Source organism: Schistosoma haematobium, chromosome ZW (assembly GCF_000699445.3).
Source record: "Schistosoma haematobium chromosome ZW, whole genome shotgun sequence".
NCBI classification, from domain to species: Eukaryota; Metazoa; Platyhelminthes; class Trematoda; order Strigeidida; family Schistosomatidae; genus Schistosoma; species Schistosoma haematobium.
The window spans coordinates 42214678-42284982 of NC_067195.1; the positions used below are offsets into that span (position 1 = coordinate 42214678).

The 70305-nt window shown below is 39.5% G+C and overlaps 2 protein-coding genes across 2 annotated transcripts in view; one reads left to right on the top strand and one right to left on the bottom strand.

Moving 5' to 3' along the window:
- Nucleotides 1-2800, top strand: part of EIF3F (Eukaryotic translation initiation factor 3 subunit F) — a 9296-nt gene extending 6496 nt beyond the window's left edge. The window contains exon 4 of the mRNA XM_051211434.1: nucleotides 2351-2800. Within this exon, the coding sequence (XP_051071497.1) occupies nucleotides 2351-2626 (276 nt within the window). The 3' untranslated portion in view covers nucleotides 2627-2800. The remainder of the gene's footprint in view (nucleotides 1-2350) is intronic.
- A 6388-nt stretch (nucleotides 2801-9188) lies between these two features.
- On the bottom strand, nucleotides 9189-47295 carry TNPO3 (Transportin-3). Its single transcript, XM_051211435.1, has 16 exons — nucleotides 47068-47295; nucleotides 46948-47037; nucleotides 46872-46913; nucleotides 46692-46837; nucleotides 46593-46656; nucleotides 46468-46560; nucleotides 44698-44916; nucleotides 43418-43783; nucleotides 42442-42708; nucleotides 40610-40957; nucleotides 38462-38836; nucleotides 32278-32655; nucleotides 22248-22367; nucleotides 16192-16809; nucleotides 15434-15546; nucleotides 9189-9638 (listed from the first exon to the last, which is right to left on the bottom strand). The coding sequence occupies exons 1-16, from the start codon at nucleotides 47188-47190 to the stop codon at nucleotides 9578-9580; spliced, it is 3423 nt and encodes a 1140-aa protein (XP_051071498.1). The 5' UTR covers nucleotides 47191-47295; the 3' UTR covers nucleotides 9189-9577.
- Between the last annotated feature and the right edge of the window lie 23010 nt (nucleotides 47296-70305).

Below are 70305 nucleotides of genomic sequence, written 5' to 3' on the forward strand. Positions count from 1 at the left end.
CTCCACTGAACCCACCCAATATCGAAGCAGCACCCACGGACCTCCCAATCAATGTTGACCCACCAACAATTGAAGAAATCAGCATGGCCATCAGGCAAAACAAGAGTAGAAAAGCAGCAGGACTAGACAACATTCCAGCAGAGGCACTGAAAGCAGACGTAGCAGTAACTGCAAGGATACTCCACATTCTCTTCGATAAGATTTGGGATGAGGAACAAGTACCAACAGACTGGAAAGAAGGACTTCTGATCAAAATACCGGAGAAAGGCGATCTCAGCAACTGTGATAACTACAGGGGCATCACTCTTCTCTCAATACCGGGAAAAGACTTCAACAGGGTATTGTTAAACAGAATGAAGGACTGCGTAGACGCCCAACTTCGTGACCAACAGGCAGGATTCCGTGAGGATCGATCGTGTACAGACCAAATCGCAACTCTACGGATCATTGTGGAACAATCAATTGAATGGAATTCATCGCTCTACATCAACTTCATTGACTACGAAAAGGCATTTGATAGCGTGGACAGGACAACACTATGGAAGCTTCTTCGACACTACGGCGTGCCTCAGAAGATAGTCAATACCATACAGAATTCATATGATGGATTAAACTGCAAAATCGTGCATGGAGGACAGTTGACAAAGTCCTTCGAAATAAAGACCGGTGTCAGGCAAGGTTGCTTACTCTCACCCTTTCTCTTTCTCCTGGTGATCGACTGGATCATGAAGACGTCAACATCTGAAGGGAAACACCGAATACGGTGGACATCTAGGATGCAACTAGACGATGCAGACCTCGCAGATGATCTGGCCCTTCTATCCCAAACGCAACAACAAATGCCGGAGAAGACGAACAGTGTAGCAGCAGCCTCAGCAGTAGTAGGTCTCAACATACACAAAGGGAAGAGCAAGGTTCTCCGATACAACACAGCATGCACCAATCAGATCACAATTGACGGAGAAGGTTTGGAAGATGTAAAAACCTTTACATATCTGGGCGGCATCATTGATGAACATGGTAGATCTAATGCAGATGTGAAGGCGCGGATCGGCAAAGCAAGAGCAGCATATTTACAACTGAGGAACATCTGGAATTCAAAGCAACTGTCAACCAACACCAAGGTCAGGATTTTCAATACAAATGTCAAGACCGTTCAAGTGTATGGGGCGGAAACCTGGAGAACTACGAAAGCAATCATCCAGAAAATACAGGTGTTTATTAACAGTTGTCTACGCAAAATACTTCAGATCCGTTGGAGGGACACTATTAGCAACAACGTACTGTGGGAGAGAACAAACCAGATCCCAGCGGAGGAAAAAATCAGGAAGAAGCACTGGAAGTGGGTAGGACACACATTGAGGAAATCACCCAACTGCGTCGCAAGACAAGCCCTCACATGGAATCCTGAAGGCCAAAAGAGGAGTGGAAGACCAAAGAACACATTACGCAGGGAAATGGTAATAGACATGAGAAAAATGAACAAGAATTGGATAGAACTAGAAAAGAAGGCCCAGGACAGAGTGGGTTGAAGAATGCTGGTCGGCGGCCTATGCTCCATTAGGAGTAACAGGCGTAAGTAAGTCCTGTAAATCTTTGGGGATAGTAGTTTAGTCTTAGCAACTGGATTGACTGGGGACTGAACATAAGCCCTTCTGGTGGATGTTAATCGCTGCTCGTCCCAGTTTGTAAGATATGGAAAAAGCTCTTGTGATAACCACCGAGGAGTCGGTTTGACTAACACAGTATCTAAAATATATTGAAAGTGTCAAGTGACCAATGGGGAGGTTAGACGCTGTGTTTGGTAAAGGGAAATTGGTCGATAAGGTAGTGAATCTTCACCGACTGAGGTGGTATGAATATGTGTTGTCTGTCAGGCAACTGAACGCTCCTACCTGAGCCGTCCAATTACTGCTGATACTGTTATTAATCATGCTCTCTGGGATTTATCTTGATAATGTCATCTCGCTTCGCTGTGGTATGGCAGTGTGAATCAATGCACATAAAGGTCCTATATTGTGTATGATTGACTGATTGCCTACTGATTAATATCGATTCTAGTCAATAAAAATATGAAAAGTATCTATAGTTTGTTTGATGATATATGCCTCTGGAGTTGTGTTTCTGTATAACTCGTAGATATATGAGTGTTTTTACATTCGACGTGATAAGAGTTAAAACGCTTCGACTGTGTTTGATTCACTTTTCTCTCTCATGAAACGAGTAAAAGGTTAGTTTAATTACATTTGCTTGTTCACGTCGGTTTTTTTAAAGCCTATTCATATTATCCATAAACAGTTATAGATGACATTTCGGGATTACAATTTTGTGATCTATTCGAAACTTTTAGCTTGGAGATGACATGGTCTATCTGTATCAACTTTCACAACATCTGCTCACTATGTTGGATCAGGTCATTCGTTACGTTGAAAATGTTATCGACAACAAATGTCCAGCCGACCCCAAAATCGGAAGGTCTATAGCACAGTTAATTTTCTCAATCCCCAAATTAGACCCTGATCATTTGGAGCAATTGATCAATTCAAGCTATAAAGATTTGCTGATGATCACTTATCTCACTAATCTTATACGGACGCATCTAAAGATTTTAAATTTGGCCCAGTGAACATTCGCATCTCAAGTACATTTTCTCAATGTTGAGCAAATTATCCAGGTGTAAATGCTTACAACTAGTAGACAAGTATAAATTGTTGCCCTGATTTGTAGGTGATACATATATTCAATTTCCTGGAAATGCAGTATTTTAATGAAGTGTGACGTGTATTATAAATGTTTGTTTCAAATGCTTATATTCCAACCTATTGATGTAGGTTTAATAGCATCGTTTCACTGGTTGCTTGCAAACTTTGCAGGTTAAGAGCTTCATTACGTCTAATTTTTCTGTCGCGATTGCATTAGTGCGAGTTATTCGAATCTATGTTCATTTAAGTAGTATTATTTCTCTATTTGTGTTCTTCACAGTTAGCAATATATGCGTCCGAAGATTTTAAAAGAAGTGATTTAGATTGGCTATTCAACTGATGTGATCTGGTAATTCGTCTGAAGTGTAAACTTACTTTTTACATCTATCTAAAGATATTTTATCTGAATATCGAAAACGCGTCTCATACAACAGGTTTGGTTAGGTGGTTAAAAAAAACTCCTGAGCGCTGCACTAACGTTCTTATGTTCCATTTGTCACGCATCAAATCAAAGTAACTAACATTACCTGTCGATATTTTATTACAAAGACCAAAATTTTAAAAGTAAAGTACAAAAACGAATAAAATTAAGAAGCCTAGAAACTAAAAGTAGATTAAGAAAAGATTTAGAAGAAACTAAACAATAAACACATCCACACTACGGCAAACAATTACGAAGCATCTAAGTTCTCTAGCTATCATCATGAGTAGTAATAAGTGTGTTGCCGTAACATGGGAATATCAACATTCTGGAAGAATTATTACGCAACAAAAAGCTCTCGACGTAGTCGAAAATTCTTATGAGGGAATATAATGTACTGTAATAATTGAGAAATTAGTCAGAATTTCTTCGTAGTTGGTAAATATTCGAACGTTTAGATTGCTCAAAGTTTGAAGTTGATCTAGTTCATTTGAATGACCAGTGTGTTTATATCCAATGTTTGGTTATGAACATTTCCAGATTCTTTAAAATGTCGATAAAATGTTCCAAGATAATGCTCTTACAAATTAATTTCTGATCTAGTTAAACGAACTGTAGCAAAAAAGGATGCCTCTTACAATATATAATAACCTAACAAAATCCTGTTACTGTTACTAGTTCCAATGTTATGACTGCGAAACGAACTGCTATATAGTACTTGTACAACAGGAAAAGACCGATGAGGTTAGACGCAGTGAGAAATACAAGACTGTGAATAATGTATCTCTGTATCATACTGCTTTGCCACGAGTAATCAAAAAATACCTGCTTCGACTTAGGCACCCGAACAGTATCACAGCCCACACACAAATTAAGGGACTTATGGCACATATATATTCGCTACCTTTTTGTACCAATATTTGTGTTCAAATAAATAATCCCGTAACATGCTTCAATGATCTGGCGGCATGATTTTGCAACCATCATTTAACCTACTCGAATGCTCCCTTGTTTTGAAGACGCAACTGGCGAATATTCGATTTCGTACGCTTTCTTAGACGAATCCCATTTTTTATTTCACTCAGCAGCTCATCTCTAACAATTTCTCAAACCTTTCTTGTTCCGGGATTTATATTACCTGGATGGTGAACCTTAGAAATACACTCTAGTAATATTTGTAGTGAGACAAATTGCTTCTAAACCGGAACCATGTCATATAACCCACCCTGAAGACTATTTCGTAAAATATCCTACGGATGTTTATTATCACGACTCGTGAATGTGATTCAACTACTTGACTTGATTCAAGTATATAGCGTATTTGTAGAATTGGCTCGACCATTCTTCCCGTTCAAGCCAAATGAATTGAATCCATTTGGATGGCATAAAAACTGAAATGAAGAAAACATCTAACTGATCCAAACAAATTGAGCATTAGGCAGAAAGCTAATAATAAATATACTTTTTGTTCGCTAAAAAATTCCCATTATATTAAAACACAATTGTATGAACGAAGAATATTCTTTTCAATAATTTCTCATCAGGTTCTACAATTATAAATTCAAATTAATAATCCATAAAATTGGCCAGATTTAAGACAGAGTACATCATTTGGAAGTTGTAATATGTGAATTAAGAATTGTTGTTTGTTATAAAATCATATCGTCAATGTTGGGGCTGTTTAATATAAAGTGTTAACTTGAATCAGTTTATAAGCGAAATGAAATTGTGCGATAAATGATGTACTCTGTCTTAAATCTGGCCAATTTTATGGATTATTAATTTGAATTTATAATTGTAGAGCCTGATGAGGAATTATTGAAAAGAATATTCTTCGTTCATACAATTGTGTTTTAATATAATTAGAATTTTTCAGCGATTAAAATCTTGTGATCAACCCATTGCGTTGAGGGCACTCAATAAGTTCCTGAAGTATAACGCAAAGTTCACAGAAACGGAAACATTATTGGTATTTATAAAAAACTGTATCGAATCATGTCATTATTCGAAACTGTTCTATAAGTCATTACGCCGTAATCACGTTCATCCAAATAGAAAAACATTAAAACGCTATGCACTTAATAAAATTGACACATTGAATAATGACTTGACAGATATAGAAGTTAGTATCGCTCGCAGACGATTTGTAGTTGATGAATTAACAGAAGACCTTAAGTCCCAGTTTATGGAGTACGTCACAAAAATAAAAAAGAAAGGTTCAAACAAGAAACATATCCAACTTCTCAAAAGCCTAGAAAATCAACCAGTTGAAAATAAATTTCCGATTAAATAAAAAAAGTATGTGCATAATATTTCCGGTACTGAATTAAATAAAGAAAAACTTGAAGTATTAACACTTGGTCTAAAATTCTGTGATACACGAAACCGTGTAAATCAAATCGATACGGACATCCAGTTTGAAAACCTAAATCGTCAGACAGATCTAGTTCCGACCTATGATCAGGAACTTGAACGTTTCAAATCAAACCTAGTTGACTGCTGCTATCAGTTTAAGAATAGTAGATATAACTACTGAAGTATTCTAAGAAACAGGGAGACCGTAAATGAACTTATCGGTGACGAGAATCTGATTATCACAAAACCCGGTAAATGAACAGGAACTGTCTTAACAAAAAAGATGAATAGCGTCCTGTATGATCCTCAAAAACTTCAGAAACTGAATAGCCAAAAAGATGTCAATAATAAGATAGAGAATGAACTGACCAGATCTTTAAAAAAGCTGAGAGATCAACAGATGATTCCAACAGACGTACGAAATAATTAAGCCGATAGGTACGCATTTACCTAGGTTATACGGGCTGCCAAAATACATAAACCGAATATCCCATTAAGGTCAATTTTGGACAAGTACGATTATCCATATCATATTGTAGCAAAGTGGTTAGTAACCGTTTTGAAACCAATCCATAAACGCCTGATGAAACATAGTATTAAGGATGTATTACAATTCGTTGACAAGATTAAAAACATAAACACGAAAGACCAAACGATGATGTCCTTTGACGTAGCATCGTTGTTCACAAATGTCCCACTCAGAGGAACTGTAGAATATATTTGTGAACAACTTAGAGAACAGGAACTGGAAACAACAATCCCTGTGGAGATCATCAAAGAATTATTACTAAAATGTACTATGAATGTACATTTCAAATTCAATGGTGAGACCTACAGACAAATATATGGTGTCGCGATGGGTTCACCCTTGGGTCCTGCGTATTGGCAGACATTCTCCTCTCTAAATTGGAAAACGACCCACTAACACAAGAGGTCAATAAGTTTTCATCCTACTGCCGATATATGGATGATACATTTATCCTTTGCAATAACCGGACGAACATCCTAGAAACACTCGAGCGTTTCAATACAGTTCACTCGTCCATAAAATTCACATAGGAGAAAGGAAATGGGGGTAGAATGGCCTTTCTAGATGCTCTACATACAGGGAGGGGTCGCTAAAAAGAAACATAAACAGGAAAATCACCTGGACGGGTCAATGTACGGACTCTTAGTTTTGTCCCTCTACAACACAAAAGGAGCCCTATTAAGACACTACATCATAGAATCAAGACTATATACTCTGTGGATACGATTGAATATGAAACAAAGTCATTATACATAATCTGAAGGAAAATGGATATCCCGAGAAATTTATAAATAAAAACAGCCAGTAAAAGACAGCATAGAGAATGCCCAACTGTAAATAAAAAGCCTCTGTATATACGCTTACAATTCAGAGGCGATGCACCAAGTGAAATGCTAAGAATTAAGTTAAGCAGATCAATTCAAAGGACTTTTAATGCGGGTAAACTACAACTAGTATTCTCCACACGACCAATAATCACTCCGAGGTTGAAAGATAATTTACCTAGACTAACCACCTCCTGTATCTATCAATTCAAATGCTCCTGTGGAGCAAGTTATATTGGCAGATGTTCTGGGAATTTGTACATCCGGGCTCGTGAGCACCTCTCCGTGTGGTTAAGCAGAGGTAGTCAGAACTGTTAACCGCTACATCTTAGACCATCTAGTTCAAGCAGAACATACAGCCAACATGGAGCAATCTTTAGCAATAATCGGTCGTGTTAACAGCAGTCTACCTGATTCCGTCAGACCGCGGATCCTACAGACGGCTGAATCAATTGCTATTCGGATAAAGAACCAGAGCTTTTCATCCAAAAGATGTTCAGCCACTCCTTTTACCCTGGCCAACTAGTTAATTATTAATTTTATAATATGGTGACGTAATCTGATTCATGTTCATTTTATGTCCTGAACTTATTATTGCTATTGTTATTATTATTATCATTATCTTTACATTTGATAACCTTTTGAAGAATTTATTCAATATCCACCCCTAAATCCACTATCTGACCTCATTCATATTATTCTACATATTACGTAATCTCCCATTTTTATTCCATTATTTTCTCTCTCATCCCATGTTGACCATATTTATTCTGATCATTTATCGCACAATTTCATTTCGCTTATAAACTGATTCAAGTTAACACTTTATATTAAACAGCCCCAACATTGACGATATGATTTTATAACAAACAACAATTCTTAATTCACATATTACAACTTCCAAATGATGTACTCTGTCTTAAATCTGGCCAATTTTATGGATTATTAATTTGAATTTATAATTGTAGAACCTGATGAGAAATTATTGAAAATAATATTCTTCGTTCATACAATTATGTTTTAATACTTTTTGTCGCATCCCGAGTATTCACTTTGAAGGAGCGGCTTACATTAAGTCACAAAACGTCAGGAATACAGTTTTTTACTCATTAGGATATAACGAAAGATATGTTTATTAAAGACAATTAACTGTTCGCAAATGTGCAGTAAGCTAATTATAATATGTGAAGTAGTTCTCATTCATTCTTCCTTAATGAGTGTTCAAAACTAACGATCGACAATAATGCATATAACCACGAGCAGAGTATTAGTAAAATGACTTTCAAATATCCAACGTACTCTAGTTAGATTAAAAAAACCTGATCATTATCATCACAATATCTTGAAACACTTCACAAATTGTAAAATTATTGGTAAAGTCGTGATGTAGCGTTATGCATGTTGAAATATCAGTCACCCAAGTTAATTTTTCGGTAAACAAAGATGTAAGAAATTATTGAAATGTACTTATCGTTAAAGATAACGCTATGCTTACTGGTTGATGTTGTTCTCAAAGATACTGAATTATACTCGTTTTTCCTGCTTTTCGTATTAAGTAGATTATGCTGTACTAGGTCGTGTTGATGATGGCTGAATATGTGAAAGGGGGATTAAATGTCAGAATAAAATTAACGCGCTGTTTCATGCAGATAATGTAACAGTCGTCGATCCAACCACAATAGTCAAAATGGATTTTTAAGCCGCTGCTTTAAATTTTTTAAACCATGTGTAATGTTAGACTTGGCGTCTTAATACCCTTGAAGTTCCTACCACATTTAATGACATGTCATTTATTGTTCCGAGTGTTTTGTTTTCTCAGTTGTTAACAGATTGTTGGAGAACACAAATATACTGTAGTGGATACTGTTATTGTGTCGTTTACATACTGAGTAACAGAAGTTTATCCAGAACTACTAGGTTTTTTTATAGCACCACATAATATTTTGTTGGGTAACCTTAACCTAAGGGAAACATTTCGAATAAATATGTTGATAGCATTGATTGTAGTATGTACTCCAAAAAGAATCCAGTACTTCTTGTCAAGGAAGAGTCAATGACGATTAAAGAGCGGCTCGAACAAGATTCTATTCGTAATAGTAAAAACTGAATAGAACACAGATATAAGACATCGATTAATTGCAATATGTTACCCCAATGAAACATTCACATTCCTAAGGAAAAACTGTTTTGAGTTAAAAGCTTGGCAGTGGTACACTTACGTCCACAAAAATAAAGCTTCAATATTATGAGTAGGACATGATGTGCTTCTAAACATGTATATCAATTGACCAGATATCGTTAAGATTTCTCCTTCACTATATTTTAGTTTCAAAGATCGATCTGTAAAGCCTGGTGAAACAAACATTATTATTTACTCCCAATATCGCCATGCTATGGAAAATTATTAAGCCGTTCATAAGGTTTGATAATCTGTGAAATCTAAGTCAGTAATAATGGTAATAAAGCTGAATACCCGGATTAAAATGTTCTCTTTGATTTTAAATAGCTCATTTACTATAACCAAATTGACTGGATTCTGCATATAGTTAAGGATAAAAAGAGTAGGTTCAAGGAGATTGGAAAAATTCTCGAAATGTGGCTATATATAAGGTTTTAAAATACATTGGTTAAAATTGCTCATAACAACAAAGATATCTAGAATAAAGGTAGAAGCTTGTTTTAAAATAGTGCAAAGTGAGAGATGAATACTTTTTATACACTGAAAATTGTATACAGGGAGCATAATTCATCGGAACAATCTTGAAAATGAGTCAAGTGCATGTACGATCGTTGAACTCCGGGATGAACTGAAAAAGAATAAGAAATGAGATTATAAAAGTGGTCATGTATATTGCTAAAATCGATATGCAAGAATTCAAGTCTAGGAACAAATTAAAGTATACAACAACGGCTTTCAGCAGCGCATTAAATATTATATATATAATATCCATTTCATTATATGTAGGGAGTTGAAAGAATGCAGTTGGATTTGTTATTTAAGCCAACTAATTTAAATATCTTTGTTGAAAAGTTTTACTTGTCAAGAGCAAATTTGTCTTAAAGAAACGATAATCCAACCCGTATAAATACCTACTAATCAGGTTTTTTTTCATAATCAGAATTGCATCTCATCAGTCTATTAGATACTACCTAACTATCTGTTAACATTCAAAAACCTCTGGGTATCTGAATATTAGTATCACAGACGAGAATATTTTACAGAATAAAACGCTAATATATGAACCAGGAATCTTCTTTACAATAAATTCTCATGATATTCCATACTGGAGATTACAAAAGAAAACCAAATCTTTCTGGGCGTACATGAAATAGGTCAAAAACGTCAAGCCCGGCCGTTGTTGCTACCTTGAAGTGGCAGTCAGGCGTGCGCATCGTGATGAAGCAACCGAGCTATACTGGCTGGAACAACCGTTCCTCAAGGTCCTACCATGCCACACAGGTCAGTTGAAGAGTGGTAAGACTAAAAGCAACAAACCGAAGGCGAAGTCGTATTGCTGACTATACAGAGGTGTGATGGCAGTGAGGTGTTTCCTTCAGACAACCAGCATGACAGCGATGCTGCCTTCCCACAAGGAGGGGTGGGGTTAGGGAAGGTCGACCCTAAAAATGTCACACCACTTTATACCACGGATATCCGTCTACGGCGGTAAGGTCTCAACAAGTACGGAGCTAACACGAAAATTACCCACAAAAAGATCGTGTGTGACCGACCTCAAGCAGCTGTCCCTTGGGCACTGCAGTCACGTTCTCAGGTCAATAATGACCACCTCTAATCCAATTTCCTTTTCAGGTACCTCCAGAAGAACCCTTCCACGGTGTGGGCAACGGGGAAGTGATAAACGCCCTCATATCTCTAACAGCACTCAGGACTACTGTATTCATAATCAAACGTCCTCTTGAATTCCTATTATTCCCCCTACATCGACTTTCAACTCTAAACTTCCTGTTTCGGCTTCCTCCTCAAGTGTCACCATAGCCAATGATTCTAGTGCTCAAAACACTGTCTCAGGTCTACTGAAACCTCGCTCCAAACTACACATTGCAGTCTTCAACGTACGCACACTATGTCAAATCGGTCAGCAGGCCTCCTTGTATAAAAACTCCAGAATCTCGTACCATCGATGTATGCTGTCTCCGAAACACGCATACGGGATCCTAGTGTAGTCATTCACTTGACCTCACCTCGGCAAAACGGAGAGCCGACGAGATACACCCTCCGTGTATCTGGCGACCCGATGGCTAGTCCTCGTGGACTGACAGGTGTAGGCATAGCGCTAAGCATGAGGACAGAACAAGCACTATAAACGTGGATCCCCGTTAACAGCGTCTAAGTGCTGTTAGGCTAAACGGCTCCGTAAGAACTCGAAAGGACAGGGACATACGTCGTTACCTTTTTGTCGTTTCTGCCTACGCTCCCACTGACTGCAGCTCGGATGAAGTGAAAGATGAATTTTACAGAAAGCTAAACGTTCAGACATAGTACTCGTAGCAGGCGACTTTAATGCCCAAGTAGGTTGCTTAAACCAAACAGAAAGGCATTTAGGTGGGTATTTTGGTATTCCGGCACAGCGAACAGATAATGGTGATCGTCTGCTGTAACTGTGCTCAGACAAACGTTTATTTTTAGCAAACACTAATTTTAAGCATAAGTAGAGATATCGTCTAACATGGCGACCCCCTGCACCAAGCCAACGATGGACTCAAATAGACCCATTAGAATTGAACCGAGTAAAGAGAAAACTAAAAGTAGGCTCTAGGAACAACTGAAAACGAGACGGACCCAAATGTTGCTTCGAAAGATATACAAGCAGCTGTGTGTTATAACTTGTGAACCTGTGTGCCCTGTTTATTGTATAACGATTGAAATTTTGTCGCAAATCTTTGCTGAACAGTCATCCTTGTTTAATATTCGTTATCAAAGTCTCAATATAACAAAAGCAGGTGATGATGACTGGGTGAAGCATGCGGGTTTAGTAACCGTGAATGTGAGCGCTTCAAACTATCAGCAATGACAGAAGATCAGTTTAAGTGTCTCGTGTTCGTGTGCAGCCTCTAATCTCCCGAAGATGCTGATATTAGAACCAGAATTCTGAGTAAAATTGAACAATGTCCGAATATAACACTACAGGAAGTAACCACAGAGTGCCAGAGATTGGTAAACTTAAAACATGACACTTCCATGGTCGAAAATAATGGCCAGTTGCCATACTTTCATGCTGTAAGCGGAAAGAAATATTCTTGTTCAAGAAAATTATCGCACACAGATAATCAGCCCTCATCTCCATGTTGGTTATGTGGAGGTTGGCATTATAACAGGTTCTGCCCATATAAAGAACATTTTTGTAGCAAATGTCATCGGAAAGGCCATAAAGGAAACCGCTTCAGGAAAAGAACCCATAAATGACATTCTTCGAAATCATACTCCAAGAAATACAGATATACTGCTCTAACCAACAAAATATTGGTATCACATAGTCATGCAAAAATTTACCGCCAACGAAAGTATGTAAACCTAGATATAAATAAAAAGCGCGCCCGCCTGCAGCTCAACACTGATTCCGATATCACACTTATTAGTCGAAGAACCTGGAATCTTATCGGAAAACCACAGGTGCTCCCAACAACCCAGTTAGTTCATAGTGCATCTAGAGGGAAATTAAATATTGTTGGAGAGGTTTGTTGTACTGTTTCAAACGGAAACGCGAAGACGGATGCTACGTTATATCTCACAGAGAACCCAGGACTAAATTTGCTGGGTCTAGACCTGACAGAAACACTACAATTAGCAAATCACTCCATTAACCACATATGCAGCGCCATGAGAACCAATAAACCAGCGGAAAAGGATCTGAAGGGTGTTGTGTTGGAAAGACATAGTCAAGTGTTTACGGAAGAGCTGGGGGAGTGCAAAAAGGTAAAAGTACTACTGATTCTTAAACCGGGAGTCACCCCCGTCTTCAGAACAAAACGTCCGGTACCCTATACAGCGCTGCCTATTGTTGAACAAGAATTAGAGCGTCGGCAAAGAAGTGGAATAATAGAACCAGTAAACTTTTCTGATTGGGCAGCACCATTTGTGATTGTCAAAAAGCCAAATGGAAGTATCCGGCTGTGCGCAGATTATTCGACTGGATTAAACGAATCAATTGAAGCCCATCAATACCCTTTGCCGGTACCAGATGATTTATTTGCGAAACTGAATGGGGGTAAGTATTTTGCAAAATTAGACCTATCAGAAGCTTATCTACAGATTCCAGTAGCGGAAGAGTGTAAGCAATACTTGACAATAAACACTCATTAACGGTTGTTCTGATATAACAGACTTCCTTTTGGAGTAAAGACCACCCCTCCAATCTTCTAACAAGCTATGGATACTATGTTACAAGATATTCCTGGTACCGCAGCCTATCTCGATGACATACTGATCATGGGTACAGACTATGCTGATTTAGAGAATAAGGTGGACACGGTTCTCAGGCGCATAGCAGATTATGGGTTCAGATTACGTGCTAAAAATGTCATTTTTACATGAAGCAAGTCCGTTATTTGGAATTCATAATCGATAAAAACGGAAGAAAACCTGATCCTGAAAACGTCGACGCTATCAAGTCCATGCCTCCACCGACGGATGTATCAACTTTACGTTCTTTCTTGGGAATGGTTAGTCATTATGGCGTTTTTCTTCCAGATCTGCATCGCCTTCGTGCTCCTCTTAATATCTTATTGAAAAAGGATACCAAATGGTTCTGGTCAACTGAATGCCAAGAAGCATTCCTGAAAGCAAAGCAGCTCATATCATCAAACCATCTACTTACACACTATGATCCAGATCTTCCAATTATAGTAGCAGCAGTAATTTCACAAACCTACCCTGACGGGTCTGAGAAGGCGATCGCCCACGCTGCAAGATGGCCGTCTATGACTGAAAGGAACTACAGTCAGATAGAGAAAGAAGCCCTCTCCATTATATTTGCTGTAAAAAAAGTTCCACAACATGCTGTTTGGCAGACATTTCACCTTACTAACAGACCATAAACCGCTACTGATAGTTTTTGGATCCAAAAAAGTTATCCCTGTATATACAGCAAACCGTCTACAGCGATGTGCAACTACACTGTTGGGCTATGATTTCAAGATAAAGTATCAACCGACAACAGATTTTGGACAGGTAGATGCCCTCTCAAGATTGATTGATTCGCATGCAAAACAAGAGGAGGTGCTTGTAGCTGCCATAGATGTTGAGGTTGAGGTTCAAAAAGTTTTGGCAGACGCAGTTTCCGGACTCACGGTCACATTCGAGGCTGACTCAGGTGTTGCTTCGAAAGATATACAAGCAGCTGTGGAAACAGCAGTGACATCTATTAGTGATTTAAACCACAGGGTTACAAAGAACCAATGGATTTCTTCAAGGTCTATTGCACTGATGGGTTCCCGTAAACTCATCCCATCAGACTCTGAACACGATGAAGAGCGAAAACAAGTCAGATCTAGATTAAGCAAAAGTATAAGGAACGACCGTGAGCAGTGGTGGGCAACGAAAGCAAAAGAGATGGAAAAGGCGGCGGCTATAGGGAACACAAGACAGCTCTACAGACTAATAAGTCAAGTGTAAGTCAGACTATTTCGGAAAAAGACGACACTCTCATCTGCTCCCAGTCCAGACGTTTAGAACGGTGGGCGGGACATTTTAGAGAACAGTTCAGCTGGCCTTCAGCTACTCTACAACTACCCTCCATTCCCAGACAGTGTGAATGGAACATTGAAGTAGGTCCCCCAACTCTAGCTGAAGTTCAAGAGGCTATGGTTAATCTGAAACGAGGAAGGGCAGCTGGTCCAGATGGATTAGCTCCAGAGGTCTTTAAGGATGGTGGTCCAATTTTAGCGATTAGGTTGACTAATATTTTAGCTAAAATCTGGGAGTTAGACGTTATTCCATCTAACTGGTCACATTCACTTATCGTCCCAATATATAAGAAAGGGTCAAAATCATCCTGTGACAACCATAGAGGGATTAGTTTAACTAATATAGCATCTGAAATACTAGCCTCGATAATGATCGGACGCCTAACTAAGACTCGTGAACTGCAAACACGAGAAAATCAGGCTGGCTTCAGATCTGGTCGTGGTCGCATCGATCAAATAGTCACCATTCATCAGGTTCTCGAACACAGGCATACTTATCGGCGTCCGACAATGGTGGTCTTTCTTGACTTAGAAGCGGCATTTGACTCTGTGAAGCGAGAGGTGCTGTGGCAGTGTCTGTCATTGAATGGCGTACCTCAGAAATACGAAACAAGTGAGAAGCAGTTAATAAGATTTAAAAGGTTAGTTCGCACAGTAATTAAATGGGAAACATTCGCAATTTTTACATACACGGACAATTACGATACATACTGATGTAAAATTAGCTAATACAGTGCATTTTATACGAGATAATTTAAGAAGGGAATATTAATTTTAGTTTGATAAAAAGTATTACACTAACCGTTATTATATGTATGAACATAGACAACAATGAGTAGAAAAAAAAAACCAAAATTGTAGAACTAGGATTGAAAATTGTTTACACAAGTAGACTCACTTCATAACAACATCTTGAAAATCGGTAATTTGGTCTTGTGTAGCTTGGACTAAACCATCAGTGCGCATAGTTGACAAATTGGCTACTGCGTTCTTTAGCCAGTTAAGAAACATCTATATATGAATACGGATATGAAAATATAGCATTGGAATTGGAAATACTGAATTGTGATCAACTTTTTTAGAAGTGACTTATTCCTGGTCGGTCTTTTGTTAAGATCGCATAATTTGAAAGATTTGACAAAATAAAAACCAAATGCATCGTTCAACAAGCAAAACCTAAGAAAGATGCTAAAATAAGTCCGTTAACTATAAATTCATAATACTCAGTAAATTTCAACGGGGACATTTCCCAATAGAAGAATTAAACAATTATACATGATGTTTGCCGATTATCTACCTTTCTTTTGTTTTTATTTAATTACGTTTTTCAATAATGTTAGCATTAGCTTTCGTGATTATCTAGTATGCACGTGGGGATGAGAAATAACAAATCCAACAAAACCAAACTTGGATGAGGATGGGTAAATTAAATAGTTAGGTAGACTTAACGATGTTCAGATGTAGTCATATTGAAGCACTGAGTTCATTCTTCAAGACACCGTAGTAAACACGCATAATAAGGAGAAAAAAATTCGTTGGAGAAAACCAAAGAGTTCAAAATGACAAAAACTTTAAGGTACTGATTTAATTTGCAAAAACTATGCTACGTATCGAATAAGACAACACATAGAAGCTCTACCAAAGGTAGATACTTACTTCTTGATTAATCATGACCTTAAGGTGATATAAAATATCCGCCATCTCGGGAAATCTTTCATCCATTAATCCAAGACAACATGCTTGCAATAATGCTGAAACTAACCGTTGTCCGCCGCAACAACTATTCATATTACTAGGATCAGTAGGCTGCGTAGGCCTGGAGTAAGTTAACCACACAATAACATTTTGAGCAGCTAGAGCTGACTGGCAAGAGGGAGTAGGAAGATGTCTACCAGACTCCAAAATCTGTACAACCTGCATTGGTGTCTCCTCACATGCCTCGTTCGTAAAAATGATAAGTTCGATGAAAAATCGAGCAGCTGCAGCTGATGCGCTGGTAGAAGCTGACGATGAACTCGATTCATCATTATTAGATGAGTTTGGATCCGGTGTATCATCACTAGACGAACCAGCACCAGGGCCGGTACAACACAGATTTAGAGAAGAGACAGCGGTATTGCAGAGTTCATTCAAATTGATCCTGCTACTGGTGAGAAAAACAGCTGCACAGTGTTGTACAAGTCGGGTGCATAACCGAAATAGATCTTCCACAGTATGCGGTTGTTGTATAAGGCCAGAACCAGAGATAGATTTCAGTGTTGGACCACTCAATGCCTGCAAAATGGTGGACATTTTAAACAAAGATTTAAAACTTCAAGACAGAATAGTATATACATTTTACAATCGATAGACACAAATAATACAGATAAATATACTCTTAAATAAATATCACATTCATTAGAAGCCTGTAAAACTATTGTAAACAAATTAAGTTGTGTCATACTTTACACATTACTAAACAATATCCAAGTACAGTGCAAAAGCGAATTCTTGAAGTCTCGTAAGAAATTCATAAACAAATTTGTTTGAAAATACTTTCAAGAGTAAGAATAATGACCAGAGTAGTTCATCTTGATTAACTAAATAGATGAAGAAAATCAAATCAAATAAACAAACAAGCCATATTTCAATAACGTTTCGCAAAATAAACACACTAAATACCTTTGAAATAACTAGAAAGTAAACGAATGTTTGAGGATTTAACTCAAACTAAATCCCCTAGTACCTGGCGAATCTTATTTGAAGGATAAGAAAATATATTTCGACAAACAACTAATTTTACTGTGATAAAGACTCGTGTAACCTAGATGACTAACTAAGTAATCATAACGCAGCTATATGAAATAGGGTACGACAAAATTAAGGAAATATGTTTCTAAAATAACACAATAAAAATGGTAAATGTTGGACGAAGGGTTTTAATTCATTTGTATTGGTTGTTTGAGTCTGCTCATTGATGTTTATGACCGAAATCGATCAGTTTCTTTTGGCATATGTGCGTCCTGTGCGGACTGCCTCAATGTTGCCATTAAGTCACAAGCATTATAAGTAGAGATGGACTGGAATCAGTAGCTAAGTAGATAATGCGAAGGCATTCGTAGCGAACGGTACTGCGCCCGAGTCTAGAAATGAAAATCAATTCTGACAAGTCACAAATAGGATGAAACGCACCTACTGGACCACACTGCTAGCCACTATTCATCCCTGCTTAACAGGGTTTTAACAAAATACATTTTAGTTATACATGACCGTGGAATTAATTAGCTACTTGTAAAATTTAGGTCTAAAGTGTGCAGAAATCAGGAAATTTCCAACATCGATATTACATATGACGAAGACCGGATAACATCAGTAATACGTTCAAGTCAACATTTACAACCAAAGTTCTACATCTGGGAAATATTTATTATTTATTTGAACACATATATTGGTACAAGAGAGCACCAAATATACATGCGCCACATAAAACAATGAGAATTCGAAGAGAAAGAAAAAAAGGTAAGGAGTGTGAAAAAAAAGAGAACAATAACGAAGAGGTTGGTGTAAGGTAGTGCAGTAATAATAATAGTAATAATGAGGGGGAAAGGTACAAACAGAAGAAATCTTTTAGTTAAGGAAGAAGCAACCACTTTTTATGAAGAGAGTAAAAGGTTACAGCAGGATCGCCATTGGCTTCTATTCTGAGCCATATCTGATAACGTCTCTAGACACTGTGTTGCACCATCTCTAGGACGCCAGCCAGGGAGTCGTGAAGGACCAACACAAGCCAGCCCTTTGCAACTTTCATACCACGACACCATGTCATACACTGACCACCTCTCCGCTTCTTCCAACCAGTCCCAGAGTCGACAAATAATGCACGACGAGGGATCCTCCGGGACAATATTCGTAGAACATGTCCAAGCTACCGAAGTCGATGTCTCAAGATGGTGACACCAATTGAATTATCGTCTCTATGCCCGAACACACGATGCCGAACCTCTGCATTACTAACATGATGTTGCCATTGGATGGCAGCAATCCTTGGGAGACAGTGATGATCGAACACAGAGAGTTGTCTAACATCCTCAACTCGAGGAGGCCAGGTTTCACAAGCATAGAGCAAAACTGATCTCACCGACGCGTTGTAGATCCGACCTTTTACAGCCAGACTGACATCACGAAGGCGTCAAAGATGGTCCAGATTGGCTTAAGCTGCCCTGGCTTTCATTATACGTGAATCGATCTCATCTCTCACGCCACCACCAGCACTTATGCAGCTACCCAGATACACGAACTTCTTGACTACTTCTATCTGCTCACCATCCACAGTGAGTACAGGATTAGAATCCTGCCAGTCTTGTAGAAGTACTTTGCACTTCGGAGGTGCAAAGCGCATACCATACCTACGGACACTGATTGCCAACTGATTAAGCGCGGATTGCATGCCTTGGGCATTATCGCACAGTAAGACAATATCATCCGCATACTCAAAGTCGAGAAGTCTTTCTCCAGGCAACAGATCCACACCACCATTACTTACATCCATCACAGCTGTTTCCAGAATCTCATCGATAGCAAGGTTGAAGAGGAATGGTGAGATTGGGCAACCCTGCCTAACCCCACTGCTCGAATGGAACAATGGAGAGAGGTGGCTGTATGCCCTCACTCTACCTGAGGTGTTTGTATATAGGGCTTTTAGGATGTTAATAAACTTCTCAGGCACACCCTTCTTCAATAGACAATCCCAGAGAACAGTCCTGTCCAACGAATCGAAGGCAGTCCTGACGTCAAGAAACACTAAGATTGTTGGCCTTTGATAAGTATGACGGTGTTCTAACGTTTGGTGGAGGGTGAAGATATGATCAATACATCCTCGACCAGAACGAAACCCAGCCTGCTCCTCGCGAGTCAATCTTTCTCGGGTTTTGAACAACCTACGAAGTGTGACGGAAGCCAATAGCTTGGACGCAATTGGAAGTAGACTTATCCCCCGATAGTTAATACCGGAAAGACGTGAACCCTTTTTAAAGATAGGGATAACTATCGACTCATTCCATGACGTTGGTACACTCTCTAGTTCCCAAACCTTTGTAAACAACGTCGTCAGTTCCTTAGTCAGAAAGTCACAACCATCTTTAAAAAGAGCCGGAGGTAGGTAATCTGGTCCAGGTGATTTGTAGCGTTTCAAGAGTTGGAGTTCCTTGCGGACTTCCGCCTCATTTGGTGGATCAGTCGTCACCGGCCATGGAGGGCAGGACAGTCTGACCGATGTTGCCGGAGCAGCAGGCCAGTTGAACTGCCCTTCAGAAAATTCTGCCTACCGTCCAAGACGTCGATGGATGTTAGTGATTGGCATCCCGTCATCCTCACAGATTGTTTCGCTCACACCAGACTTCTAGCTGCCAGTGGCTTGGATGAGTTGGAAGAGCTTCCAGCAGTTACCAGATGCAGCTGCTGCTTCCAACTCATTAGCACGCTCCGACCACCAGGCTTGTCGGTCCTTACGCAAGCTTTGTCCAATTTCCTTACGTAACATCCTTCGTTTGTGGTCAAACTCACGGTCACTCGGAGTAGACCGACGGGCTTCAATGAGTTGTAAGGAACCTGAAGAAACCCAGTGCTTATAAGTGGGACGTTTCGCGAACCCACGACTGACTGTACCCGCCATTTTCATGGCGTCATGTAATTGCAACCAACGCTCATCTATACTTTTCGGTGCAATGGTAGCTAGCCTAGAAACTAGCTCGGTTCGATACGTACTAGCAACAGAAGTTGCAACCAGCTTGCTAACATCCGTCCGTTGGTGGCGGTCACTTCGTTGGCCACTGAGAAGTAAGGTAAGATTGGCACAGACCAAGGCATGGTCAGAGTCCAGATAGATACTCCAAAAGGAGCGGAAGTCTTGTACGCAACCACGCCAGCGGTAGCTGATCGCGATGTGATCAATCTGAGTCCAGGCTTGAGATGCAGAGGGAGGACGCCAGGTGGCACATCGGCGATGACTGTGCCGAAAGTTAGTGCTAGCCAGAAACAGGTTGTGGTCTGTTCACAGTTGCAGTAGACGGTCCCCGTTATTTGTCCTGCGACCAACAAGTCCCCATCGGCCACCTAAACGACTCTCTTCTGTGCCTAGACGCCCGACCTGAGCATTCAAGTCTCCGGCTAGTACTACAGTATCTGTCGAACGCAGATTCTGGAGAAGAACAGTTAATTGGTGGTAGAATTTATCCTTGATTGCATGACGAAAAGACATCGTTTCTCACGCCGGTTTCTTCTCACTTTGATGGACTTTCTAATCTAACAACACATAACCGACTGTTAGTGGGGATCCAATCGATTAGTGCTGCCTCAGCTCTAGTGCTTAGTACGACACCAACGCCAGCAACACCAGACGAAGATGCCACAGGGTCCCTGGATAAACGCACGTAAAACAATCTTTTTGAAGCGACAGATGGAGAGCTAATCTGTAGTACTTCAGCAGAGTCTTGGATACGGGTCTCGGATAGACAGCAGACATCGATATTAAGATTTTCCAAAGACATAGCCAGCTCTATCTGTTGTCCAACCTGCATAAGTGTGCGAACGTTGAAGGCAGCCAGTTTGAATGGTGCAAGTGGTTTCAGAAAAACTGCTTCACTATTCGTATTTAGTGGTATCATACAACTTTCAATCAGGCAGTGACTCGAGAACGTTTAGATACAGTCGAATTTCCACCAAAGACGATCCGCTGTATAAGTATAAAAGAGGGTGAATAATGTGGTAAATAATAATAATAATAATAATAATAATAATAATAATAATAATAATAATAATAATAATAATAATAATAATAATAATAATAATAATTTGATTGTTGTTCGGAGCGAGAAAAGTAGTTTCCATAAATATAGAGAGTTCACATCATTTGCGTGTGGGCTGCGATACTGCCCGGGTGCCCAGACCGAAGCAGGTGGTTTTCTTAGGGGGCCACACCCCGAGCCTTTGACCTAAAGGTCTAACCCACAAGGCAGTGGAGCATCGTAAGGAGATACAGTCCCATGGTAGCCGGTGACCAACGATTGGTTCATACGCCATTTGTTCCCTCAGGATACTGGAGCCCATGTGCACCATTGGTTTTGGATCCGGTTAAAGCGCCGGACATTCGCTTTACGTCCTCTCATTTTCGTAAACAACACCCCCGCTACGAGAAGGCAATGAGTAGGACTTCCCTGGCAGAGGCTGTATACGCGTGGCCGTGTGAGAGTATTTCGAGAGGGAGAGCGGACTCTCCCCACTCTCGGCCATACCAGGGCATTTGGGGGAAATATTTACAAATCTTCGCATAATGCAGTAGGTATGCAATATTCAGAACATGTATTGCGGTGATTATTTTCGAAATAGGAAATAATTTACCACTTTGGTTTGGTGAAAATGAGCAATTGTCAAGTGTAATAAATCTTTTTTTAGCATAAATGGATGTTACTACAAGGGCTTGAAACCCGAACATATGACTGGGATACAAAACTAAAATTTATACAAACTGATCGTTGGATTTAGTTGTACTGAAACTGGATAAGAAAAATTTAGATATTTGTAATTTATTGCTAAACACTATTATGCTTGTGTTAATTTTTTTTTTACAATGCTCATTTATCTAATGAACTATTTTACGACACCTTATTTTGATCGTTTGTGCCGAAATTGAAGTTGCCAATGAAAATTATGTAAATTTTTTTCAATTTAAAAATTACCTCATACACGTTAACCAAACCAACTCTGCAATCTAATTGTTCTCCGAATTCATCAACTAGTACGCTTGTTAAATAGAGAAAACTTGAATGTTGTCCTCCAGTTGTGTAAGACAGTACAATCTGAAATTTGAGAAAAACTGTTCGAAACAACATTGCTTTGATACATAAAAGTATGAAATTAAACCAGAAAAAAAAACTTAGTTTTTATAGCAGCTTAAAGTCGACATTTTAACAGGACTCAAAAATGGATTCGAACAATTATTGAAAAGATTCATCACAGACGAAAATCTAATCTTACGTAATATGTTAACATGGTAATCTACTCAAAGATCAAGTAAAGCGTGAAAACAACCCATTTTTCAATTTTTGAATGAAGCCTCAAAATGTCATGCTAGATACAGCTGCTAACAATATGATCATGATGAGTAGTGTTTAACCAGCCCATACAAATAATACAACTTTTAGACCGTGAACTGGTATTATAGTGATCATGTTTCTAATTTAACTTGTATTAATAAAGTGAAATGATTCTTACTTACATGTGCAGAGAAGCATTCATGATTTAATTTTGTAACTTACAAATCGTACTACAGTATATGAAGTGGGTTTGATTAGCCTAATTTATATAAAATATATGGAAAGTTGTTTTCCTTAGATCTCTAATAATATATGGTAATCAGGGCTATGATAATTGAACTAAAGGTTGAAAAATCAGAAAATAATCTGATTTGGAAGCAGACATATAGCTAGCTGAATGAAGTAAACAAAAGGTAAGAATAAATGTTAACATAAAAACACTATTATAGAGGCGATAAAAAAATAGTGATTTATCAATGTTTGGATTTTTTATGGACTACCAGATGTAGGTAAAGAAATGTAGTAATGAAAATAATGATAATATTTGCTTAATTCAATATTACGTTGTGAAGTGATGGTTCAGACATTCGATTTTTAGCCAGTAAACGGCTGGTTTGAAACCTACGCCACATTCTTTAGTCTGGGGAACCGAAAAGGGCAAACTATCAGTCCGACCTAGAGTGTGACTTGAAGTGAAGTATCAGAATCTGAACCAATTAATCTGAATAAATATACGTAATTTCACATGTTCATTACGACATCAAATTACAAATAATCTTAATACAAGCTTTCCAAAACTTTTATGACTATGACGAACTCCTGGAATCTCTTTAGGATTACTGAGGTATATGAGCGTTGAATATAAGTATCGTATTAATAATTCCGCCATAAAAACAACTACCACAGTGAACTGATTAATAAACTTAAAATCTGTAAATTAAATGATACATTACAGTTACGGTTACAGTAAGTACAACTTGTTAGACACAATTAAAGCATAAGATATCAGCGTCAGAAGAGATGTGGCTACATTTTGATTATGAATAATAATAATAATACCAGTGGCTTGTGACATCCCACTTGAACATAAGTAGTCGTAATTTTGTGAAAGGTTCAAATCCATGCTACAAAAATTCAACAGAAAAATACCTGACCATCCTGATGAGGGATGTAAACTCTAATGTTGGGACTGAAAACACCAGGGAAGAAACCATCGTGGGGAGACATGGACTAGGATAAAGAAGGGAGAATGTTGGAAGACTGACGAATCTATGTACTTTCAGCAGCATGGTCATAGGTAACGGCATTTCCTCAATAAACGCATACGCAAAGCCACTCGCGTCTAAACAATCCACCACACAGTACACCAAATTAATCACATATGTATAAATAAGGTTCACATGAGGGACAATAATAAAAAGAGATGATATAACTTCATACTATAGGAAATACATGTGGATTTACTAGAAGAAACCACGAAGCAGAAAAAGTGAAAGAGAATAAAAGAAATAGTAACTTCAACATCCCAGATCTCAAGAAGCACCAGGATAAACAACGGATCTCTGTAGATAGTTTGGGGGAGATTCAGGTAATGTAGGTCAACAAGGCAACAATCGAACATGACTGGAGAAAGCCAAGGCACAGAAGCAAACATGCGAGTGAAGAAAAGCACCAAGTTGAAATATGTAAAAGACCTAGCAACTACAATAAAACAAACTGGAAGGAAGGGACATGTCAAGCAACCAAATGATACAATCAAGAAGCTAGTGAGGAAATGTAGTAGACCAGAGCAAACAGTCAGGAACAAACAAGAAAAATCAGTCACTGAGGTTAGAGAGAAGCAGATCAGACTAGTAGAGCACTTTGAAGAGTTCCTGAATAGACCAGTCCCGTTCAACCGATAACACAAAGACCTCCCTACAAATGTTACTGTGCCAGAAATAAAAAACATCAATGCCATCAGACAAATCAAGAATGCCAAAGTAGAGGGACCAGAAAGCATAGCGGTGGAAGCACTGAAGTCAGGTATAGAGGCAACTGCAACATATTCTCTTCAGGAAGCTCTGAACGGGAGGACAAGTTCAAGAGGGATACCCTATCAAAACATTGAAGAAAGGAGATCTTAGTAAGTGACATCATACTACTGTCAGTTCCAGGCAAAGTTATCAACAGAGTGTTACTGGACCAAACGAAAGTTTCAGTAGACACCATACACTCAAATCAACAAATCGGATTTCGTGAGGATATATCATGTACCGACCAAATTGCGACACAGGACATCGTTGCTGAGCAATCAGCCAAATGAAATTTATCGCCATACAACAACTACCATAATTGTGAAATAGCATGCGACAGTTCAAACTGGAAAGACTTGTGGAATCTTACTTGAAACTATAGAGTGCCCGAGAACATCATCACCATCATACGGAGCTCCTATGACGGACTTTATTACAAAGACATGTATGGAGGCACCTCACAGATGAATTCCAAGTGAAGACTGATGGCAGACACATTGCCCACTCCCGTCTTCGAAGATCTTGGGCTCCGAACAGCTGCAACCCAAGACTAAAGTCAGACAACGTTAGAATGGTTCGATTGTACTGGACCTGAATGTGGGGGACTACCACAACCATCATCAAAAAATTACAGATCTTCATAAGCAACTTTCTACGCAATATATTCCATGTACTTTGCTCGGAGATCGTCACCGATAAGTGAATATGGCAGAGAACAAACAAGATAATAGTTGAGGTGGGAAATAAGAAAAATATTCTGTAGGTGGATAGGACATATGTTGCGGAAATCATCAAACCGTGTCACAAGTCAAGCCCTAGCTTGGAGTACTTAACGCAAATGAAAAGAGGTCAGTTAGTCGGTCAGCTGCAACGTAGAATAAGGCACATATATGCATCGGTCCACGTTGCCATATCTCATTAGCTCAACAAGATGAAAACCGAATTCATAAAGTAGTGGTAATATATAAAAGAAAAATTGCATATAAGTATATAGTACAGGAAGAAAGATTTAGTATGTAGAAAGAAAGTTATGAAGCGATTTTAATCTCTTAGTTTAAAGGAAGATAGAGAGTATATACACCTACGCCATTGTGATCGATTCTGAGCCATGTCACCGACAGTCTCCAACCATTGGTTACGATAGTCACGCGGACCCCAACCAAGTAGTCTGCATCTACCAACATGGCTCAGACTAGAAGTTAGTGGCTTCAAGCACTGATGCCACGTTTTGGTTTGGCCGCCCCTAACTTTCTTCCAACCATTTCCAATACCGGATAGCATTGCACGTCGTGGTAATCGGTGTTCAGGCATACGTAACACGTGGCCCAACCATCTCAGTCGATGAAGATTCATAACCTCACCAACCGATTTACCATCATTCCCTAATACCCAGTGTTTAACTTCACTATTACTTACCCGGTCATCCCAGCAGATGTGGGTAATATTTCTAAGGCATCTGTGGTCAAACACTTGTAGCCTATGAGTATCTTCAAATCTTAATGGCTATATTTCGCAGCCGTAAAGTAGAACAGAACGAACTGCCGCGCAGTATACTCCTCCTTTTATTGATAGACGGATATCTCGCCTTCGCCATAGGTGACGCAAGTTGGCAAAAGCCAAACGAGTTTTCTGAATCCGTGCACAGCTTTCGTCAAACACCAACCCATTAGGGTTGATCAGACTTTCAACATAAGTGAAGTTGTCAACGCGTTCGACTACTCCTTAGTTCAGGTGTTGACGCATACCAGTCCGGAAGCAACAACTTGCAATTAGAGAGGGAGAAGCGCATTCCAAACATTCTGGCATTGTTGCTTAGTGCTACCAAAAGACTGCATTTTGTCAGCGTCTTCACCAAACAGGACTATGTCATCTGCGTATTCTAAGTCAATAAGTGGACCTCCTGGTAGGAGATCAATGCCCAAGAATTCAGTCGATGAGAGCGTTATTTCCATCAGCAGATCTATGATGAAGTTAAACAGAAATGGAGAAAGTGGACAGCTTTGACAGACACTTAAAGTTGCAAAAGCAGATGACAGTTCGCCATAAGCTCTGACTCGACTAGTAGTGTTCGAGTGAAGAGTCTTCACAAGGTTTATGTAATTCTGAGGTACGCCATTCAATGACAGACACTGCCACAGCACCTCTCGCTTCAGAGTCAAATGCCGCTTCTAAGTCAAGAAAGACCACCATTGTCGGACGCCGATAAGTATGCCTGTGTTCGAGAACCTGATGAATGGTGACTATTTGATCGATGCGACCACGACCAGATCTGAAGCCAGCCTGATTTTCTCGTGTTTGCAGTTCACGAGTCTTAGTTAGGCGTCCGATCATTATCGAGGCTAGTATTTCAGATGCTATATTAGTTAAACTAATCCCTCTATGGTTGTCACAGGATGATTTTGACCCTTTCTTATATATTGGGACGATAAGTGAATGTGACCAGTTAGATGGAATAACGTCTAACTCCCAGATTTTAGCTAAAATATTAGTCAACCTAATCGCTAAAATTGGACCACCATCCTTAAAGACCTCTGGAGCTAATCCATCTGGACCAGCTGCCCTTCCTCGTTTCAGATTAACCATAGCCTCTTGAACTTCAGCTAGAGTTGGGGGACCTACTTCAATGTTCCATTCACACTGTCTGGGAATGGAGGGTAGTTGTAGAGTAGCTGAAGGCCAGTTGAACTGTTCTCTAAAATGTCCCGCCCACCGTTCTAAACGTCTGGACTGGGAGCAGATGAGAGTGTCGTCTTTTTCCGAAATAGTCTGACTTACACTTGACTTATTAGTCTGTAGAGCTGTCTTGTGTTCCCTATAGCCGCCGCCTTTTCCATCTCTTTTGCTTTCGTTGCCCACCACTGCTCACGGTCGTTCCTTATACTTTTGCTTAATCTAGATCTGACTTGTTTTCGCTCTTCATCGTGTTCAGAGTCTGATGGGATGAGTTTACGGGAACCCATCAGTGCAATAGACCTTGAAGAAATCCATTGGTTCTTTGTAACCCTGTGGTTTAAATCACTAATAGATGTCACTGCTGTTTCCACAGCTGCTTGTATATCTTTCGAAGCAACACCTGAGTCAGCCTCGAATGTGACCGTGAGTCCGGAAACTGCGTCTGCCAAAACTTTTTGAACCTCAACCTCAACATCTATGGCAGCTACAAGCACCTCCTCTTGTTTTGCATGCGAATCAATCAATCTTGAGAGGGCATCTACCTGTCCAAAATCTGTTGTCGGTTGATACTTTATCTTGAAATCATAGCCCAACAGTGTAGTTGCACATCGCTGTAGACGGTTTGCTGTATATACAGGGATAACTTTTTTGGATCCAAAAACTATCAGTAGCGGTTTATGGTCTGTTAGTAAGGTGAAATGTCTGCCAAACAGCATGTTGTGGAACTTTTTTTACAGCAAATATAATGGAGAGGGCTTCCTTCACTATTTTGACAGCGTGGATAGGAGGACTTTGTGGAAACTTCTTCGACACTGTGGTGTACCTGAGAAGATCGTCAACATCATCCAAAATTCATACGACAGACCAGAGTGCAAAGTTGTGCATGGTGGACAGCTGAAAGACGCATTCCAATAGAGGACCTGTGTCAGACAAGGCTGCTTACTCTCTCTTCCTCTTTCTTCTGGTGGTCGATCGGATTATGAAGACCTCGACATTTGAGGGGAAGCATGCAATACAATGGACAGCTCAGAATCACCTAGAAGATCTGGACTTAGTAGATGACCTGGCCCTTCTATCCCATACACACTGTAGCGGTAAATAAATCCCTAAAATAAATAGCTCTGTAAGTTTTCGACATTGGATGCTGACCATATGTTTTAGTGGACTCATCTAGCTGAAGGCGCTCGGTCAGGCATCCGCACCAGATCATGTGTGGTAACGCCGTGCTCAACATCAACCGCAATCGCTAGCCAGATTAGATCAGAGAATTCCGATATATTGGTCATCGCCAAATATACTCTTCCGGTCTCCTCGACTCTGTCTTTTGATTTCTCTTGGTGGGAACGAAATATATTAGGTGTTACTGGTAGAAGCGTTGTCAAACACTGAATACCTGTGACATCATCAACACCAACAAATTCAGATAAAGACAGCTAGTGTAACAGCAGCCTCTGCATCAGTAGGCCTCAGGATACACAAGGGAAAAAGCAAGATCCTCAAATACAGCACGGAAAACACCAACACAATCACACTTGATGGAAAAGATCTAGAAGATGTGAGATCTTTCACGTCGCCCTCAAATGCACTGGTACGGCCGAAAGTGGGGAGAGTTCACTCTCTCTCTCGAAATACACTCACATGGTGACGGGTACGCCAACATTATAAAAGAATTCCTACTCACTGCCTTCTCGCGGCGGGGGTGTAGTTTACGACTGAGAGGACATAAAGAGAACATCCGGCGCTTCAACTGGATTGGTTGGTACGGAAGATCCACTCGGTAGGGATGAAAAACCCTGATTCTAAACCAATGGTGCACATGGGCTCCAGGATCCTGAGGGAACAAATTGCAAATGAACAAAACGTTGGACACCAGCTGCCATGTGACTGTATCTCCTGACGTTGCTCCACTGCCTTGTGGTCAGACTCCGCGTGTGGCCTCCTAAGAAAACCACCTGTTTCGATCTGGCCACTCGGGCAGTATCACAGCCCACACACAAATAAAATGAAATGACGATAATTACTGAAAATACTACTCTCGCCTCAATTAAAATTCAGACAGTTCACATTCATTTTTATTTTTTATATACTACGACACTTATCAACTCTCTTTTATTCCCACTTTATGTATCGCGATTTTTCAACTCATACAACAGCTTGCATATGGTGGAAACTCTGTTCTATCTAAACGATCTCGAGTCACTGACTGGTCGAAAGTTGAATCCTACCATCGACTACAAATACTGACCCAATGTTTCTTAAATCGAATAAATACCATTCAAAATGGCCTTTTCAACGTTTGCACACTAATGCGAATCGGACAACAGATAGGGTTGACTGTGTCTTTAGAAAGTCTCAACATTTATGTCTGTTGTCTATCCAGGACTTTTATTCAACACTAGTGAAGTACTACAAATTAGCTCTCCATTTATCGCTTCGAAAAGCCTGTTTTACGTGCGTTTATCCGGGGACCCTGTGGCATCTTTGTCTGGTTATGCGGACGTTGGTGTCGCACTAAGCACTAGAGCTGAGGCAGAACTAATACATTGGATCCCCATTAATAGTCGGTTATGTGTTGTTAGATTAGAAAGCTCCATCAAAGTAAGAAGAATTCGGTGTAAGAAAAGATGTTTTTCCTTAGTCTCTGCCTATCCCATGACAGATTACAACCGGAATGCAATCAAGAGTGAACTTTAACACCAGTTAAATGATCTCCGGAAAGCTCCTTCGACAAATATTGTAGTGCTAGACGGAGACTTGAATGTACAAGTCTGGTGTCCAGACACAAAAGAGAGTCGTTTAGGTGGCCGATGGAAACTTGTTGGTCACAGGTTAGATAACAGGGACCGTCTACTGCAACTCTGCGCAGATCACAACCTGTTTCTAGCTAACACTAACTACCGGCACAGTCATCGCCGATGTGCCACATGGCGCCCTCGCTCTACATCTCAAGCCTGGACTCTGACCACATCACGATCACCTACCTTTGGTGTGGCTCTGGCCAACAAATCAATTGTCCTAAACGAATCGATGTCAGCAAATTGGTTACAACTTTTGTTGCAACTAAATATCAAACCGAGCTAGGTTCAAGGCTAGCTAACATCCCACCGGAAAGTATAAACGAGCATTAGTTGCAATTGCACGACACCATGAAAATTGAGAGTAAAGTCACTTGCAGCTTCGTGAAACGTCCAGTTCATAAGCATAAGGTTTCTACAGGGTCCTTACAACCCATTGAAGCACATCAGTCTACTCTGGGTGACCTCGAGCTTGGCCACAAACGAAGATTGTCACGCAATGAAGATGTGCATAGCTTGCATAAGAACCGAGAAACCTGGTGGTCGGAGCGTGCCAATAGGTTGGAAGCAGCAGTTGCATCCGGTAACTACCGGAAGGTCTTTCAACTCATCCAAGTCACTGCCAGCAAGACGTCTGGTGTGAGTTAAACAATCTGTAAAGATGACAGAGTGTCAATCACCAACATCTACTGACATCTTGGACGATGGGCAGATTTTTTGAGGCAGCTCAACTGATCTGGTGACGACCGTCTGGTTAAGTAACTGACTGAGTTGTTTAAAAATTTCTAGTAGTTACAAGGTGTTCCAATATCGTGGAATGAGTCGATAGTCGTCTTTATCTTTAATAGGAGTTCACGTAATCTATGCAACAACTATTGGGGGATAAGTCTACTTCCGATTGTGTCCAAACTATTGGCTTCCGTCATACTTCGCAGATTGTTTAAAACAGAAAAGATCGACTCGCAAAGAGCAGGTTGGTTTTCGTTCTTATCGAGGCTGTTTTGATAATCTTTTCACCCACCATCAAATATCAGAGCACCGTCATACTTATTACAAGCCAACAGTCCTAGTGTCTCTTGACATCAAGGCCACCATCAATTTGTTAGACAGGACTGTTCTACGGGATTGTCTGTTGAAGAAGGGTGTGCCTGAGAAGTTTATTAACATCTTAAAAGCCTCATATACAAACACCTCAGGAAGAGTGAAGGCATACGACCACCTGGGTAGCTGCATAAGTGCTGGTGGTGGCGTGAGAGATGAGATCGATTCACGTATAATGAAAGCCAGGGCAGCTTAAGCCAATCTGGACCATCTTTGACGCCTTCGTGATGTCAGTCTGGCTGTAAAAGGTCGGATCTACAACGCGTCCGTGAGATCAGTTTTGCTCTATGCTTGTGAAACCTGGCCTCCTCGAGTTGAGGATGTTAGACAACTCTCTGTGTTCGATCATCACTGTCTCCCAAGGATTGCTGCCATCCAATGGCAACATCATGTTAGTAATGCAGAGGTTCGGCATCGTGTGTTCGGGCATAGAGACGATAATTCAATTGGTGTCACCATCTTGAGACATCGACTTCGGTAGCTTGGACATGTTCTACGAATATTGTCCCGGAGGATCCCTCGTCGTGCATTATTTGTCGACTCTGGGACTGGTGGCAAAAAGCGGAGGTGGTCGGTAGACGACATGGAGTAGTAGTATGAAAGAGAGTTGTGCAGGACTGACTTCTGTTGGTCATTCATGACTCTCTGGTTAGGATCTCAGAGATGGTGTAACACAGTGACTAGAAATGTTATCAGAAATGGCTCAGAATAGAAGCCTGTGGCGATCCTGCTGTAACTCTCTCTTATTTTCTTCTTTAACTTAAAGAATTCCTTCTGGTTATAGTTTTACCAACCGAACAGTTTTTTCCCATCTATTACTATTATTATTTCACTCTCATGCACTAATTCCTGTTGGCTGTTGTTCTTCTCCACTTTATTATGCATACTTCACATTCGCTATCCCTCTAGTGTGGCGCATAAATATTTGGCGCTCCCATGTACCAACGTGTGTGTTGAAATAAATAAACGATAACCAACAAAATTTTACCTTAATGTGAAATGAATTTTACATTTTGATCCATTTAGCTGTCAGATGTTATAGTAGCAATAACATGACAGAATAAATTTATCATCAGTAATTGAACTTACTTTTTCAGCAAGCTCCGGGAGAAGATCTCGTAAGTGCACAGAAAAACAACGCACAATGAAACGTATGAGACGACAAACATGCTCCATTGGACGCATGCGCGAGGCATAATGTGTGAGTACACGGGTAACAACTGGCCATATTACTTCTCTTACTAACTGCAAGCATTCAGCTAAACAATTCTGAGCAGAAAGCACCAACTCGGACGTAGTACGATCAACAGCGTTGCGTTCCCTTGTGTCCCACTGACTAGAACTTGGGTTTCCCAAACGTCGTAAAAGACAATTGAAAGTACGAAACAGTGCTGCTAGGTAATCAAGCCATACACGGGGATCACTGAGAGTATCTGAACCTTCGATAGGGACATTACCATCCATCAGCTAAAAACGATAGACAAGAAAAGAGTGAAGGATCATATGAACGTATAGTAATTGAGACCAACGAACTGATTGAACATTGGCAAAATAAAATTTGAACCAACATCCACTAAGTACAACGAACACAAGCAAATTGCAACAGGAGCCAGCTATCCTATAGCACAAAACTGGGTATCTAAAGTATTGGTTGTAGATATACTTAGTGTTTACGAACAGTAAACATCCATGTGTATTGACATAAATTGAAGCCGAATTCACTGATGGATATCAGACAACATATTGAAAGTGACCATTTCTTACAAAAAGATGACTAGGATGAAACGTTTTAGCAATGACTTGATAGGTAATCTTAATTAGTAATAGTATAGTAGAGTTTTAGCATATTCACTATTAGATTTATACTATTTAAGATATAGAGAATGAAAGTGGACATTAATTCATATGCACACTAGACCAAAAACGGGATTATAGTAAGCCCATTCAACCACTTTATTATTTGTTTACTCACTGTAATCTAGACATTTAATCCACTATGTAAAATTATGTGTGAGTCTGATTGAGCGCATGTCTGCACGTCAATATTCATATGTTCTCCTATCGGTTGTAACACACACAAACTCACTGGTTTCTCTATGTGCTTCCATTCTGAGCGCTTACGGGTTTTTACTAATGATTAACAATAAACTATCTCTACAACAGGTGTTCTGGTATTTGAATAATACTACTACCCGACTGCTACCTTGACGTGGTGGTCGGGCGCGCCTATTGTGGTGACCCAACCGAGCTATATTGGCTGGAATATATGTTCCTGTAGGTTCTACCATGCCAGGCAGGTCGATTGGAGAACGGTAAGACCAAAAGCAGCAACTCAAGGTCTCAGGGCGAAGTCGTACTGCTGACTGTAGAGGGGTGTGACAGCAGTAAGGTGTTTCACACGGACAACCAACATCTACAGCGATGCTGCCTTCTCACAAGGAAGGAAGTGGTTAGTAAAGGTCGACCCTAAAAATGTCACACCTCACCTTACCTCACGGATTTCTGTCTCCGGCGGTAAGGCCTTTTGAAGAACGGAGCTAACACCTTAAAAACCTTCCACAAAAAGGCCGTGCGTCTCCGAAACGCACATACAGCATCCAAGTAGCGTCATTCATTTGACCTCACGATATCAAAATACAGAACCAACTCGATTCACGCTTCGTGTATCTGGAAACCCTGATGCTGCTTCCCGTGGCCTCGCTGGCGTAGGTATAGCATTGAGTCCTAGGGCAGAACTAGCTCTCTTAAACTGGATCCCAGTAGACAGTCGTTTGTGCGCTGTCCGACTAAACGGAACAGTAAGGACTCGGAAAGATAGGGAGACTCTTCGTCGTCTCTGTCTACTTTCCAACTGACTGCAGCTCAGATGATGTAAAAGATGAATTTTATAGAAAGCTTTCCGACCTCCGAAAAGTTAGGCGCTCTGATGTAGTTATAGTGGCTATTGACCAAAGCTCAAGTAGGTAAACTAAGCGAAAAAGAATGATACCTGGGTGGATCTTATGGTGGCGTGGCTCAAAGAACAGATAATGGCGACCGTCTGTTGCAGCTATGCTTAGATAACCGCCTGTTTCTTGCAAATACTAACTTCAAGCATAAGGAAAATCATCTTTTGACATGGCGACCCCCTAATTCGTCCCAACGTTGGACCCAAATAGATCACATCGCTATCAGCTACCGATGGAGGGGCTCGATAGAAGATTGTCGCTCATTCTGGAGCACATGCTTAGATTCAGGTCATGCTCCAGAACGAGTGCGTATCTGTCTACGTCCTACTGGGCGTAGAAAAGACGCTTCAAGGAAACCTCTTAGTGTCCTGCTTATTGATAACCAAGCTAAGAATACGTTTCAGGAACAACAAGAAAAACAATTAGGCAGCCATGTAGGTGATGCCCACCCCGATGCAGCATGGAATGATATCCGAAAAGCTGTGGAAACAGCAGTGATATTTGCTAGTAAGGTAAACCATAAGGTTAGGGAGAAACACTGAATCTCAGCAGCATCTACCTCACTGATAGATGCTAGAAAACTCATCTTGTCTGGCTCTGAACATAACAAAGAGAGGAGTCAGCTTAAGCGGAGGCTGATAGGAAGCCTACGTAATGATCGCAAACAGTGGTGGGTAGCGAAAGCAAGAGAGATGGAAAAAGCAGTAGCAATAGGTAACAACAGACAATTGTTCAGACTTGTTAAGGAAACCGGTATTAGGAACCCAACTGTTAGCGAAACAATCTCAGAGAAAGATGGACATATTATTCATTCTCAATTCAGGAGATTGGATCGATGGGCAGAACACTTTAAGGATCAGTTCAACTGGCCTTCGGCCACATTTCGGTTTCCCACGATCTCCAGTCAACCTGAATGGCAAGTTAATGTAAGTCCTCCGTCCCTTTACGAAGTTGAAAAAGCCATAGGAAATCTGAAGGGTGGTAGAGCAGCAGGCCCTGACAGGTTTACCCCTGAGATTCTTAAGGATGGTGGTCCAGTATTAGCAATGAGATTAACTGAGGTCTTAGGTAGAATCTAGGAACTGGACATAATCCCATCTGACTGATCTCAATCACTGATTGTGCCAGTCTATAAGAAAGGACAAAAGTCCTCTTGTGACAATCACAGACGAATCAGTTTGACTAATATAGTGTCTAAAATATTAGCTTGAATAATACTTCGACGCCTAACTAAAGCTCGTGAAGAGCAAACTAGAGTAAACCAGGCTGGTTTAAGACCTGGACGTTGTTGTATAGACCAGATATTCACACTACGTCAGGTCCTAGAACATAGACACACATTCAGACGCCCCGCAAACGTAGTATTTCTCGACCTTAAGATGTCATTTGACTCTTTGATCGTGAGGTTCTATGGCAGTGTTTGCCACTGAAAGGAGTACCAAAGAAGTACACTAACCTTATAAAGGCTCTCTACTCAAACACAACAGGTCGAGTGAGAGGTTATGGCGAACTGTCATTAGAATTGATTGCCTCAAGTGGTGTTTGTTAGGGCTGTTCACTCGCTCCATTTTTATTTAACTTTGTCGTTGACGTGCTTTTAGAGATAACACTCTCCTCATCTAAATTTCCAGGGGTTGAACTTCTACCATGAGATTTACTTGTTGACTTGAAATATGCTGATGACATAGTTCTATTTGGTGAAGACGCTGACAAAATGCAGAGTCTTCTGACCACTGTAAGCAACAATGCAAACATGTTCGGGATGCGATTCTCCTCCTCGAAATACAAAATGTTACTTCAGGATTGGGTGGCATCAACACTCGAACTAATGATAGGGAATGAAGTAATTGAGTGTGTCGACCGCTTCACTTATCTTGGGAGTCTCATCAGCCCTTGTAGTCTGGTGTGTGACGAAATCTCAGCACGGATACAGTAGGCTCGAGTAGCTTTTGCCAACTTGCGTCATTCATGGCGTAGGCGAGATATCCATCTATCAACCAAAGGACGTGTTTACTGTGCAGCAGTTCGTTGTGTCCTACTTTATGGCAGTGAAACATGGCCGGTAAGAGTAGAAGATATTCGCAGGTTACTAGTAATCGATCATAGGTGTCTTCGAAACATCGCTCGTATATTCTGGGACCATTTATTTATTTATTTGAACACATAAATATTGGTACAAGAGGGCACCAAATATACATGCGCCACATAAAACAATGGGGATTTGAAGAGGAGAAGGAAAAAAGGTGAGGAGCGTTAAGAAAATAAAATAACAAAAAAAACAATAACGAACAGAATAAGGTAAGGTAGCGTAATAATAATAATAATCGGGGAAACGAAAAGGTACAATCAGAAATCTTTCAGTTAAGGAAGAAGCAACCACTTTTTATGAAGAGAGTAAAAGGTTACAGCAGGATCGCCACTGGCTTCTATTCTGAGCCATATCTGATAACGTCTCTAGACACTGTGTTGCACCATCTCTAGGACGCCAGCCAGGGAGTCGTGAAGGACCAACACAAGCCAGCCCTTTGCAACTTTCATACCACGACACCATGTCATACACTGACCACCTCTCCGCTTCTTCCAACCAGTCCCAGAGTCGACAAATAATGCACGACGAGGGATCCTCCGGGACAATATTCGTAGAACATGTCCAAGCTACCGAAGTCGATGTCTCAAGATGGTGACACCAATTGAATTATCGTCTCTATGCCCGAACACACGATGCCGAACCTCTGCATTACTAACATGATGTTGCCATTGGATGGCAGCAATCCTTGGGAGACAGTGATGATCGAACACAGAGAGTTGTCTAACATCCTCAACTCGAGGAGGCCAGGTTTCACAAGCATAGAGCAAAACTGATCTCACGGACGCGTTGTAGATCCGACCTTTTACAGCCAGACTGACATCACGAAGGCGTCAAAGATGGTCCAGATTGGCTTAAGCTGCCCTGGCTTTCATTATACGTGAATCGATCTCATCTCTCACGCCACCACCAGCACTTATGCAGCTACCCAGATACACGAACTTCTTGACTACTTCTATCTGCTCACCATCCACAGTGAGTACAGGATTAGAATCCTGCCAGTCTTGTAGAAGTACTTTGCACTTCGGAGGTGCAAAGCGCATACCATACCTACGGACACTGATTGCCAACTGATTAAGCGCGGATTGCATGCCTTGGGCATTATCGCACAGTAAGACAATATCATCCGCATACTCAAGGTCGAGAAGTCGAAAAATAATTATGCACAGAGTGGGAATAGAAGAGGGTGAATAAATGGCGTAGTAAATAATAATAATAATAATAATAATAATAATAATAATAATGTGAGTCATTTGATCGTTATTCGGAGCAAGAAGAATATTTTCCATAAGTAGACAGTTCATTTTTTGTGTGTGGGCTGTGATACTGCCCGGGTGCCCAGACCGAAGCAGGTGGTTTTCTTGGGGTGCCACACCCCGAGCTTTTGACCCAAAGGTCTAACCCACAGGGCAGTGGACCACCGACTAAGTAACGCAGTTGTTAGGAAACGGGTACTAGGTAAGGATGGAAAATCAATTGAAGAAGTAGTGAAACTTCATCAGTTGGCTGGGACACGTGTTACGTATGCCCAACCACCGACTGTCCCGACGTGCGATGTTCAATGGTGTAGGAGTAGGTTGGAAGAATGCTAGGGGCGGCCAGACCACAACATGGCACAAATCCATGAGGTCACTGATAAGTGGATTGAGCTGTGTTGGTAGGTTAGGATCCGCGAGACGATAGCAATCGATGGTTAGAGACCCTGAATGACATGGCTCAAAATCGTTTGCAATGGCGCAAGTGCATCCACTCTTTGTGTTCTCCCAAATTCTAATCTTCTGAAATCTTCATGTCCCTTTTTTTCTTCTTCCCAAATTTATTTCACTGTATTATACTTCTTGAATAATATCTTCAAACCCTAATCTTCCCGATTACTGCTTATACCCTTACTATCACTACGGGATTTGAATAGACAATAGAATCTCTCTGCCAGTGTGGTGTGGCAACACGAACTGATGTACGTACGTGCGAAGTTCTACGTTGTTACTGACTGACTGACTAGGAGATTTAGCCTACGTAAATACTTAGTTAACGGGATAATATTTATTGCATTCAGATATAGGGGAATTAACCTCTACAATATATTGTTCACCATACTGCTAGTATCTTATATTAGTAGGCGGAAAAAAAACTATTCTGTACATGTGTAGTGTAATAACAATACTTTTAGTCCGTAAACTAAATCATACAGACTCCTGATAAAAATTCAAAACTACTTATCATGAAAGTTGATAATTACCTTAGATAAACATTCCAAGCTGACGCTACATATTTGTGCTACTCTCATCGGAAAAGCTTGTCTAGACACTCGAGGGTCGAATTCAACTCCCCCACCACCTGTGCCCACAGAGCATATTAGACCTCGTCCAATACCAGCGAAAAAATGAGTAGCATCATGGATAGGAACCCAAGCAAGTCTTGGTAGATTGTAGGCAACTCGATTGACCAAATCTTGCCAATGTTCGTCAATTAGAGCAAGACGAAGAGAATCGGAGTTACAAGGGGAATGAGTAGAAACATCTCCGTTAGGTGTAGATGTTGGGGTTGCGCGATACACAGCACATAAAGAACCAAGAGCTGAAAGTGCCGCTCCAACAGCAAGCTTTTGACCTGGCTGGAATACAAAATAAAAAGTCAAAATCCAGCTAAACACTAATAAATGTTGTCAAAAGAGTAATTGACTGATGCCAAGTAAAGAAAAGTTGGACTTTCTTCGCAGCATTACGAGTCGAGAATTTGGAAATTCAACTTAACGCCATTATAGAATATGAATGTCTCCCAACACTTGATGAGTTTGGAAAGTTGCGACAACCAGTTCCGTGTCTTTCTGTTTGTACAGTTATGATTGTTATAGGGAAGATATTGATTATATTGACAAACCAATAAAACTTTCTAAATACTAAAATCAAAAATATACAATGCACCTACCTATTGCGGCGAAACCATCTGTAGAAATAGATACCATTAGGGATCCATTGGAAATAGTCGTTTAGTTATCCAATAATCAAAGAATATGGTCAGCATTTGTTAATTTTAAATAAAACACTCAAAAACAGTGTACCATACTTCATATGTGAAAACGAACGGTAAACACAAGTGGTAATAACTTTCGAACGATGAAGTTCATCACAAGTAAACAATAGCAGCCATTATAAATTACAAATAATGGTAATAGAACTAATTCTACATTAGATCTCTAGGTTGACTACTTGAAGCTTGTGTTTTTCTTTCATAAAGAGTAGAAATGAGGATGAATTAAGTAAGAGCACGAAACGGCATAGACCCTACAATGTTGAATACCAATTGAAATAAGCTAACTAGTTGACTTCGAGAAAATTATCCAATCGTTAAATGAAACACCTTTGAAATGGGAAGCATCATTTGCCATTGGTCCTCTACATTCGACCAAAAAAGAGGATTTTGTGCGTAAATCGATTGGAACGCCAGCTTGTTTGTAGTTTCTGTATCTACGAAATTTTACATTATTAACTGAGACTCATCTCAGTGATACAAGTAAAAATACAAATTTCGTTTAAACGAATTACTAGTTTAATTTGCTAGGAAACCGATATACAACTCCATAAAAGCTAAGATTACATTTTCTTCAAAGTAAACAGTCGAAGGAACTTGGGATGTAGCAGAAAATTAAAAACAATCGGTGTACCCATGGACAAAATTAATATTAAAAACCTTCATTAAGAGTAGAACTAGGCTGTTAACAGATTGCCTGGATATCAATCAAGTAATTATGAATCAGTTGGCGAGTGAATTCAGACGATTATTACTATTGTAGTAACGACATTATACACAAGCGCTAATCAAAGATATCTAAGCACTTATTAAAAAGTTTTGTTTTGTTTTTAACACTTCTGGAAATTAGACTGAAATTCACATAAAAATTGGGATGAAAATTTTATCCTATAATTTACGCTACAAACAAATCTACCCGTCTCGTTCAGCAGTAAACTTATTGGTGGGATATGACCAGCATATTCTGAATAAATACTTTCAAGGTGCTGTCACCTCATTTTTATTCGTATCTATGATCGATTACTTCATCATTTCCAATCTTTTAGAACGACGATTATGTCAGGGGAATTACGACAGTTAAAAAAAATTCATCAAAAAAATACTACAGATCTATTGAATAAAAAAAATTCTTCTTGACATAGAATGAATCCAGCTTTACTAAGAACTAAGCGCCTTAAATATTATGATTAAAAACCCGATTTATAGCTCACGAAAAACTACTTGAACTAAGAACATAAGTACATCTTGACTTTATTTACAATCTCAATTCAATGACTAATAAACACACTCCATTCGAACTCGAGGTGATAAACATAACTCGGAAATACTACGAAAAACACATTACAAAACAACTAACCCGTAAAGATTGGGACTCAACGCCAGCAGACTTCTCGATGATCTCAATCAGCTGGTTAACGATTTGACGCCGGAGCTGAGGATGGCAGGCAGCCCAATGAGCCAACTCCATATACAGCATACAACCGACTTCTTGAAGAGCAGGAGGGCATGGTCCTGTGAGACCTGGGAGTACTAATTTTGATATAAGATTCGAAATATGTCCTTCAGGATCACGAGGAGATAGACGTTTAGCAACAGTTGTAAGCATGAACAGACATGCTTCAGACTCTCGAAGCACTTCATATGCCGACGCCTGTGCATTCTCAGACATAGCTAACATTTGCAGCTTCTGTATATAATTGTATAGCTAGAAATGGAAGATTATATTTGTTATAAATTTAGCCCGAAAAGTAGGCACTACCTTCGAATATCAAAATGGAAGGGAAAAGAAAGAAGACTAAAAAGTCTCACGTCTTGCAATATAACCATCAATATATAAAGCAATAGGTGCATCAATTATTGTTGTCTTTCTTAACCATAAACTAAGTACTTACAACTACGGTCAAGATAATCGGAAAACTCAATAATGACAAGAGATATGATAAAATTGACAAGTCAAAAATATGAAGGGTACATAACACACAAATTTCAGCACTAACTCAAAACAAAATTGAAATTACATACCAGGACAGCTATTATTGGTACATATTCATGGTGTACTTAAAATTGGTTATGTAAATTAGACAGTTAAATTCAGAAACGAAATACTAGGGTTATTGCTATCTTTGGTTGAATTCAGGGTCAAGAACTGCACAAGAGGCAAACAGACCATGCAGAACACGTCCAAAAAGTATAAAAAAGCTGCGTGGTTAACGTAGATCACTATTTATGACCATACAATCTATCCTTGAAGTCGCTAACCACCTTGGATTCACTAACTTCTAGTCTTAGTCGTGTTGGTAGATGCAGGCTACTTGGTTGGGGTCCGCGCAGCTATCGTAGCCAATGGTTGGAGACTGGGTGACATGGCTCAGAATCGATCACAATGGCGTAGGTGTATACACTCTCTATCTTTAAACTATGAGATTAAAATCGCTTCATATCTTTCTTTCTACATACTAAATCTTTCTTCCTGTACTATATACTTATATGCAATTTTTCTTTTATATATTACCACTACTTTATGAATTCGGTTTTCATCTTGTTGAGCTAATGAGATATGGCAACGTGGACCGATGCACATATGTGCCTGGTCCTACGTTATAGATGACTGACTGATACAATTTACCTTAGTAAGATTAATGTTAGCAATGATGAGAATTGGAGGGTAGGGTAGCTTAAATACTATTTAGAACAAGCAAAGCCTGTCATAACCTAGTGAAATTAGATTGTGCGTAACTGTCAAAGATCGATTTCAGAACAATAATTTGCAAATTATAATACACGTTAACCATGATTACTATTCTAGTATATGCAGCTTGCTACATAATACATGATGTTACTTTGTTGTTACCACACTCTGATGTAAGGTATAATTTTATACACATCGTTATCGATGCGGTTCATGGCAAAGATGACACAGTAGTTTCCATCCCTCACAAAATACTTATAAGACCTAGAGAGCGACAAATTTCAAACAACCATCCATGACGTCTATTTGGAAAAATCAGCAGTTAACCTTTATCAACGTAGGACTTGGTACTGTACGACTGGTCACACACTAGCTACCTTGATCAAACTGAAGAGCAATTCAAAATATGAAATGAATGTTGTACAATAAAGTTAATAAAAATATAAAAACAGTATTTAAGAAATCACACCAATTATATAATATTGTGTATATATAATTACCTCGACAAAAATAGCCTCAGCTCCAACCAAACCCAGAATATCTTGCATGAGATCATGAACATCCTCACGAAAATCTCTTAATTCATCGGTGCTTTCTAAGTCGGATGTATTACTAGGACAGTAACTAGTTAACGCAACCACAACGCGAGTGAAGTAAGGAATTAAGGCTGCAATTGGGCGTGCCACGCCAGTAGAGGTATTAGAGTTGTTAACCGAAGATTCCAAGGGGCCCTGATTCACAGATACTGCAGCACTCATGGACCGGTGCTAATTCAAATAAGAGTATGAAAAGTCATTGTAAATAAATTCCATAATGTTCAACAAATTAGAAAGTACACAATAAACAGTGATGGCAATACGTTTGTAACGTAGGGGGAAATGTTATGGGAAAATGACACAGTTTGGATATCTGCTGAGAGCTGAATTCTTTATTATCGGAATAGGAGGTAGAGACATTCTTTTATGATTTACTTGACCTTTATTTAACAGTTTATCAGTATGCTTTAACTGGTTCGTAAAATATGCTTCTTATTTTCAGTATACCTCAAAGGAAGAAATGTCTTTGAGACTAAGCTAAACTACCTACCACCGAATTATTTGGCCATATTACTTTCTTCTTTTCAATGATTTACTTATGCATGAATCATTTTATTGATGGTCCATTCCTTGCTTTTAATTGCGTTTAGAATATAAATTTACTTCTGTCTACACAGAATACTAAAATTTAGTTAAATCCGAAAAGACTTAGGAATGGACCCATCATTGTAGTTTTTATCAGTTATCAGTTGTGACGCTACGGGTTAGGGAATAATCAGTGTCGTATTTTTAATAAAAAGTAGTACAATCCCTTTGTTGAGTAGTAGAGCGAGTGTCAAGATAGTTGGTTTAAAAACAAACAAGACAGCCATTGATTGGTTTAGTGAAACGTTAGAAATATTATTAGACACTTAATAAAGATACAGTTCTTCAAACTTACTCGAATTGCATCATCAGCCAACGAATGTAAGGCGTGGAATGTAATAGATGCCAATTCACGACTACCGAGAGGAGGAGGTATTTCAAGAACTACAAGAATACACTCCATAGTACGCAGGTCTCCAAGACCACCAGATCCAGGGCTAGTGGGCTGATCTACTAGAGGAGGCCGTAAAGTTCTGGCTAATGACGAGAAAATGTGAGCCAAACAAGTACACCGATCTTTGTACAGTTCAAGCTGTTCTTGTTGTTGAATTGATCCCAACGCAGACGCGACAGAATTGGAACATTCCTGCACAACACTAACTAGACCGTAAATATTTTCTTGAAGCCAACGCAGTAATTCACTGTTTGAGTTGCTAAGTTGCTTGAATCAGAATTAACAAAAGGAAGGTAACCATTTTCCCACAAAAACGTAAGTAAACGAAGTTGAAAAAGGCAAAAGTTTCAATTTAGTTTGTAATAGTTTGGGTTATCCTATTGTTAATATTTTGAGTGAATTTTAATCAGTCCTAGTATATGTGCATCCTGCGAGGATTGCCTCGATATATCCATTATGACATAAGTCTACATAAAATAGACAGAATGTGACTAGCAATAAAATCAAGGACGCGAGTTTCGTGTTGTTCGAAAATCACTAACTGGATGAGCCAACGTTGATATTTGAAGAGAAATGTAGTATCCCAACCCCGGATTTCACTGCTAGGCGCATTCAATCTACTATATAAAAAATTCTCACCTGCATATATAATCAGTATATTCAGCAGAGACCAAAATCGAAAGGCTAACTACTTGATTCAATGTTACATGACACTTAAGAATTAGGATAAGCTAAGAGAATATAAAACCACGGAGGCTTCATAAATCGACGAACCAACCTATCGTGACTTGACAGAGACAGGTTTTTCTTGAAGTAAGTTGATCGGTACTTTGGAATTTATTTTCCAGGAATTAGGGAATGTTACTGGAATGTATTTGTAGATGAATACGAGTCCTCGTCGACACTATTTTAGGTCAGTTTGAAGGAGACAAGCGGTTTGTCATGAAGTTTCATAACAAGTAAGGATTTACTTTGATCCGTACATGCTTCTAACGACTAAAGAACTGTTCCGAAACATTTAACAGTAAGATGGGACATTCAAAAGGCGCACATAAAAAGCGGAGATAAGTATTTAAGCGAAAAATGTTGAATATGCCAAACAGAAGTTACAGTTTTTCTAGTACAAGGTTAATCTACAGACATGTAATTAACAGTAATACAGCTAAAATAAATTGGCTTACCTTACACTGGTATAAAAGTGCTAGCACCCACTGAGATGCTGCATCGAAAGTTGATTCAGGAGTAGTGGAAGGATTTCGAAGGATAGCAAATGCAGTGTTTAAGAGAGGGTCAATCGGTACATCGTGTTCAACCATGACTCCAGTATTATCCCACCAACTTGCAAGACAATTATATACTTTAGCTAAGATAACCATTTGTTCTGATTTTGCTCTGTGAGACTAAAAACAAATAGAAGACCTCAGTATTGATAACGCAAGCACCAATGCCGTCTACCTTAGCCAGAACCATCATTTCAAGGCTTACGAACAGGATTCTGCATAAAATTATTGGTTCACGCAAAGGGACTTCTATCTAGTAATAATACCATCAATTACGAAAAGACAAAATGAGACCGAATTTCGGAATTTTTTCCTTTGTTTTAAACAAGAACAAACAATGCTTGTGATATTAATTAATTATTCCTATTTCGTGCTATCATTTTGGGTGCAAAACTCTGTGTCTAACTACTTGATATAATGGTTTGAAAATAAATACATATTTCAAACTACAAATATAAAATTGATTCTAAAGTTTAACAACAACTAGATCAGATTTGTAATATGATGTGACTATGATAACTTTTACTTAACTTCCGAAAGCGGCTACAAAAGAGTAAATATCTTACGGGTAAAAGACAGAATGGATAGTATTTAAACCATAAAATGTTTCTACCCAATAATCTGTATGGGAAATCCGGTTGGCATAGTAAAGACCTTATGCTTTTAAAGAAAGTTGGAGTTCGTCGTTGTTGAGAAAAGTACTTAAAAGAATTAGTGTGGTAAATGATTACCATGGAATACAAAAGATAAACCACTGAAAAACCAGGCTTTCAGTAGCCGAAAATCTTATTACGTATTGAATATCTGAACACCTTAACTGACCGTCAGCCATACTTTACTCACCCACCACCCTCAATATACATGAATGGCTAATTGACGTAAGTGGGGTTGAAAAGGCCATAGACAATCTAAGGCGAGGGGAGTAGCATGTTCAGATGGACTAGCTCCAGAAATCTATATTAGTTGGGACATGGTACAACAAAACAATTCATTTGTGTGGTGCATTTTTTTCTTCTGTAATACATGCCTGCTATTTTTTATCAACTACAGTGATTATATGTAGCAATGAAGATAGCTCATTTTTGTCCTACTCTGATACGTCATATTTAAAGATGTATCTTAAGCACTCTAGTTGAATTACATTCTTGATGCTTATATATCAACTTTGGGTGTATGTAAAAAATGGAAATGGTTGAAACAGGTAAACAGTACAATTTATGACCATATCTACTTATGGAACAAGAAATATGTAAATAGGATATAAAGTAAATTACGTTCCAAAAGATACGGAAGCAACAAAGGTTTTAAGAGTATGTGTTGTAATTCTGATGGAGTGGTACACAAAATAGCAAAGAAATAAGTTATAGAGCAAATTTAGAGTGGGAACTACGACCACTTCAATTTGACGATGAATGAGAGGACAGCTATCCTTCTAAAATTAATATCAAGATGACTCGGTATGTAAAAATGTAAGGGTAGTTAGCAAAAGATCGTAATTTATTTGCTGACGGTAAAGAATACATGTGATCTACACTTATAGTAAAATTACAAAATATAATATTGCAAAACCTGTCTTCACAAGGACACGTTGAAAAAAATATGTATACGGCATCAACAACCGATTTGTAGTGAAGTGATGCACAATTTAACCTGAGGTTGTCAAATGCTTACCAGAAACTCCAACACAAACTGTTTGCTCCCTTCAAACTGACTCATAAGAGCGTGTCGACGATTCATTCCTAGTCGAAGAGTACTGCTGTTCATCTACAAGTGCATTAAAATAACACGCTCCCTACCTCTTCAGGAATAAATTTCAGAATATCAATTAAGTAGCTACAGGAGACGTCTGTTTCTGAAAATCTGTGGAAATATTTTAATAAATACTCTGCAATTACTTCGAAACAATATCATTGATACCATCTTTCCACTGAACCATATGGCAAAACAAATCTGCGACGGCTAAGCACAACTGATTTGCTATCGGTAGGCTAGTGTTTTCTCTAAGTTCTTGGACATGTTGCAGGAGAGAGTTTTTTAGTCCCTGGAACTAAGCTGGATAGATAATCGAAACGTACTTCGTGCGACTCCACTGGGAGTTCAGTAAAGTGACATTGAATCTTAAAGCATTACTGGCTCCTACATAAAACATACCTTTTTGCGTATGGTTTGAGCTCCAAAGTAACAAGAATTTAAATCTCTATTCATGTAAAGCAACTGATCGGATATTTGCCAAGCATAAACCTAGAAGGTCATGTAGGTAAGAAAAGTTACTGATTTTTGAAATTCACACAGCCATTTTGAAGCTTGCTCTTTGACAGATGTATCTGGATTCATATACAACGCATCAATGGCAGATAACACAGACTCAACAGACAAGCTGGAGCCCTCTACCATCCTTGTTTGGTTATTTTTGAACTACGCACGACCCTACTACTTGTACAACGTGCCAAGCTGTAGACCTATGTTACAATACACTGGAGATAAATGCAAGGCTATCTATCAACACAACTTTATTAAAAATATGATTGGAAATTGGTATCATATTGAAGAACAAGGCTAATAACATATTTCCTGATATTTGAGAGTTAGTTCAAGATAATGTTGTTCGCTTAATTGGTGTGTTTGACGGAACAGTTCAACATGTTATGGATCATTCCGAAGTCACCTACTGATATTAAAAAATTCATCACAGTATTTGACCAATTTAAAACTGGAAGAACAGAGCATGCTGAGTTCAAATCTTAGAACTATTAATATGTATGGTAACGAAATAATTCCCACTTCACATCCAATTTCTGACCCCCAGGATCGGAATACCAATCAACCTCAGGACGAAGAATCTTCGCATCCTACAGTACCAATCCACCGGATAAAAATGGCCATCGAGCATAAAGGCGGTTATAACGACTGCCGATTAGACATGGCAGATACTTCCTAAGCTAGCGCTTTTGCAGATAGCTATAAACCAAGATACAAGTGTGGAGATAGGCCTGACAAGCTTATTTTGTAAATAGTTTTCAATGTTATTTATATTCATTTTGTCAACCACAATTATTTAGCGAGCCTCGATTTTTTTTATATAGACATCTACTATATATACATCTACATATTTTTTTATTATTATTTGGCACTGCACACCATTTATGTTTTTGACATTATGAACTCTCCTAATAAACTTATTGATATAGATAGCCCATCAACCAACCCCTTTCATTCATCACAGCCAGAAGATAATGTTTTAAACTCAGTCAACGCTATTTCTGAACTAAGATTACCAACATACGGTGTCAACAACCCTAGAATTTGGTTTGCTCAAGTTGAGGCACTATTTTTGGTGAGGGGTATACGTTCGCAAGCTACCGAATGTGCCCACGTCGTCAGTGCACTACCTATAGAAGTAGCAACGGAAGTCGGTGACCTGATCGACAACGTACCAGAAATTGACCCTTATGACAAGATAAAAGCTGCAGTAATCCAACGCACATCGCTCTCAGATGAAAAACGTTTACAACAACTGCTTACCTCATGCGAACTAGGGGATAAGAGACCTTCACAGTTGCTCCGACACATGAGACAGCTCGCCGGCCCATACAAATTAGACGAGACGCTACTTAAGCAAATGTGGTTACAAAGGTTACCACATAGTGTTAGACAAATTCTCAGTATTTCAGGAACCTCTGTCACCCTCGACGACTTAGCTGACATGGCTGATAAGATGATGGAAATATATCCCCATAGTCGCGGAATCAACGCGGTACAAGCCTCTAGTAGAGATGCTATGAACCCCCCTCTGGACATCCAGCAGCAAATAGCACACTTAACTCAGCAAGTAGCATCGTTGCAGGTGACCATTCCCACGATCCACTCTCGTCCTGCCAGATCGATCTCGAGAAAGCGATCAAGGCCCAGACCTCGCACTAGCTCATCCAAACGGGCAGCGGACACTTGCTGGTATCATACGACTTTCGGGGAGAAGGCACGCCGTTGCACTAAACCGTGCAACTTTACGACAAACAAGCCAGATTATCAGGGAAACGAGCCGGCCAGACAGTAATGGCGGCGTCTGTTACTGGCCAACAAGTTAGCCGCCCCTTTCACATCAGCGATCGCATTTCCAGCTCGGACTTTTTAGTCGATATATGAGCAGAAATTAGCATTATCCCATTGCACCTCTCCCGAAGACAACAAACAACAAGCACTAAGCTGTCTCTCATTGCGGCTAACGAATCAGTTATCAAAACTTACGGAGAGCAATCTCTTATATTAGACCTCGGACTCCGAAGACGATTCACATGGGTTTTCATAGTTGCCCAAGTCAAACGACCCATCCTCGGAGCTGATTTCCTCAGTGCCTACAATTTGTTAGTAGATATGACCAAGAAGAGATTAATCGACGCAAATACACGTTTACGGGTAGATGGTACACCTTCCAACGACTATGAAATCCATGGTGTACGGATAATGAAACCTGCGAACAACGTTTTCAACGACATTCTGTCAGAATACGAGTGCATCACGAAATCAGATTATCAAAAGTAATGTAATCCACATCAGGTGAAACACCACATCATTACCACCGGTCCACCTATTAGCGCCGGGGCGAGGAGACTACCGCCAAGCAAGTTGCAAGTAGCTAAAAGAGAATTCGAACATATGATGCAACTTGGTATTATCAGACCATCTAGCAGCCCATGGGCTTCCTCACTACACATGGTCCCGAAAAAGGATCAAGGTTGGCGCCCCTGTGGAGACTACCGCCGCTTAAACAACCTGACTATTCCGGATCGATACCCCATTCCTCACTTACACGACTTTTCTTTGAATCTACACGGAAAACGGATTTTTTCGAAGTTAGATCTTGTCCGAGCATATCATCAAATACCGATGGCACCTGAGGATATCGAAAAAACAGCCGTAATCACACCTTTTGGCCTGCTTGAATTCTTGAGGATGCCTTTCGGATTAAAAAACGCTTCCCAAACCTTTCAGAGATTCATGGACGAAGTAACCAGAGGTTTGGATTTTGTTTTTGTCTATGTCGACGATGTTTTAATCGCCAGTTCTTCCACTGAAGAACATGTTCAGCACTTACACACACTTTTCAAACGTTTCAAAAGTTATGGTGTTGTAATCAATCCTCCACTCTGGAGTTCCTGGGACGTTACATTGATTCCCAAGGAATTAAACCGTTGAAAAAAAGTCGAAGCCATTGTCAACTTTCCTGAGCCCAAGTCGATAAAAGCATTACGCCGGTTCCTGGGAATGTGCAATTTTTACCGACGTTTTCTCCCTAGCTGTGCGGCCATTTTGCAACCTTGGACGGATTTACTGAAGACGGATAAAACGCAGCTCAGACCAAAAAGAGGATACCTTCACGTTAACACCTGAGGCCAGAAAGGCTTACGCTAAAGCGAAATGGATGATATCCAATGCTACCATGCTACAGCACCTAAACACCGATCCCACAACAAACCTCATCCTCTGCACTGACGCCTCCCAGAAAGCAGTAGGAGCAGTATTACAGCAATGCGTTAACGACAAGTTTACTCCTATAGCGTTCTTTTCCAAACGATTATCACCAACTTAAGTGCGTTATAGCACCTTCGGACGCGAACTTCTGGCTATGTACTTAGCTGTAAAACACTTCAACTTCCTGCTTCAGGGACGTGATTTCACTATTATGACTGATCATAAACCACTTTGCTATTCTTTCAACACGTCCTACGACAAACATTCTCCACGGGAAGCCAGACAACTGGATTACATTTCTCAATTCACTACGGACATCCAGTTTATCAAAGGCTCCTCCAACATTGTCGCTGACGCTCTATCTAGAAAGGATATCAACATGATGGTACACAACCACAACATCAGCCTTGAAGCTTTAGCTAAACTACAAGTGGACGATGCAGATTTGAAGACCTGCAAAGAGAAGTCTAATTTGAATCTTAAACCTGTACCCATTCCTTTCTCAGATGCATGTATTATTTGCGACACTTCAATGGGTAACAATCGCTCCTCTGTGCCACAACCCTGTCGACGAAAAATATTTCAACAGCTACATGGACTGTCGCATCCAGGCATCAGAGCTACCACGAAGCTTATCACAGAACGCCTTGTTTGGCCAAAAATCAATTCGGATGTTAAACGTTGGACACGTAACTGCCTCCAGTGCCAACGCAGCAAAATCCAAAAACACACTATCAGCCCGATCGGGGAATTCCCTATTCCCGACAAACGTTTTCAACATATTCATTTGAACTTAGTTGGGCCTCTGCCTCCGTCAAACTCCTTCACCCACATTCTTACTGCGGTGGACAGGTTCACAAGATGGGCCATAGCCTGCCTCATAAAAGACACTTCGTCAGAAACAGTCGCTTCAGTCTTCCTCGACCGCTGGATATCTAACTATGGAGTACCATCAATAATCACAACAGATCGTGGTCCCCAATTTCAATCTGCCATTTTTCAGGAGTTCACTAAACTTCTAGGGGTCAACCACATTAAAACCACAGCTTACCACCCAGCAGCTAATGGCATAGTTGAAAGATCCCATCGCCAATTAAAAAGCTCACTGATGGCGCAAGCTGATTCATCAAAGTGGAGCGATGCCTTACCGCTTGTACTCCTCAGTATTCGTTCAACCATAAAGGAAGACATTGGATGTACAGCCGCCGAGTTAGTCTATGGTACAACTCTAACGTTACCTGGTCAACTATGAACCTACAACGCACGGGGATTCTACTCACTTCGCAAGTCGCCTATTACAAACGATGCAGAATATTAAAGCAATATCCCCTCGTGAACACAACAATCGAGTCCAACTTGATAAAAATCTTGAAACGTGCAAATTTGTCTTCGTTCGAGTAGATGCGGTTAAAAAAACCATTAGAACAACCATACGAAGGCCCATATAAAGTAATTAAACGCACACAAAAATAGTTCATCAACAGAGATGGCAACAAGCAGACCATTTCTATAGACAGAATAAAACCTGCTTTCTATGAAGCTACTCGAGTCCAAGAAGACAACGCCGTTGACAAACAACCCCTCCCACCAGTGACTGAAAACCAGTGGAGGATAAAAAACTTAATACCAAGCCTTCTCGTTTAACACTCTCCGGTAGACCTATAAAAAAACCCAAGCGTTATGTCCATTTCGTAGATTAAAAAAAACCAAAAAAAGCACACACCTACCTATGTCACACACTACTAATTTCACCCAAAAAAATTTTTTTCCTTTTCACAGTGTACATAATCACATTTTTCCACAATTATTCGTTTTGTCACATTTATTTTTTTTATAAAAAAATTTTTATTACTATAGTAAACGAGTAAACTCTATTTAATTACCCATTTATTATACACAAAAATAAACAGTTCAATTTTTTTTGGGTTATTAGCAGTTTTGCACATTATTATTATCATTGTTACCCAAGCAAGACATTAAATGACAGTGCTCTCACATTCCTCGTTTTATCTTCGTTTGTGACTGAATTAACTGAAGTCTAAATCATATACCATCATTATTTATAGACTGTAATTGGAATATATCACATTCTATGTTGGATTATATCACTGGAGAATTCGCCAACCTGCTCAGAATCACCAAGCATTTATAATTGTGGATTTACATTACCGGACCCAATCAGAACACGCAACGTTTGGTCAATTTAAGTAACGTCCCAAATTTTTATTGTATTTGTAACAACTGTATATATTAATATTACTATTGATCTTTAGTAACTTTGTTTATACTTTTCGCGTTCATATCTGTCTGGTCCACCACACAAGTTTTACCATCAAGACTGTATTACATATAGCGTTAAACGGAGCAGACAGCCTAAACGGGGATTGTTCGGAATACAACCTTTAGCGGCACCTTTGATGAGACATCTAGCCCGAGCCATTTTAAAGCACATGCAAAATCTAAATTCACTTCTCTCATAAAACCTCAGTTACACAGTATTCCAACCCCTCCCTCCTAGCTCACCTCTTATAGCAACTTCATTAGCTCATTTGATATATCCCCCTCCAGTCCCTGTTATTAACAAAACGAGCTATTGACAAACAACCAATCCCCTGCTACAAAATCCGAACACACCATTGTGATTGGAGGCGCTCTTCATAAGACCTAGGTTCGAGTCCACGAACTAATTTTGTGGCTCACCGTTGGATACGTTGCAGAGTGAGGGAGAAAATACCATGTTCTGTACTCCAAATGGGGACGAATATAACCGTTGAACATTATGTGGAAAGTTCAATCGAACGGCATTTCTGTTGCAGGGTTCCGACACTCCTAGATCCTTTTCAACCTGAGATACCTCCGTTCGGGAGTTAGCTAAGTTGTAGCTGTAATCTGCAACATGTCTCAGATGGACTACCTGACACTTCGAAGTCTTAAAGGTAAGAAAATATGTGTATGGGACTATTTATATCAATGATGATCAAGAAAAAGTCTCATTCAAAATATTTTTATAGATGTTTAGAATCCTTCGATTTCATATAGTGTTGAAGTACAGGCAAATGGGTAATGAATTGAGGGACAATATTGGCCGAGATCAGTTTAGAAACGAATGGCTAGTGTGTTTTTGACTCTATAGGATAGTTAGCATAGATTTATTTTGCAACTTAGTTGTTATTCGCATTTTTACCATTATTTCCCAGAACTTGTACGATTGTCATTGTTGCTTAGGGCCAATGAAATGTCACTTAGCCCTAGCCATGTCACCCTGGAGTCAAGTCATTGAATATCTAAGTCCACCGATCTTCGTCATTGTCAACTATAGCCAACGCGCATCAATTAAGTATGAGCACGGACTGGCATGTGCAGCTGTGGTCGCAATCGCTCCCTTGTACCTACTATAACTAATATATTTCTGTAATTACGTCACTCGTCTTGTACGATCATTAAAGCAGCCATAGTACCTAGATATGATGAAAGGGTAATCCATGTCGGGTACTGACCATGAGGTATAACTTCGACGTTAGCTGATTGGTCACGCTACTCGCACCTAACTTCAGTATGCCTCCGAATCATTCTATACAGATCATCTGTGGTGGTGATCTTCAGTTGATCATCAGTGTTTTGTTTACAGGGAACATGACCTTTGACCTTCTATTCCAGTTTTGGTCCTCCTTTATATGACCTATTGATTATCGCTGACAAGTTTACTGCTGCACACATATGCTTTTTGTTCTCAATCATCCTTTTTTTCGAAAACAGAATTCTGTTATATTCGCTGCCTGTGTTTACTGATCGCATGGATATTCCCACTACGTGATTAGTAGGGATACACATCTCGGATTATAGCAAATATAGTTTGAATTAATAACTACTTGTGCAAGACCAAAAGAAACTTGAGCAGGCCTACTCCTGACAGTCTAAGTAGCGTACAGCATATTTTTCTTTCGTGTGTGATTTATTTTTTGTATATTGACGCACTAACATTTCTTGTGATAACTTTGGCATCATTTTTGACATGAACATATTTCCGTTCAACACAACTCTTGCGTTACTTTGGTTGTCGGTGGCCTTAATAATAATAATAATATATTTCTGCATGTGCAGGTACACACCGTTTTTACAGGCATGATCTATAAATTACAACATTTGTTGGTTCGCAAAATGCTTCCCAACTTATTAAGTTTATAGTTGTTATAAAGTGATATCGTAGAGCGCTTGCTGTAAACTATGACCTTGAGAGGACGCGTACGTTAAGTTTGCTCCAAACGTCAGAAGTTTCATAGCTGTGCTCTCAGAGCAAGATTCTGAAGGAGAAAAAAAAAGAAAAAAAACAGAGGAGCAGCAAGGCACTTGGATATGAACGCCAAAGGTTGCTTAACATTGTGTAGTAGAACGGACAGAAGTATAATAAATTAGAATAAATTCATATTATGTCTTGTTAGAGTGAAGTGAAGTCAGAGGCTCCATATTAGAGAATGTACTAATAAAGAACAACGAGTTGTGATGTTTAACAAGTTGGAGTAAGCTCACATGAAGGAAGGGAAGTCAAGGTTGGTACAAGGGAGGCGATTTATTAGAAGGGTGTGTATATAGAGGGTGAAGTGTTAAGAATACTAGTGACTATATCTTTTTTTGTCTTTTTTCTTTTCTTTTTTTGTCCATCCGATGTCAGCCACGCAATCCTAGTGTAAAAGTCCGAGTTAGCATGTTATAGGTTGTCTTAGTAGAATAGCTAATCCAGCATATTATTGGAAACATGAGTCTGAGTGGTGAGCGTAGGAAGACAATCTATATCTTAGTTTGACTGTCTTATTCTCAATTATAAAGAGCCTGATACATACAAAATGTTCTGTCCCCACAAACACGGGTGGATTGAAGTTATCGCCCTCACCATCAATGCTTGCTGGTCAGTAACTCCACCCTCCCTCCTTTTGTGATGTTAGGCTCATTTAAGCTTATTTTTGTATATACGTCATACCTCACACAATCCTCTGTTTCACAACTTGTTGGAAAGCACTATTTCTATAAGTACCATTTTACAAGCTTATCAGGCAGTTACAAGCTGTGGACTGTGGGTAAAGCATCGATGCAGTGCCTCTGTTGACTATAGTATAAAGTATAGTTTGCCAAACAGAGTATAAGCGTTAAGAAGGGTATATTGTAGGATAGTTGTTTATTTAAGCAGGCGGAAAATGTATAGAAGTATGAGTTGTGGATAAGGGAACGAGTGGAGAAATAATATTAATTGCTAGTCAACATAGTGTACAGAAGAGTAAAAAGTTAATATAGGATAAACAGGAAGGAACTCACAGTAACTTGGTGCTGATGTTATTTTCTGTTGTCTTAACCAGTTGATTGGTAACAGGTTTCATAGATGCAAGACCACTGGTAGTAGGCAGCCGATTGTGGGGTCCTCTTGACTTTTTAGGGTGGTAATGAGAGTCCCTTATCGACCGAGTTTAGTTTAACAGTAATAATAGGTCCAGTGAGTTACCTGTCTACTTCAAGTGAAGAAATGGGGTGGAAAAAGTAATTAATACAACTGCAAAGTAGGAAAAATAAGGCAAACTGAACTTGAAGTCCATTTTGGTCTAGACATGGAGAGAGCCTATGATGTCTGAGTGGGGTGCAGATGTGTTCGTACGTGCAAGATCAGTGCGAGTGAGGACTTGATCAAGCAGTTTCACAAACGTATGTAGTTCATCTGCCATGCGAGTCTCGGAAGGAAGACTGTTCCATATTATTGCATACTTGGTGAGGAAGAAGTTTTCCCGAGTTTTTGATCTGTATTTCTCAACTTTGACCGTAGATACTTTGTTTCGAAGTTCGTATTCATGTGAATCTCGGGCAAGAATTATCTGACATGTTGAGTAAGTAAGGTTTTTGAGTAGTTTGAAGTAGAGAATCAAATTAGACCTAAGCCTTCTCTCCCAAAGGGGTGCTATTCCTAAGATTTGGCATCGAGAACTGTAGTCAATGACCGAGTCAGTCTTAAGTACTTTGCGGGTGAAGTCTCGTTGTATTCCTTCCACCTTTAGTATATCAGATAGACGTAGGTTTGAAAATAAGAACGAGCAGTATTCAACGATAGGTCTTACACAAACTTTGTAAAGAAGGATTTTAGATTCATTTTGATAGAAATTACGGAGAATGAAGCCAAGCAATTTCCGCATTTTGGATGCTTTGGCTGAGATGTGTTCAGAGAAATTAAGACTGTGTGAATAATGTACCCCTAGGTCAGTTACTGATGCCAGTCTGGGGAGTGTGTGATCGCTAATTGTTAGTTTCATTTTAAGAGACGTGTCTCCTATACATAACCAGCCGCATTTCTCTATGTTGAGCTCTAACCTCCAGCGTTTGCACCAGTCATCTACCATGTTGAGTTCATGTTGGATTGTTTGCATAGTACTGCGTAAATCGCAAATGTCAGTTTTATAGATGACTTTTAAGTCATCGGCATAGAGGTAGGTCTTACCTGTGCTGAAACACCTGCATATATTGTTGATGTAGATTATAAAGAGCAATGGACCCAAGACACTACCCTGCACAACACCACTGGTTATCGGTCGAGGTGTAGATGTATTAGAGTTAATCTTGGTTATTTGATATCTGTTCGTAAGAAAAGACTTGATCCATTGCAAAAGGGGATTTATAATTCCAACTGACTTCAGCCTGTTGATTAGAAGATTATGAGGTACTTTATCAAAGGCTTTCTTAATATCGAAGTATAGTATAATAACTAGTTTCTTCTGGTCACGCATACGAGTAACCTCGTTAAAGAAGTCTATCAGGCATGTACTGCACGACCTTGTTCTAATGAAGCCGTGTTGTGACGGGTCTATTAGATCTTCCTTGAGTAGGTGATCAGATAGTTGATTTTGTATCACTTTTTCCATTATGCGTGATATGACTGGAGTGATATTTATAGGTCTGTAGTTTTCTACCAGGTTTCTCGGTCCGGATTTGTGTTTGGGAAGAACATACGTTACCTTCCAGGTTTCCGGATATGTACCTGTCTCTAAAGATAATGTGTATATTTTGAGTAGTAGCGTCTGTATGTCCGGCCCTGACATTTTATAAATGATTGAAGGGATGTCATCGGCACCAGAACTCGCATTTGGCTTAAGGGTTTTAATGGCGGTATGTATATTCCTAATGTCGAAGTTTATGGTACTAAGATAGTTTTTGCCGGTGCAATTTATGTCGATATCTGGGGCATCAGATGTATTCCCATTGTGAGAAAACCATTCACTTAATAGTTCACATATGACGGTTTGGTCATTATACGTTACTCCATCGTGCAGTAAGGAGTGAATGTTGTTGTCTGTGTTCTTTCTTATGCGTTTCGTGAGGAGACGACATAGGGCTTGGGCTTTAGATGCAGCAGCGAGCGCAGTACGTTCCTCTACCTGTTTATGCTTGTTGTGTTGACTTTGTACTCCGTCTATTACAGAGTATATCTGGTGCAGGGCACTGAAGTCTTTTGATATATAGTACATCCTTTTCAGTTTTCTCAATTTAGACCTAGTCTTTTGGTTTATATAGGGAGTAACTGTTTTAAAACCAATTTTAGAGGGTATAGTAGTGTCTAGTGCAGATTTGGTGGTGATATTGAATATTTCTAATGTTTCTAAGAGGTTATTACTGGTAAAGAAACTGCCCCAGTCAGAGTGCTTTATTAGAAATCGAAAGTTTTCCCAGTCAGCGTTTGCATAGTCTCTATATTGGAATCGCGTTTTTAATGTCTTTAATTTGTTGCATATGGCAAGAATCGGAAGGGTGCAGAGGACTATTTTATGATCGCTGTTGTGAAACTTTTCGCCAACCACCATTGATGTTGGTGTGACATTATGACAGAATATCAAGTCAAGAATGTTGTGATTTCGTGTAGGCAGGTGTACATGTTGTTGCCAGCCGTGTATGTCTAAGGACCTAAGGATGCTTTCAAAGCACAATGGGCCAGAATGTGTCTTCCAGTTGATGGTGGGAAGGTTGAAATCACCACATACAATTTTGTATGTGAAGTCAAGCGAGGCAGCCTGAGCAAATGACTCACTTATAATAGTGTCAGTTGAACTTGGAGTGTTAGGAGCTCGATATATGCATCCGATTAGTATTTTACATTCATGAGTGTGCACAGTAAGCCATATCGATTCAGGAAGTTTGCTGAGGACGTGGTCGCTGTAGGTTTCCGCTCTCAAGTTTTTTGATACATAAACGAGACAACCACCACCCTTCTTGGTGACTCGATCACAGCGGAAGAGCTCATAGGTGTCTATTTGTAGAAATGTGTCTGTGGTATCGGAGGACAGCCAACTTTCCGTTATCAAAACAAGTGAGGGGTTGTTTAAAAGCAATAGGGTGCGTAGGTAAGTCATCTTACTTTGTACAGATCGAGCGTTGATTAACATAAGTGTCAGGTACGGTGACTGTTTGTCTAATAGAAGGGTATGATGTAAACCGAGTGGTTTGTCTGTTTTGCCATGAGAAAAAGAAGAATTGGGAGCGTTAACTCCATATTGATGAGTGTTTAGTTTATTACCAGTAGGGTTAATGCAAGAAGGGTAGTCGGGTGTGGTTTTGGTGAAAGAAGTATGTCTAAGAGTGGAAGGTAGAGTCGAATGATTAGGTAATGTGTCCGGGGAATGATCAGGGGTTCAGTCAAGGAGTTTTCAAGACTAGAGACAGTTATCGAAGTTGAGTAGGATGTGCTACTCCCCATTAAATCGGAGTATATAGATGGTTTCAGAATAGTGGGATTGTCGCCCTCAACATTTGGAGACCCCATAGCAGTAATGTTGAGGGGAGAGAGATAAAAAAGGATGAGATAGTGTGCATGTCGAATTAGGGGGGACTAAACCGTTGTATTGGGTGGCTTGACTTAGATAGTACCTAGAATCTGTAGGTGGGTTCCCAAGTAGGCCAGCATTATGGCTTCCTCGTGTGCGGTGGGCAATTTTAGTCCTATTGTGGTTAGTTGGGGAGGTTGTATGTTTTTGGTAAGGGATGAAGGAATGCCTGTTATTGTTGCCAGGAGAGGTGTTTCTGTTGTGTATAGTTTTGTGTTGGTTCATGGGGCTTACAAGGTTGACACCATATGACTTATGGGTATCACGTGTGGGTGTGGTTCTTGTCGAGTGTCGTTTCACATTAGGATGAGTGGGTGTTGCCAGTTCACTATGTTTGTTGTAGGGCATTCTATTACTATGAGAAGGTGCATGTTTTGGGTTAGGGGTGCTGGAGTATTGGTGGGTTTTTACGGAGAGTTTGGTATTTTTCGCACAGCGGTGTCTGCGGGTCTGTAGCTGTTAGCGCGATCCCTGAGAGGATCATTTTTAGGCATTTTATAAGGGCCGCTAGGGTAATATTTGGACGCTATTGAGGCATAAGTGGTTTGGCATTTTGGGGTAGCTGAGTGTCTGGGCTGAGGGTGAGTGGTTGTAGCTGCTTTATGTGCGGTCTTGTCCTTAGGACTAATAGCAGTGTCCGACGTGCCTCCGTTTTTGGGGGGCAGTGTATGATATTTTAGGATTTGTGCAGTGACAAGAGCTGTGGCTGCCACGGCTACGTAAGCTGGGTTGATCAGTTTGTGTTCCATTGCAGATTCGACGCTGGATAGCGGTCCTGTCATGAATGATCCTAATCTTTTTAAATGTTGGAATACGCCTCAGTAATGACTGACTATTGAGGAGGTGATTAGCTTCAGTGGTGCTACCAAACTGAAATAGAATGGGACAGGAGGCTTTAGTGTGTGCCTTACGTAATCTTCTTGTTACACACCAAGATTGCGACAATCCACATTCTTGTAGCAGAGTATTTTTAGCAATCTTTATGTTCGTACTATCAGGTATATTATACACAATGACATTCTGCATACACTGAAGTCTTTTCAACACTTCAGTTGATATATGGTCAATTACTTTTTCAGTGTTTTTTATAATTTCCAGATCGGGATTTTCTGGAACACTGATTAAATATTTGTAAGGTAATAGGTCTTGAATAGTTTGGGTGAGGCTAAGTTCTGTTTGGCTGCTTTTAGGTCTACCAGTGGTGAGATTATCGGAGTTTATATCAAAGTTTCTAAGGTCGATATGGTTACATACAGGCCTGTTGCAGGTGTCTAGCGGATGTTCACTTTGTGCACACTTAGTTGGGGGATGGGGTATATGTCTGGGTGAGTAGTCAAGATCTACATCACCGGGCTGGCTATTGTAGGCAGGCTTACATGTACTCCGTGGGCCGCTACTCAGGATGGCCGATTGTGAGATTGCTGGGTGTTTGGGGTCAACAGCACTGTCTAAATACTGCTCACAACATGTGGTGTTTTTGTTTGGACTGACAAATGATGTCGACTCTAACGGTATGTGACTGCTCTTATTTATATCGACAAGCGAGATGCAAGGTAGTGATATGTCTTGTCCAAGTAAACGGTGCACGTTTAGTGTGCCTGAGGGAAGATCAGAGTAGGATGCAGACTGATCAGTGTGTTTATAAGGTTTCACATTATTCGCTTTAGTGACTGATTTAGATCTTTTGCAGGTGCTATAGGCATCAGGAGAGATTATATGTTTTTTAGATGGCCTGGACATTATTGGAAGTAATGTAAATACAAAGTTTAATTAGGTGGACGGCGATAGTTGTAATTTAACTTAGTGAACGTGTAAAGTTTTATGGCAGGATCAGACCCAGTATTAGTTAAGAGAAAATATATTAACGTTGATTGGTGATAGAGATAGCGTGAGAATTAGCAAGATTAATTTATGACGTTGAGTTCCTAAATAAGGTGTCAAGTTGATAGAACCCTATCAGTGACGAATTATTTATCGCTATTAAGTGTTAAAATAAAGAGAAAAACTAATAGGAAAATAAAATAATACCACGTGAAAAAAAGTTACAACCTTCAAAAGCGCGCGCGAGTAGTTGTTTACCGACACTCCTAGATCCTTTTCAACCTGAGATACCTCCGTTCGGGAGTTAGCTAAGTTGTAGCTGTAATCTGCAACATGTCTCAGATGGACTACCTGACACTTCGAAGTCTTAAAGGTAAGAAAATATGTGTATGGGACTATTTATATCAATGATGATCAAGAAAAAGTCTCATTCAAAATATTTTTATAGATGTTTAGAATCCTTCGATTTCATATAGTGTTGAAGTACAGGCAAATGGGTAATGAATTGAGGGACAATATTGGCCGAGATCAGTTTAGAAACGAATGGCTAGTGTGTTTTTGACTCTATAGGATAGTTAGCATAGATTTATTTTGCAACTTAGTTGTTATTCGCATTTTTACCATTATTTCCCAGAACTTGTACGATTGTCATTGTTGCTTAGGGCCAATGAAATGTCACTTAGCCCTAGCCATGTCACCCTGGAGTCAAGTCATTGAATATCTAAGTCCACCGATCTTCGTCATTGTCAACTATAGCCAACGCGCATCAATTAAGTATGAGCACGGACTGGCATGTGCAGCTGTGGTCGCAATCGCTCCCTTGTACCTACTATAACTAATATATTTCTGTAATTACGTCACTCGTCTTGTACGATCATTAAAGCAGCCATAGTACCTAGATATGATGAAAGGGTAATCCATGTCGGGTACTGACCATGAGGTATAACTTCGACGTTAGCTGATTGGTCACGCTACTCGCACCTAACTTCAGTATGCCTCCGAATCATTCTATACAGATCATCTGTGGTGGTGATCTTCAGTTGATCATCAGTGTTTTGTTTACAGGGAACATGACCTTTGACCTTCTATTCCAGTTTTGGTCCTCCTTTATATGACCTATTGATTATCGCTGACAAGTTTACTGCTGCACACATATGCTTTTTGTTCTCAATCATCCTTTTTTTCGAAAACAGAATTCTGTTATATTCGCTGCCTGTGTTTACTGATCGCATGGATATTCCCACTACGTGATTAGTAGGGATACACATCTCGGATTATAGCAAATATAGTTTGAATTAATAACTACTTGTGCAAGACCAAAAGAAACTTGAGCAGGCCTACTCCTGACAGTCTAAGTAGCGTACAGCATATTTTTCTTTCGTGTGTGATTTATTTTTTGTATATTGACGCACTAACATTTCTTGTGATAACTTTGGCATCATTTTTGACATGAACATATTTCCGTTCAACACAACTCTTGCGTTACTTTGGTTGTCGGTGGCCTTAGAAATAAGTGAATAAACCTATAATGAATGTGAAATCGAGCTACCGGTTGTGTCTTTTCTACGAGTCGTTGTTGATATTTAACATGGTCGATTTAATTTTGAATTCTTAGTTGATTTATTGGCGTGATGATAGAACATAGACTGCCATTGTAGATGCTTAAAGATTCCGATTTTGATAAGTTCAGCATTTAAAATAAAGAGAATTAAAGGTTACTTCGAATACATTTCGGTGATATCTCTTTGCCAATGGGTAGATGATTATTCTACTTCAGGTTTTGAATAAAGGTTGACCGCTCTTTGAAACAAAAAACAGAACCCTCGAAGAAAAGGATGATTATGATCTCATGACTTTAATAGGCTGCGTTGTACGATACTTTTAACAAGTTCATATTAATTTGCACCAAATTCCAAATGCATAGTTTTTTAAATGGTCAGTGAAGCTGTTGCATTTCCTGATAACATTCGTGTCGATGCTAGTCAGGGAATATTGTATATTTGAAAATATTGTTATGACATTCAATGATACTGAAATAATTTATTTTTCTGGTCAATGATTTACACTTTGAGTCTCAACTGAGTACAGTGAAATGGTTCAGGTTGATTAGATGCCCTGTATACGATATCTGTCAGCGAAGTGAACAAAACGACACGGTTGAACCTTGGTTGCTCCTTTTAAATTCCGTTCTTTCAATCCCTACAATCGAAACTGATCCATAACCGTACACCGTCATTCCTTAATTTCGGTTGACAGATGGTGTTATTCCAACGTTTTCTTTATTGACGATTACTTTAGTTTCATTTTATATATATACTGAATCGTCAGCTTATGTTTCTCTTGCCATTCTTGCCCCATGAACGTTGCACACATAGCTCCTAAAAGGTTTTCAAAACAGCATATCTGCAGTGAAGAAGCAAACCAACATCAGCCACCCAATTATTTCAACAAGTTATGTGTTTTTTCACTTGTTCTAACTTATAATTACGTCCATTAATCATATAACCTATGCAGGCGCGTTTATGAAAAGCCTACGACCTTTCGCTGCACAAGTTACAAAGAGTACTATAAAAGACATCGTGTTGGTTGGCAGTATGCGTTGAAGAGATTGAACATTAATCATATGTCGATTCCCGAGCTTCTAAATTCTAACTGCCAATCACTAATCAACAAAGTGAACTATCTGCAATTCCTACTAAGTCAAAATATGTATCGTAATTGTAGTGTCATCACAATTCAAGAATCTTGGTCAAATGATTTACAAGATAACTGCCTAGTATCACTACGTGATTTCCAAATTTATCGTCAGGATCGATCAAACGATAAAAAGAGGTGTGGTGGCGGTCTAGCTACGTTTGTAAACATAAATTGGTGTCGATCTTTGTTTGTGTGTTTTAAGTTTTCAAATGACTTTATCGACTGTCTAACTTTAAGATGTCGTCCAAAACATCTGAATAAATACAAATATGTTTTTGTCACCAATATATACGTGACTCCAGACTGCACATCATCTGCACTATCTGTTTTCGCTGATGAATTCACTGAGTTCGCTGTTACTGCCTTCAGTGAGTCACTTTCAATTGTATGTGGTGATTTCAATTCATGTGACTGTAGCTTCCTTACGTCACTAGATCACCAAAATGTAGTAGATTTTCCTACCCGTTTGAATGCTCATTTAGACTTCGTTTTCATTAATGATGTGGGTAACGTGCTCCATTTTCTAGCTCGGATCACTGTATAATTCGTGTTCTACGTAAAGTACATGGAAAGCATGGAAAGAGTACACTCTTACATCAAACCAAGAAAGTCAAATATCGGAATTACTCAGAAGAAAATATTCGAAATCTGAAAAACGTGTCTCGTACGACTAACTGGGAACTACTTACAGATGGCTCACTGAAAAACACTGCTGGTGTTGTCACTCGTTATCTTAAATTCTGTTTTGATATTTGTTGTCCCACTGAAACCATTTTTGTAAGTTTTGATCGACTTACATCTTCACAACTAAAACGACTGCGGAGGGTGAAAGAAAGAATGTACAAGGAGAAGAACGCTAATGAAATTCGTAAGCTAAATGGTCTGATAAAACTATAGATTAGACGTCTCAACTCTATGTTTACCCGAAAAATTCCTGTTTTGTAAAAACTCTCTAAGTATGTGGAAACTCTAAAGAATTTACAGGTGACAGACAGATTAACAGCGATAACCAGCTGAGTGTTTGTGACTTAAATAAGTCTTTTGTACGTCAGTCATCTGATGTAATGCTCCCCTTATCCACATTTTTGAAGAATAGCTATGTTCCTAGTTCCACCGAAACTGATGTCCGAAAATGTCTCCAGTCACTTAATTCATCCCGATGTTTAGGACCTGATGGTATCCCAAACCTCCTTTTAAAAATGTGCTGACGTCCTATGTTATCCATTCACGACTCTCTTTAACAGATCCTTCCCATCTAATCTCATACCGAGCATGTGGAGAAAGATGAAGATAATCCCTGTACCCAAGAAAGTATCTGGCGATAAAAATGTGAAATTTAGACCTATTGCAATTACTTCACTTTTCCTCAAAACAATGGAAAAATTATTAATACTTCCACTTCAGCATGCGATAAAAGGGTATATTGATCCGTATCAGTTTGCTTACAGATGCAAAAGAAGCACCTTAGATGGTGTTGCTGTTCTGCATCACAATATAGTGTTCAACTTAGAAAAAGTGAGAAGTAAGTTCGATTCGCTTTTCTGGACTATACTTCAGCTTTTGATTCTATACCAAGACAACGTTTGCTTAACAAGTTAATCAGTGTCAACACTGACAGCTGGATAACGAACCGGGTATGTTCCTACCTCTCTGGAAGGGAACAGTACACTGCATTTGGAGGAAAGTGTTCAGAGTCTCTACTGTCTCATGAAGGTGTACCACAAGGAGCTGTTCTTTCACCTATTCTTTTCTCTTTTTCCTGCATGATCTGCCATCTTCCACAGAAAACACTTTTGTGAAATATGCGAATGATCTCACTGTATGTATGCCTATCTCTTCCTCCTTACATCCCATAAAATGAATGAGTTTTTGTCTCGTATTGGTTGTTGGTCTGTTGGTAATGGTCTCATACTTAGTCCGTCTAAATGTCAAGCTGTTAACTTTAGCACGAGACATGAACGGAATCTAAACACCATTTTGATATCACATAATGCTTGTGCCATAGGAGACTCTTTGATAAACACAGTGTCGAAGGTCAATTATCTTGGTGTCACCTTTTCCTCTGATCTGTCTTGATCTTCCCACGTTTTATTGTTATCGAAGAAAGTTTTACGTCTGACTTGCTATATAAAGAGATTGCATGCTCTTGGGATTACTCGTCATTTACTCTCACAATTCGTCAATTCTTGCATATTACCTATTATTCTTTACTGTTCTCCATTATTCTTTCCCGGGCTTTTGATAAAAGACTTTGCTGTATTGCGGAGAGTGCTGAAAGCAGTTAGAAAGATGTGTGGTGAATCTTTCGAGGTCATAATTAATATGGTTGTGGATAGACAACTAAAGTCATGCAAACTTCTAGTAGGTGTTATCTTATCAAATACTAACCATCCCCTTCACTCATATCTTTCTCATTGTATATCTTCTGGTAGAACGAGACGTAATTACATTAAAATCCATTCACGCAAGCAAAAGTATAAAAGTTCTATAATACCCTACCTAGCAAATATACTCTAAGACGAACAGGTTGTTAGAGATAACCTAGCCAATAACCTGCATTCTTAAAATGTTTCTAATTTGAGAATTTGTACAGTTTTTTAGATCTTTTTAAACCTTTTTTCCGTATTTTGTCCTTGTTTCCGTTTTTTGTGTAAGTAACTTGTTGAAATACCCTGTGCTGAGAATTCTATATTGTACCAAAATATAATATTGAATAAAGCCATTAATGATAATAATGTGCGTTATCGGTGGTATATCTTGAGAGGGCTGAAAAGAGGGTAAGTAAAAGAAAGTCTATCTCTCATTTTTGTCTAAGCTATTACAACTCATTTTTATTTTCGTAGATTTTATAAAGTCATGAACGGACTTCGTTCTTAGCAAATCGTCTAGTTTTGCTTGAAATAGGATTACTCGGTAGGAGTTGGAACCAATTCAACATCACAAACACGATCTAAGGAGGTATTTTGTATAAAATTTAGCATCAATACCATTGGTTTGTTACATTCCACTTGACAATGAGAAGCCGTAATTTAACAACATGTTCTGCCTACAGATATGGGTGAATCGAAGTAATATGATACACTGTAGAGAGTGATAATGCAAATAGTTCTGGAAGTATAGCACATAGATCATCACTTCCATATTGCAGCATGATTGCTGAAATACTATCTGGTTTTTCAGTGGGCTAACTGCCTTGGAAATATTCTGTGCATTGAAGTCTATGTTAGTTGAGGTGGACCTGAGCTACAAATCTTCTCCACCATCTCAAAGTCTATGTTAGTAATTTTACAGGAAGGTATCGAGGTAGGCTCTGACTCATTAATTGGCTTTCCGTTTGTTAATGAAGGGTTAAGTGTTCACTAAGTGGTTCCGTGATATGTTTAGAATATTTATGTACTTGATTGTCCCCCATTAATATGTTTCCTTTCGATGAGAGAATATCTCTAGTATAGAAGCTATCATGACCAACAAGGGTGTGTTATGATTTTGTAGCAGGGAATTGGTTGTTTGTCAATAGCTCGTTTTGTTAATAACAGGGACTGGAGGGGGATATATCAAATGAGCTAATGAAGTTGCTATAAGAGGTGAGCTAGGAGGGAGGGGTTGGAATACTGTGTAACTGAGGTTTTATGAGAGAAGTGAATTTAGATTTTGCATGTGCTTTAAAATGGCTCGGGCTAGATGTCTCATCAAAGGTGCCGCTAAAGGTTGTATTCCGAACAATCCCCGTTTAGGCTGTCTGCTCCGTTTAACGCTATATGTAATACAGTCTTGATGGTAAAACTTGTAACTTGGTTTATAGCTATCTGCACAAGAGCTAGCTTAGGAAGTATCTGCCATGTCTAATCGGCAGTCGTTATAACCGCCTTTATGCTCGATGGCCATTTTTATCCGGTGGATTGGTACTGTAGGATGCGAAGATTCTTCGCCCTGAGGTTGATTGGTATTCCGATCCTGGGGTCAGAAATTGGATGTGAAGTGGGAATTATTTCGTTACCATACATATTAATAGTTCTAGTATCAGGTGGATGAGTGTTGTCATTGTTACTTTGATAGTTATTATTAGTCGGCATGCTCATAGGTTGATTACACTTGTACCTGTCGCCCGTTTCGCTTCTTAGAGTGGTTAGAGATCGATTACATTATATCAGATTTAGTCTGTTTACCAATTCTGGGAACGTCATCGAGAAGTTGGGTTGGGCCTTACTTATCTCCTTATTTAATGTCAAAGAATTATTCCGTCCACCTACCTTTGGTAAAAGCTGGAGCGTTTCTTGTAGTCTTAGGGAGTTCTGTGAGATTATTTCACATTCATTAAGATCGTTATACAACTCATATTCACGCACCATACTAAGCAAACAGCTTAGACTAGAATTACAAATTCCGTAGTGTTCCGGTATCAGTTAGAATTCGTATGTTATTTGAGATTTCTGATATCTAGGGTCATTCAGGTCTACGGAGTGGTGTTTCGTTTTTGGGTTCACATTCTGTTTATGATAGATGTGTTTGGTGCTCCTTACAGTAATGAAAGTCTTTGTTTGCTTCTGGCCTTGATAAACTATATTGATGGATAGATTGTGTTAACTTCTCGGTATATGTGGAAGTTGCTTTTTATATCAACATTGCCGCATAAGGTGATAGAATGGTTGTCACCCAGGGAATCAGATAGTGTTAGTGATATTTACAGGTACGAAAAGTAGAGTTCAGAAGATGAAGGATGGACTTCGTCATGTACTCATTTGTCAGACAGACCTTCTGGTTGGTTTAGAAGTCGGTAATATTTCTCTCCCAGTGGGATTACTAGGCATAGTTGAATCTCAGGTGATAAGTGAGCTTGTAAAACTAAAGAGAATATATGAGTATATACTATTGTTAAATATTGACTGGTTTAGTACTAAAATCAGTGATTGTGAGTATAAAAGGTGACAGTGTTCAGTTATTGAGATAGCAACTGTCAATTGGGTGTTTGTATTTCAGGATATAAAAACGTGTTCATGCTAACTGTTGGGGCCTTATGTAGAATATTTAAAAACGTCCGCGATAAGTATGTATTGACTGATATATATCTCACAAAATTTATCTTTCAAGATTAAAATGTACCTAATGTACGAGACAAAATGATGCTTTCAGAACAATACACAGCAGTTGAAAAAATACCTAAACCCAGTGAAAAAGCGCTACTTTTTTCAGAGTTCGTACTAACGGTGATCCTTAAGTTTCCGTCAAACTGCATGATTAACAAAAGTCGGAAACAGTTAACGTGTCCAAGGGATTAATCTAGAGTGTGGTGATTCGATCTTCATCCCCATTAGTCTGTAGTAACTCACATTTATCACGAGAACACGACTGGTTTAATAAAAACAATGATTATTATAACCAACTGTACCAGTGTTTGTTTTAATGTGCTTTTGTTTAACTGTGCTAATTATAGCCATTTTGTGCTTCCATTACCTTCCATCATTGTTCCGCGGTTTTTGGTACTGTTCGCACGTACTCCTGTCTTTTGCTTCCACTTGTACCACTTCTTGGCACGATCTCGGTATTCGTTCAATACCACGAGATCGCCAACGAAATAAATCTGGTTACGCTCGATCCTCACCTTCTGATTTATCTGGCACGTGTTTCTGGGTAGCGGTGTTCATAGTTAATCTCAACTCGACGCCACGCTACAATTGGTGACCCGTATTTTGGAACACGCCTCATCCTCTGATCAAATCTTCCAAAGAAGCCAATTCGGTGAGTCTATGATTTATCTATCCACGTCTGTCGTATATTTTCTTTTTTTTTAATATACAATATACGCGACATGACGGATAACGATAAGAATAGTATTAGTATAATAGACTCCCATTCATGTGTACCGAACTCTTGTTACTTTTTATTCGCGTGACGATGAATTCCACGCTTTATTCGAGAAATTTCCCCCTATTAACTATTCTCCACGCTGACCCGGCTGCTTGGTACGGAATGCATTCGCATACGCATTAACGTCTACCTCCCAGCATCAAATGGTTAAGTTGAACGGTTTCACTGCCAACTTAAAAGTGCTCTACGAGCACACGAGAACGGCAACTGGTACGAAACCTTATCGCTCGTCCCCTTAGGTATTCGAACGAGCTTGAAGGCGGATATACAATGTTCCGCCGCTGAACTGGTATACGACACGACATTGCGTCTGCCCGGGGAATTCTTCACACCACGGAGCAGACCCAATTTCGCTAAATCAGACTACGTCCAACGACTGTCTGCATTTATGCGAACGCTGCCTCCGGTGTCAACTCGAATACAACATCGACAGGTCGCTCTCCCTCGAGAGTTATCTACCTGTCACATGTTTTCATACGAGTAGATTCGGTACGCAAACCTTTGCAACAGCCTTATGAAGGCCCTTTTCACGTGATCGCTCGTCACGAAAAGACCTTCAAGGTTGATCGGCACGGCCACTTCGAGATCGTCAGCATTGATCGTCTCAAACCAGCACACGTCGATGACAGTGCCCTATCTGATAACCTGAGATTCAATGCTAGACCTATCAAACCTACTAGCGGGATCCTCAAACCATCTTCAGGTCCCACGCTAGATACACCTGAGACCTCACTCTCACGTCCCAGTCAACAGCACGCGTCACCTGCAACGTCTACGGACGAGACGACAGTCTCACGTCCAGATCAGCAGA

Bases quoted from the DNA above. Each gene is read 5' to 3' on its own strand.
- TNPO3 (XM_051211435.1), bottom strand. From the start codon at position 47,190: ATGGTAGAGGGCTCCAGCTTGTCTGTTGAGTCTGTGTTATCTGCCATT. The intron at 32,656-38,461 runs GTAATTATCAAC...TATCGTTTTTAG, and splicing joins GCTTGGAATGTTTATCTAAG to CTGATGGATGGTAATGTCCC. The intron at 16,810-22,247 runs GTAATTTTTAAA...ACCATTTTGCAG, and splicing joins GTTTGGTTAACGTGTATGAG to GCATTGAGTGGTCCAACACT.